Source organism: Grus americana, chromosome Z (genome assembly GCF_028858705.1).
Source record: "Grus americana isolate bGruAme1 chromosome Z, bGruAme1.mat, whole genome shotgun sequence".
Taxonomy (NCBI): Eukaryota; Metazoa; Chordata; class Aves; order Gruiformes; family Gruidae; genus Grus; species Grus americana.
The window spans coordinates 44,968,595-45,040,683 of record NC_072891.1 but is presented as its reverse complement, the minus strand read 5'-3'; the positions used below and the strand labels follow the sequence as shown (position 1 = coordinate 45,040,683).

The 72,089-nt window shown below is 39.9% G+C and overlaps 1 protein-coding gene across 4 annotated transcripts; it reads left to right on the top strand.

The window, feature by feature from the left end:
* The first annotated feature begins 18,139 nt into the window (after window positions 1–18,139).
* On the top strand, window positions 18,140–62,100 carry SLC28A3 (solute carrier family 28 member 3). Of its 4 annotated transcripts, XM_054809866.1 has the most exons (19): window positions 18,140–18,275; window positions 25,777–25,878; window positions 29,642–29,724; window positions 33,437–33,528; window positions 35,141–35,330; window positions 37,323–37,467; window positions 39,122–39,235; window positions 40,694–40,771; window positions 46,945–47,025; window positions 48,213–48,293; window positions 49,357–49,482; window positions 50,635–50,765; window positions 51,555–51,723; window positions 53,392–53,589; window positions 56,296–56,377; window positions 57,029–57,127; window positions 58,856–58,979; window positions 60,935–61,090; window positions 61,261–62,100. In XM_054809866.1, exons 1-18 carry the CDS (start codon window positions 18,219–18,221, stop codon window positions 61,047–61,049), a joined length of 2,067 nt encoding a protein of 688 aa, XP_054665841.1. In that variant the 5' UTR covers window positions 18,140–18,218; the 3' UTR covers window positions 61,050–61,090; window positions 61,261–62,100. The 4 variants fall into 4 exon arrangements, 3 of the variants coding, with proteins under 3 accessions (XP_054665841.1, XP_054665842.1, XP_054665843.1); XM_054809867.1 differs by lacking the exons at window positions 25,777–25,878; window positions 61,261–62,100 and having other exon boundaries at window positions 60,935–61,243; XR_008574657.1 differs by lacking the exons at window positions 56,296–56,377; window positions 57,029–57,127; window positions 61,261–62,100 and having other exon boundaries at window positions 60,935–60,948.
* Window positions 62,101–72,089: the final 9,989 nt, after the last annotated feature.

Here is a 72,089-nt window from a genome sequence, read left to right as displayed (position 1 = left end):
AACCTGGTAAAAAAATAACCTCTTATTTTAACAGCTATTTTTTGGTTCGCCACACAGCCAAGCACAACACAGAGAAGATAACAAGTAAGACACATAAAGGGTCTGTTTAGAAAATCCACTGTGTTTTCCATGAATACTAATATCCTATGCTCTGCATAACTCACTTCCCAGCTCCAATTGCTGTGTAATGGGTAACATATATCTTTTGGTCATGTTTACACCAGTATAATCCCTACTATTATCACACAACAAACATGCACACCAAGCATTTACAGTGGCAACATAGCTTCACGCCAACTCAGCTGTCAACTTATGGTCTGGTCATAAGGTGAAATCTTTGTCATCTTGATTTGGCCCTTCTATATCAGCTATCTGTATACAGTAAAATAACACCACAGAAAAGGAAAACTTAATTTGAGGTGATTTGGGATTTATTTTTCTTAAGGTCGCATTTCTGTATTTTTGGGTTTTTTTGGGAAAAGCTTCTGATATAGTCAGGATTCTGATATAGTCAGGATTCTCTCCGAGACCAGTGAGCCACATGAATCCAGAAACTTGGTTTCTCAGTTTGGGCAGAAGAATATGGTGCTGTGGTCTCTGAGCTTGCAAGTGGTTTTACTTTGATGTTTTATGTTTTGCTCTCCTGAGCCTCCTCTAGAAGCCCATTTGCTTCATTTGCGACATTTTAACAGAACATTGAACAAAGCATTAGCTCCTCAAAGAGAACTACTACATAATATATTTATGGATTTAAAAACTGGTTTATGCTCAGATTGTATGGATTTATGTGCTTGAGGAAAGAAAGACCTAATGGATGTAATTTATAGTAAGCATGTGAGATTGATACCTTTGTTTATTGATGACAATAATCTATTAATAATTGAAATACAGTTCCACCCTTATAATTTTACATACTCTACAACATTATTCATATTTATTCTGTGAAAGTTTATCAGTATCATCTGCACTTTTCCCCTAATTATGTTTTTACAATGACGTATTTTTAGGGCTATACTGGATTTTCCACCTACTTTGAAATCCATAGGCAATCATAAATTCAGAAGTTTAATGCATTGTTTTAGTTTTTCTTCAGAGCACAGAGCAGAACCTCCAATTCAAGAAAAGCAAATAAATGTGAATTGAGGAATGAAAGGATTAAAAATCACACCAGACAGTCCAGAGGGAAGAAAAAAAAAAAAAAAAAAAAAGGAAAATATACTTTCTAGATGTAAATGTATCTTTGGGACAAGATACCTGCACTACTTTACTCATCTTGCTCAGATCAAACTGCATAAAACTAATATAAAATGACATCGAACTCCTTCCTGTGTTATCTGTCTTACAGATATGCTTAAGCAGGATTTATACCCAGGATCTGGAGTGAATGTATTCACATCTGAATTTCCATTCAGACAGAAAAATGAGGCAAGGAAAGGTGTATGAACCTTCACATCCTATTTGACCTGAGACTTTGCAAGACATCAGCAGTTCTGTTTCTAAACTTGACTAGAACTATTTTAGACTGAATAAGTAAGTGTCTAACTGCCATAAAAGCATACAAGAAAAACTGGAGGAATTTTTAAGTTCCTTGATAAGCCCCGTCCAGTTGGATGCTGCGAGTACACTTCTTACACACAGACTCTGACCAAAATTTGTTAGCTGCTTTCTCTCAAAATGCAGCCAAAAGAGGCCGCCTCATTTTATGTAACAACCCAGCAAATGAAGCAGTCACATAGGTGATACAGAATGAGTTTCTAACCCTTCTCTGACAAGGTTCAAGCCATGAAAACACTCTAACCCGCAGGTTATAGGTCATCATAAAACATACAGAAGCAAGCTAGGAATATGGACTGGCATGCCTTTCTCCTACCAACTGAAGCAGTAAGCTATCTCTTTCTAGCCCAAGAAATTTTATACTCTTCAATCATGAAATGTGCACAGGAGACAAGAACTCGTTGTAGACAAAGCTGAGGAGCACATGTTGATGACTTGTACAACCCAAACCTTCTATGTTGAAGAGTCCTTTAACACTACTGAGGAAATTCTAACATATTAAGATGGCCTCTACCAACTCCTCAACCCCTCCATAAAGGAATATGATTTCACCACACTCCAGCTATCAGGCATCTCCTATTGACTTGTTCAGGATACAGACTTTATGGAGCACTGCTCTGAAATATACACTGTCCTTACAAACTACAAAAGGAAAAAAGAGCCTTCAGCTCTGGGTTTTACATCCCAGTCCTGCGCCACACTGTTGACTTCCAGGTGTTCATATTTACTCGAATTCTCAATCTTGAGTGGCATCAGGTCAGCTCTTCAACATACTCCCACAGAATAGCCAGAAGAGCGCTAAAAAGCCTATCCTTCAAGAACAATCTGATGTGAGCATTACAGTAATTACTCTACTACCTCATTTCATACTGATTCAGTTTTTAGCTCACTTACAACTTGCCTTTATGAGGTGCTAAATCTTTCAGTTAAAGACAAAAGCTGCAGAGAGACCTTTGCTTTTCATAGATGTGCTACTTAAAAGATTTCCCCTTCTCCACTCCCCAGCTGGTAGCAACGGCTTGCCTGATGGAGGTTGCCACCCTTGCAGAACAGTGTGTGTGAGTGATGCTTAATCCACTGCTGGCAAACCAGCTGCATTAATTTAAACAGTTCATACAATGGTTTGAATTAACTTGGTTTATTTTGCCTGATCTGGATTAGGGAGTATTCCAGGATCGCTTTAACCAGTCACAACTGTGGGAGGCGGAAATTTCAAACCAGCCAAGAAAGACATTCAGAGGGAGCGGGCAATAATGTCTTCAACTGATCCTGGTGCACTGAAAAGACAACATCTGTCCATAAAATAAAATACAGTTTCAGAGGCAGTAATACTGGAGCTTTTCACTACTGAATTACCAGATATTATGAATTTGATCTGAATCAGGTGTGAATACATAATTGCACTTTTATCAAATTAGCCATAGTAAGCAGTCTCTGATCCGACAGAAAGTTAGAGAAGTATGACAAATTATGTTTGATCCAAAATAAAATTGGCCTGGAAAACCCCAGACAAAATACATTAAACCCACTTAGGGCAAGGAAAGTGAATTTATATTGCTTTGGTGATTTGTATCATAGTAATGCAGCTTTTTTGACCCATATACAAGTACTCCAAATCAAATTTACCATCTTATTGAACCACAGATTAACAGAAGCTTGTTCTGGGGTGGTTGGGGTTTTGGTTGGTTGGTTTTTACTGTTTATCGTAAAAGGATTCATGCTTCTTATGTTTTGAAGGATTCAGAGATCCCCTTCTACCTGATCAAGTGCAACTTCATAGAACAAACAGGGAAGAGGCGGCCCATTTGTAGATGAAGCTATGGAGTCAGTAGTGCAGACTGGTGTCCTAATTGTAAGAAAATCTGCAACAGCCTTGTTCATATGAAATGCTGTCTTACTTCATAAGTAAAACCATGATAATTAAACACATCAAGATCACTGGGACCACAACCAGAGTAAGAAGCATCTCATAACAGGCAAAAGGAGGTCAACCTGACACAACATTCATATCTCTGTGCAGCTGTTGATTTACTCTGTATGGAAATCTTTGCACATTGCTTTGATTTTTATATTCTTTGGAAATATTCTAACTATCCTGAAAAGCCCCCCCAAAATCTAAGCCAAGAGCAAACACTTCCATTGTTGATGTCATGTGAGCTTCATTATTGATCATATGTGTAAGTAAGCCAGTGGATAGAGCACTGATTCAAGAACCTGTTTTTGAAATTACATCTTGAAGATAAAAAAATACAAAAATTTCATTATCAAAAGTAATAATGCTGCTTGGGACAGATGATTGCAGGGAAGATTGAGATTTCCCTTAAGTGTTGCTTGCCCTAACTATTATCCTTTGCCTTAATCATTATCATTAAACTAAAATATCCAACTGAAGGATACGCAAAAACCAAAGTGACCAAGGCAATTGTTCTTTGCATCTGTAGAATGCAAACCTAATCCAGATTAGAATTTTGAATTGATCACTGTAAAGTTTTAAAAAAAACCAAAACCAAACAAAAAAAAAATCCCATCTGGGATTAACATCTCTTGAACTATGCAGGATTTAAAACCCTGGTCCAGTTTCAGATCAGAATTTTATCTCAACGTTTGGACCAGACTCTCAACCACACTGCAGCCTCTTTAAACACCTAGGATTAAAGGAAATCTATAAAACTCAATTAACCAGACTACTAAGGATGCCTTTAGACAAGGAAAGTCTCTGTACGCAGAAAAGACCTGCCTTGCAAGTTGTGTACATGTGCTGAGGAATAGTGAGGGATTGTTGCAAGAACACTTCTCTGGTGATCTGAAACGGTTTTTAATTGAAAGGTGAGATAAAAATTTCTGCTTCCTGACTGCTGGTTTATGGCCCTTTCACTCTGTGCAAATTGTAAAGCTAAAAAAACAAAACAAAACAAAATTCACAATTTTAAATTCCAAATTTGTAGATTACTTTCTGTTTGTGAAAAGCAGAAAAACAAAGAACTAGTTCAGGACTGATGTTTGCACTGCAAATATTCTAGCTTCCACTCTATCAGCTGTTTTGTTTTATTTTGGTTTTTTAAACTTATTTCTATTATTACTTCATTATCTTGTAGAGGCACTACAGAGAATCTGGGCTTAAGTAAATCAAGTTATCCAAACACAAAATAAAACACTAACCCATCCCAGAAGATATCTGAAAACTTGCAGCTGGTTTTTATGACTGAGTTTTGCACCTTTATATTTAATTACTGGAAGCTACGTATTGGGAGCATCTTTGCAAATCAAGTCGTGATCATCTTTGCACTTAAGGAGGTAATGGGACACTGCCTTCAAGAATCCTTCTCAACTATAAAAAACCAACAGATTTTTCTGCTTCACCAAAGCAGAAAATAACATTACATACTCTGGAGCACCATCTGCTGGTACATGACCAATTCTTTAGCTACTAGAGTATTCAATTAATTTTTTGCTCAGTGACCAGCTTTGTATTTTCTGTGATTTGGAGTCCTGGGAGGTAAGTGGAGTTGTGGGGAGGGGAAGTTGATGTTTTACTAGAAAGTGGGAAGTTGACTACGTCGAGAAAAAGTGCCGCATTTCACAAAGATTCATAGAATTTCCAGCCACCCTCAGCATATGCTTTATACAGCTATCTTTTGTTCTAAAGCTCACCCTTATAATACACCTGTATCTCAGAATGCACAGGACAGCTTAGAAGCTGTAACAATCCAGCTTTAAATGCAGCCCAGGGCAACAGAGGCTTGGCTATGTAGACTCACTTGGGAGGACAGCAAGAAAAGATTAAATGAGATACAAGAGAATAAATGTGGAATAGGGTCTGAATAAACTATGTAGGTTTGTCTCACAATGGCCGTTGTCATTATAGCTCCAGTATGAAGCAATAATCCACTCTCCTGAAGTGAAGTGGTGCCTAGGGAGGCAACGGGGGGCACTGTTACTATGTTGTCCTTCCAATGTCTCCAATATTTGACATGCCTACTGAACAGAGTGGGCTAGGAGTTTCTATTTGAAATGGCTTTTCATAAAGTATTTAAAAACGTAGCCTGCGAAAACTGAAATATATGATCAACAAAACAGTCAAGGCTGTGTTCTCTCTGGGTTCTTCCAGCTTGCTCAGGGGACCACCTAAGGCAGTAGAGCCACCACAAGCTGCAGTTCTGGGGTGGTACCATTATCCTTCTAGTAAGTTGGGGCTGGAGAGAGCCTCAACTATAGCTTTCAAGACAGCTAACCTTCCCCCTGGAGAGACACAGCCAAGTCAAGAAACTCAGAACATGGATTCCCAAAGGAAATAATAAAAAAAACCCCATAACTATACGCTAAATAAATTACTTTAATCACTACTAAACAAAGGTCCTCAAATTCTCCATCCCACTGGATGTGATGGAAAATCTATTTACCTTTTCCAAGCACACAGAACATTTTTAGAAATTTCCATGGAGGGGAATTTCAGTTTCCAAAGGGTCCTGGCGCTGAGCAAAATTGCTCTGTGCATTGCTGTCTTCCCAAATCCTGCCATTTGTAGTCATTCCTTTGGGAAAGTAAAAGGGACCGTAGCTCTCCTCTGTCTCTCTCCCCAAACACGCACACACATAATATCTCCTGGAGCCATAGTGATTTCAGCAAATGTTTTCAATGGACCCTGCAACTTCTGAATTTTGATTAGTTCAACTCCCAACTCCCAGCAGTATTGCTTCACTTAGCATAAATTATTAATTTATTACAGAGCATTTCAAGGGGACAGAGGAATAATTCAGCTGGGTAAAGACATCAACTGCAACAAGGAGAGTGAACCGCCTGTGTAGTGAGAGGGGAAAATTTCTGTTCGCAGCTTTTAAAATGAAAATAGGTGGAAAGGTGGCAATAATTATTGGAGGCTAACGCTGTCATAACAATTCTACCTTCACTCTTAATCAGTATAACTCAGATCAATGTTATCAGCTGTACTGCGATAGATTTCAAATAACTGTTCACTTAACTTCTGTCCTGAGATTGAGCAGATAGGGTCAGTGAGAGCTCCTGAGGCAGAATGTCAACACTAACCAGGAAAATGAAATATTTAAAGCAAAATTGTGTCTGACAACTGCGGCAGTAGGACTGAAAAGACTACATCATATTTATTGTTCTTCCACTCCTCTTCCTCTGTGATTCTCTCTTTCCCTTCCAAAAATGGCCCTAGCTTTGCCGAGGCTGCACTGGAAACTACAGAGCTAGAGTTACTGGTGCAAGAACCCAATGCAAATACTGCCATCAAGTGCCCAACAGACCTGTGTGTTTGCAGTGCAGACTCTTCCATCTACAGCTACACGCAGAGATGTGGATGTTAATACACAGCATACATCAGTCATGGATGCTTGTATACAAGTCTCTCTGGTACAGTGTCAGTTAACAAGTCCGAATGCACAGGTAAACGTGACCATCCTCCTGGAGACGGCAGAGCTGCATTAGATTTTAAAAATGTAGCCAGAATGGGAAATCATTCTCCCTGCAGCCTGGCTTCTGTGTCTGTAAGGCCTATTCCATTTCCTGGCATGCCCCAAAATTAAATTTAAACCCTCTCTTGATTCAGCACTTAGGTGTGCTGACAAGGGGTTCAGGAGAAAGCACACTTAAATGCACGGGATCATTGCCAGCACCCACACAGGCTGGTATTAATGTGGGCATCTGTCTGCCAGTCAATGCCCTGACCGCAGTGCAACATGGCCCTACAATGCGTGGGAGGACCCCCCAGCGCACTGGTGACCCCCAGGGCACAGCCTACCCAAAGGCAGGGACCAGATCCTGGGCCTTATCACTTCTTCCCTCCATGCTTATATGGGAGGTGAGACCCTGCTGCCTGCCTGGCCTTCTGGGTCACTGGCTTCAAACACCTCTCCTCTCCTTAACTTCTGAGCTTTCAAGTCAAAGTTTGACTCCTGGCAGGAAAACTGATCCAAATGTATGCTAAGCAATGTGTCTATCTGTATGCATGGACCACATATTTTTGTTCTGTTGTTTGGTCAGGGAAGGAGGACATACGTATGAATAATCACATACAAGTAATAGGAAGAATAATGCTTATGTTCACTTTTCAGACCTCAAAGACAGCTCAGAAGACCAATGCTTACTAACAGCGTCACTTTAGGATAAACAGAGGCTTCCTGTTCTCTTGTGTGTGGCTGATCTGAAGAACACCGCACATGTACTGAATTTCTGCTACCAACAAATGTTACTCCTCTGCTTAGAATGAGGTAATTTATTGGAGCTTGTTCCCCCTCCGAAGAAAGAAAGCGGGCAGGAGTGCACCTGACCTTTCATAGTTCTCTACATCAATCACTACTAGGACTGTAATACGATTCCTACACACTGTGGTTTGGTGCTGCCTAACAATTAATCTCATGCACAGCTGGTACAGGGCAGCTCTGCAAGGCAATTTGCTTCCAGTGGAATTTTCAAATATACTTTAAAGTACTTAAGTGTAAAGCTGTGTAAAATGAATAATCCATCACAAATAATTAGAGCTGCCCCTAGAGGAGTTGGGTAGTCAGTTAGAAACAGATGTGTCATGCATTTAACTTACTAGTTATGTGTGGCCTGAAGAGTCAGCTTTTCTGACAGAGGCTCTGACTTGGATGGTAGTTAGAAACTCCAGAGGGTGTCAATGGGCAATTCATGCATGTGAGAACGGGCCACAAAGGATGGCAAGAATGGAAAAGGAATTAACAAGTATTTTTACGGTGGTTATAGGGAGATGTGTTTTTTCTTTTTTTTTTCTTTTTTTTCTTTTCTTTTTTCTTATTTCTTTTTTTTTCCTGTTTTTTCTTTTTTTTTTTTTTTTTTTTTACACAAGGCATTCACTATTCAACTGGCATTTGCTAGTATTCTGGCACACAAGATCTTTTATCTCATTTTGTTCTGCACCTGATTCCATAATTAACTAGAACATCTTGGTCAGCTGCATGGTTACAATTCCTTCCTGCTTTTGAACTAATTCTTTACTTTTTAGTCCAATGGTAAATAATTCCATTTTCCTCCCTGCTTTTTTTAAGTAAGGTGTTACTCCTCATACATACTGAATATGCTCCTGTCCCACGCCACTGTGATGTGTTTGGGTACATGGTTCAGGTTTGGATATGAAGCCTGAAAGGATTTGAGTTTGACTTTCTTTACAGTATTCTCTTTCCTCTCCTAATTCTTCAAAAGGTCTTATTTATTCATCAGTAACCCTCACGGATACCATTGACCTATACAGACCAAAACATATGGAATATAAAGACATGCAGAGAAATTGCAACCTGTAATGAGATATGCCAAAATTAAAAGGAACTATTTGAGTATGGGGATCGAAAGACTAAAGTAAACAAGAGACTTCTTTATCTAGAAGGTTTGCGCAGTATCTATCGGTAAATTACAGAAATGTTTCCAGTGTAGGATAGATCAACATGGATTAGTTAATTCCTCTGCGATAACATTGTGTGTCATCAATCCTTGGATCTAGGTGGCATAAATCAGCTAGAGGGAGCTCGGTTGTTGAAAAAGTTGGGAGAAAAAATACACTTCTGATATGGTGAAGTGGGATAGATGATGGTTTGGTTTGTCAAAACCATAAGGAAAAATTGTCCTCAGATTATGTCGTGTCAGTTTTATGATTAGGTTTCTTTGTATAGCAGTATATTGAAGAAATTCAAAAAGGTCACTAGGTCAGCAAATATCTAGCTGAAAGGATACTACTGAACCATTAGTACATACACCATGCAGTATGGAAACATTATAATAAACACACAAGGTAGGAGCTTTGGATTTTTTTGAAGCATAGTAAAACAAGATCTGCAAAAAAGAGACTGCAGATATAAACTTCCCACTGACAGATTAGTTGTGTGAGCATGGGATCTGTTGGCTGAAGGAGGAATCCTTTGGGTGATTATGGTACTGGTTGTCCAATCCACTTACATCCTGTTAAATCCTTTGCCTTGACAGACAAGACGTAGTTTTGTGTCTCTTGGACCTTAAAGATGTATATCCTGAATTCCATAGTGGGGAGAAGGGGTTTTAACTCCTTACACTAAACTGTGCTTAGAACACATATTTTTTAATCTTAGGCATAATTCCAGGCTTGATATCTTGGCAAGACAAGTTTAACTTTCCCAGACAAAGATAACTTATTGCAGGAGATGGGTGAAATGGTCCTGCTGGTATGACACAACACGCAAACATCTCCAAGTAGCAACACAGGGTTCATTTCAGCTGGGAGAACTGGTCTGGACAACACTGCTGTGATGCTGGGGCAATCTAGAGCTGCCCCAAACTGTGCTCTAGGCCAACACTCCCTGAAATGCTATCAGGATGATAACGGCAGCTTTGGCTTTAGCTGTGTTAACAACAGTATGTTAAGAGTGGTGGTTAGCCACTGTTGACCTCTTCATCTCCTCAGCTGCAGCAAAGGCCTGAAGGTCTAAATACCCATTAAAAATTCAAAAGAGCACTTTAAATGGTGCCTCTCCCTCCCCAGGCGGCAGCAGTTTAAGAAAATGCCCTGGAGTTCAAACTGAGTGCACATGTTGCCATTGGGTGGTGTAGTATTTCACAACCCGGGGAGTTATTTTGTCTTCTGAAGCATATTTTATTTCAATTTCTGCATTTGGTCAACAAATGTAAAATACATAGTTATGAAAAATACCAAAGGGTGCTTAATCAGTTTTAAGTATTTCAATGAATTGACTTCCTGATAGTCAAAGGGGAGGGTTCTTTCTTTCTTTTACACAGTTTTGATGTTCCTATTTAAGTTGCATTCAGCACTCAAGAGATGGCCTTTAATAGAATCACACTGGGTGATCCCATTGCATCAAGCAGAGAGACACTATATCATCTCTAGTACACCTAGAGAACCAGCATGGGGGAGAAATTTAGCCCAGTCACTTCAAGTTAATAGGTTATATTCAACCTCATTTGTCTTCAAGACTTTATCTTCCATACTGGGCTTGTTTTTGAAGTTTTGTTCTTGTTGTAGACATATGGAATGTCGTTTATTCAAAACCACAGTATGTGCTTGCCCTGCTTCAAAGTCATTCATTCCACCAAAATTGAGATATGTAATTAAAGTAGGATTGTTTAATGAAGGTGTATGAGTACTGTATTTTCCATTCCCTCAGAGGAATTATCAGTATCAGACGGGGGGGGAAAAAAAAAGAAAGAGGAAGAGGAAGAAGAGGAAGAAGAGGAAGAAGAGGAAGAAGAAGAAGAAGAAGAAGAAGAAGAAGAAGAAGAAGAAGAAGAAGAAGAAGAAGAAGAAGAAGAAGAAGAAGAAGAAGAAGAAGAAGAAGAAGAAGAAGAAGAAGAAGAAGAAAACAAAGCTAATGGGTAAGAAATTTGCCTAAAAAGAGTTTGTATTAGTATAGTCCTTTAGCCTGATTAAGTCCAAATTCTTTCTCTACTTCCTCTTGAAAGCACACACAGAGTTCACGTCATTGGTTAGGCCTTATTATCTGTACTAGATGAAAAGTACTTCCAGTACTAATATACAAGATGAAAGGTACTTAGGGCTGCACGCATCCCAGTCCTCTTCCTCCTACCACATTTCTTGTGTTAATAAGGAGGCTTTGAGGCTAGAGCAATGGAAGCTGGAGGTCCTGGTCAAACAATAAATTAGGGCACAGTCCTTGGCTCTGTTACTTTGAAAATATAAGCCTGCTGAACTGACAGTAAGCAAAAATAGGTGGACCAGTAGATCAATAAAAAAGGAAAGATAGGACCTTTTGTGGTAGTTAAGACAGTCTTACAGAGATGTCAGGATTACATGTCTCTCCAGTGCTGCTGGTTTTCAAATCCAGGTAATCTGGACTGCAGGTAAATTTAGAGTTCTGTGTAAAAATGTTTAACTTCACTGCGGCAGTGCCAGCCCAGGGACTGCAGTCAGCAAAGCTCTATAAGCAGTGTAAGCAGTGCTAGTTGTGTTTTTTACAGCAGTGAAGCTTTGTTGCCTGAGTAATGAGTGTCTCCACAGGGAACCACACCAAGCACTGTATATTCACACTGTTTCTAAATTACCTTCGATCCCAATAATATCATTGAGTGACTTACCATTAAATGTAAGGAGTTTAAGCACAGAACTTTTTCTGATGTCCTCTTCATTCCCCAGTAAGTGAGAATTCCCACTAGCTGGTTTAAGCTCCTGCTTATCAACATCCTCCTGCAGTTCCAAGCTCCAGAAACACTGTTAAATGAGTCAAGGAAGCAACAATCTCACAGAAGAATAAGTGTTGTGTTATGTGTATAACTTTTTGTTGTAGACAGATGTCTAAGTATTTTTAGGACTTTTGGTCAGGTTCTTCAGACTTCTGATCCATGACTGCCCTCTTTTTGGTCCTTTTGAAATACTTTATCATAAGAAAAACATTTATTTGTGCTGCTAGAGCTTAAAGATCTGTACCATACTCAAGCTTATATTGCACTGGCAGTTCAGAGCAGGACACCTCTATTTACTTATGTAAAAAGCACTTCAGGAAGTAGGTAAGTATCATTGTTTAGGTTGTAACAGGAACAAACAAACATAATAAACACTGAAATATTCAAAACTTGTCAGATTCTGACCTCACTTTTAAACAAGTAGAAATAACTGCCATTGCTTTATAGCCGATTTTACTTCAGGAGAAAGACTCCCTGAGCTATACAAACATTCTCAGATGGAATGCTAGTTACAAAAATAATTTATTGTGAACTTTTGCATAGATAGGTAATGGTCATGTGGGGAACTGAATCTCTCAAACAGGTCTGTCAGCCACTATGCAGAAGGTGCAGGACTCCCCATTGCAGGTGTTGCAATGGTGTCTTCGCTGGATCAGATCAGACTCCCCGAACTGCAGTTGAGGTGAATTCTTATAATCCTAGTAGGATCACTAGGGCTGTAAGTGTCCTGCTTAGTCTTATTAGCAGAACAGCTACTCCAGCAAGTGCATGATCCATTGCTATGTACATTTTTAAGTATGTACAAAACATAGTCTATCTATCTTAGCTGTGCACAAAAAACTACCCTACCTTACCATTCCTACATATGCAGGAACAGTTTCTACTGACTATTCAAATTATCTTATCTATGCATGGTCAACTCCTTTCTCTGCAGTAGGAACTGCCTGGGGGAGCCCCCAGAATTAGTCAGTGTCTCCACCCAGGGTGTTAATTGACACATCTCAACAAGTTCATAGTGCCTGTCCACTGGTCTCAGCCCCTCAGGAGAATCCAGCACATAGAGAGATTCAGTATCAATTAGGAAGTTACTTTGAGACAAAGCAAGCTTGGAATTCAGTCAAATAATTTGTCACAAATTAGTACACTCTCTCATCTGTACAGAGACAAGCTAGGAAGTTCCTGTGACTAAGCACTCCAGGTATGCACCCGGGCACAGCCTTTGTATACACAGTCCTTGTGTACGCAGCCCTTGTATATGCCAGTCACACCACAACTGTAACTACAAGAACAACTCGAATTTCCTCCTTATATCACTACTATAAATTAATTTCCATGGGTTTTGCCACACCTGCCTTCACAGAAAGTGTAACATGCATGTGTTACTTACCTTTATTTCACTTTCTATCTCAGAGGTCTAATTTTCACAACAGCAGTGATTGACTATCTTCTTGACTCTCTGTAGCATTGTATCCCACTGAACAGAAAGGCACAATTATTACAAAGTAAAAATCAACTAATGAGTCTGCACACATACCCAAAGCTAAACTGCATCCTGCATGAAGCATATCTACACAATTGTCCCACCAAAATCAGTTGTCTTTACACAGTCTACAGGCTCTATTCATGTGTCTAAGCAATGACCAGAAGTGGTGTTGGAAAGATTTCCAGCATACAAAAGACATAATTTAGCAAGCAGAATTAAAAACCAAACAACCCCACAAACAAACAAACAAACAAACAAACAAACAAACAAACAAACAGAAAACCAAAACAAAACCCACCACAACACCAAAGGAAACATGGTATGCCAACATTTCAGCTTATATTCGCATGTGATGACATTTACAGATTGATGCCAGTTATATTTCCACGTATAAAAGGTTAGAAGAAACAGTCCAAGTGACAGATAGCAAATAGATATATTTCTTCCTCAGTTAGATTAAGAGAATTCTATCCAAATACCATCTATTGATGAAAATATTTCTGATTAATAATACATTAAAAGATAGCTTTGTAAGCATAATTTCATTTCTCTGTCTTTGAATAAATGTTCACATACAGGTGCCCACCTGCAGATGGCCAAACCCTTTCTGAAACATAGTCATTGAAACTAAATAGGATTTCTATCCTAATTAAGTAATTTCCCTCTAGTATTCTTTGAAATAATCCTTCCTATTATCTTTAAGTGTGTACCTTTCTTCTTTTATTTCGGTTTTGTTTGTTTGTTCTCATTCTATATTCAAATTAACGTGCTATGGAAGAATCTATGTAGTATTATTTTCTTTTACTTAGCCTGTGTCGCATGACTAAGATATCAAATAAAATATTTTTTCTCTGCATCTCAGAAAGCCTGCTCCCTTTGGGGTGGTCTCTTTGAACTCTCCTGAAGTTGCTGCTAATGTCTGAGAATCAACAGCTCTAGGACTCCTGCTGTTTAGCCTTACACGGGTATGTGTCACAAGGTAAAGCGTAATGAGCCCTCAAAGGCCCTTGACTTTGATCCAAGAAGTCTTTCCTCCCTAATTTGCTGGGTTTGTTAAAAATTAACTTCTTTTACATTAATGTTTCCCTCCTGTCAAGGGACAACTTTAGGACAACTGGGAAGGATGAAAAAGTTTCATATCTACTGCCACAGAAAACTGAGGAAGTTAATAATTTTCTCAGCAGTTAGTCTGCTCAAATATTCACACAAATTTCAAAAGTATCTCAGAGGGAGAGCTGGGAGCCAGAGTGGGAGCTGGAGATTTACTGGGCAAGAGGCTGTGACTAGTGTGGACCAATGACTGAACTCACAGCAGCATCAGGGAGAAAACAGGGCAACACCTGGTCACTCATCCACCTCATAACTGTGGGAGTAGTATATTTTCATAAAGTCCATCTGGCAAAAAGTTAAAATTATTCTGAAAATGCTGATGGTTTCCCCCCACCATTTATCAATGTAGCAAACAAATCCTGCAACACATATTATGAAAGAATTCAAAGTTTTCCAGGTAGGCTAGATGTCATGTCTCAAATGTTAGATGCTCTGGACTGTACAGCCTGTGTCCTCCAGCACTCACTCTGCCCATCAGCTTACTTGATTTTGCAAAATGTTTAATAATTTCTTTTCTTTCTTAGCAAAAGACTTCAGGTGAAGGAACAGAACAGTTTGATCAATATCAATGCTTTATGAAGTATGCAAGATACATGTTTGTAGAAAAATGGCTGCAAAAACATGTAATGTTTCTTTAATAGCATTTGCTGTCATGTTGTACATATGTAAAATATTTTTTAAAATGGATGTTCAGGAGTTTGTGTCCACATTTCATCAAACTTGACACCATTCTGATTTTTTCAAAACTTTTTTTATCTTGGTAAGAAGTTTTTACTTTCTGCTTTTTCCCTACGAATGCAGGACCAATAGCTGGGAACTTTTTTTTCCTTCCAAAATTCACCTTCGGTAAAAATGAGTCCCAAAGTCAGATTTTCCAATAAAAGTTTGTGTTGAGGGATGATTTTACACACGTATAATTGTGTTTCTTTCCCAGAAGACAGTAATTTCTTCCCTTCATGCTTTATTCTCAGGATATTGTCGCATTTTAGAGTTTATCTTTTACACTGGTAACCTAACATAAATGTTTTTAAAAATTGAATAGGCCAAAGTGGTTTCCTTTACCTGCACTGGAGTCCAAGGAAAAAATTTTGAGGGGGTGATGTTCAAGCTTTCTGATCCCTTAATAAATTTCTGGGAACTGAATGAAAACATCTCTCATGTTTTGAGGAAAGGATCCAAGGAAATAACTCTTATATACAAAACTTTAAAAAAAAAGTTCCTTTCTCAAGTTTATTAATTTTAAAGGTTTCAGTCATATGTGTGATAAAATAACAGTGGTTCATTGTGCCAGCTGCCTGCAAAGTTGTAAAGATACACAAGACATTGAAATGAAATTTTCCTTAGTCCATATCAAAAGAGTAGTTTCTCATACTTACTGTGCTATTGAGGTCCTTTTGCAGATTGCCATTTTAATACAATAAAATGCTTTCCTTTTCTAGTTTCTCAGGCCTGCTAACCAAAACAGCAGCATAATTTCAATAAATTCATAAACTTCTACCATTAAAAAATGAAGTGAGAAGCACCCAGGAAAATTCTGTCTTCAAACGGGAATGAACATAATCCATGTATTATTCACACTAGGAAAAATATAAATCTCACTTATATGTGAAACTCAGTGAAAAAATTAGGTTTTTTGATTGGTCTTCCTCCACCTAAGAGAGACTCCAGAGTTCATGTAGAAATCGTGGGATGGAACATAAAGTTTCTTAGTGCTATTCTTAGGAAGCAATTTTTATCTCTGATTTAGTCAGTAGAATTTTGGCAATGCATATTTGCTTGAGCCTAGCACTGTTAGTCTGTTGTAAAAACATCATAAAAATTAGGAGTACAAGTCTTTACTGCCTTCTTACAGCTGGAGGAATCTTATAAGTAGAAAACAGGTGTCCAGGCTTATTATCAATTGAAACAGCAGGATGTGATATCCTTCAGACACATAACATTTCTTGAAAGTCCATGTCTTTATGTATGTATTTAAACTAAGCAGAAATGGGAAGGGGTTTGCTTTAACATTAAGTAGACTGCTGGCTGATGCTGACAAAAAATATGAGCAAGTTCCCACCTTTTGTTTAACTACATGGTCCTTTGTCCACAGGGAAATGGCATGTTTCATATTTTCTATAGTGGGTTCAGGATTTTCTTGGATATGTGGGTGTTTTTGCTCTCAGTATCCTGTGAGATTTCTAACATGAAATATAATTAAGAGGAAACTTTGCACTGAAATGATCAAGTCAGCATTATTCTGACATTTTTCAATGGGAAAAACAGGTTAAAAATGATCTAATGAGTTGTTAGAAGATGAGGAACAACAGCAGAAAATACTTGTGTCTTGGCATACTTACCTGGGTAGAAATTTCTTCCAACTATGCAAGTGCAGACTACAGATTTTAGGATTGCATGGTCTGGATTTGAAAATGATTCACTGCCTTGTTTCCTCTGCCCTCTTCCCTCGGATAGTGAAAGGATGTCCAAAACTGGCAGGAGGAGAGAAGGAAGAAAGGAAGAGAGAAACAGCTGAGGTATGTAGTTACCAGCAGGCAATTCTATTAAATTTGTTAAAGATATTTGTAACTATTTTTGCTGGCAAGTATTGTGCAGAGAGAAGTAATTAATCACAGAAATTGCTCTACTCATGGGGCAAATATGAATAGCAACAAATATGCTGATTTCAAAACCTGGGGCATCAAAAATATTTTGAACTCTGAAAACCAGAATATATCGTTAAAAGTCATGCGCTCCTTACTGAAAGAAAAAAAACCACACAAAAACCCCACCAACTAGTCTTCCTTTTTAGCAATGGTTATAAGATTCAGAGACCATATATTGCAACTGTATGATTTATAATTAAAACATAGTTGGAAAATTCCTCAGAAAGATGCATCACCTTATTTTTCATGTAACTGTTCTTTATTTCCAAGAATATATTCAGTCATGCTAGTCCATTCTGTCTTTATTCCTAAAACAGGACATAATTTTTTGCTTTTTCACAGGATGAGGCAAAACTCATGACTTTATCAATCCCCACGTAGGAAGTTACAAATTTAGGCACCTAATGAGTACATAAATATCCATTGCTGTATTTCAGATAAACAGAACGTTCCCTCATTTTTGTTGTCCTTAAAGACAAAAATTGTATTTATGAAATCCTTTCTAACATTAGTGTCTGTAATAGTGCTACCATTTTCAGTAAACTTACACAGAACAAGCTGTAAAGCCAAAGTCCATAGGCAATCATAAACAGGGGTAAGAGACCCAACTGACAGTTCTAGGAAAATAGCTTTGCCATATGCAAATAGCAAGCCTGAAAAATATTAGAAAACTCTTCAGTTTAAATGCGGGTAATCTGAGGACAGATAACCAAATGACCCCATGCCATAAGATCTGGCATGCCACCTGAAAATGCGTAACTGATACTTGTTGGAGGTTTGGGAGTTGTTTGTTTTCCCTTGTTTTCTCTTGCTAGATGAAGTCCCTAACTACTATGAAAATAGACCCATGATAACATCGCAGAACAGTGACATCAAAATAGCTGTAAAAAAGACAAAAACTATGATGACTTCTCAAACATCTGGGTGGGGAAGATTTTTCCCCAAGCAAGTAAGGAAAAGAAGAGGTCATATAAGTACACACATTTGCCTTTGGGATCACCCGGAGCTATGTCGGCTTCTCAAGGCTCGCAGGAATCCTCCTTTCTTGTTTCAAGAACCATTGAATGCAGTTTCCCACGCTGGCCAAAAGGGGCTGTGCCAGGGGAGCGAGAAGGTGGAGCTATGAGTGAGCAAGAGCAACCTGAGAGTGCCTCCAGCTAGCTAGACTTCAAGTGACACTCGCTGACCCTGTGCTGGCTGTTGTTGCCCTGTGCCGCAAGTAGCTTTCAACGTTCACCCAAAACTCTCCTGCCTATGCTAGGCACATGGAACTGAAGGAGACCACCTATGATCGATCGGGAGTGCACAATTTGGCCTTCCAGGTAAGCATGGTTTCCTTTGCTTTGCGGGGAAGAGAAAGGACTTAAAAACAATGAACAATGCTTACTTCTGTCCCTGAACAAAGAAAAAGCAATTTCTGTTCTTTGCTTGCAGATATTTTACAACTCCCCACATGCTTTGCACTGATATTCTGTCAAAGTACAAGGCTCTTATATAAAAAGCTAAAGCACAATCGACACATTCAGGAGTAGGCTCCACTCATTGCCTTCGTCTGCTGCCTGGTGTACTAGTATCTTTGAAAAGTCTCCTGACTCAGTAATATAGGCAGATGTATCTCACAACTAGCTCATCCAGCTCTCCCATCTGCTGTATCAGTTGCTGCTTTTTCTTGAGGATAGGTAGTTCAGTTCTGTTGCAGAGGTCATCATTATGCAGCAGACATATATCTCATCAAAGCAATGTATACTAATACTAGGAGAAAAATAATCATGTAATCAGAGTGGGGCATATCTTCTTTCTTCCACACATAAAATAAGTGCAATTGTCTTGTTCTAATCCCAAGAATAGCACAGAGAGGAGGTAAGGAGCCAATCCAGAAGGTTCTGTGTATTACGTACATAAAATAATGTTAACAACCATTTAAAAATTTTGCAGATTTCAAAAGCAGAAACACCAAAAAACCTGTTAACTGGTTAGTTACTGTTTCTCAGTGCCCAGCATCCCTGCACTTTCATAGGAATTAGCACAGGGACAAAGAGAAATTTGCAAACCCACAGCCAGGCTGGTTCACTGTATTTGCTACTGAAGGTACAACAGGTCGGGGAGAGACAGTGACTCTAAAGACTGCTGTGGTAACAAAGTCCCTCTTGCTCTCCTCTGCATCCTCTGATCCTTACACTGCCCCTGAGCTCACTAGCAGGAAGGGTAGCAAGTAGTGGATGTTAGTATCAATTGACACTTCACATAACACAGAAAGGTCTTTGTAGATGCTAAGCATGTGGAATATTGTGTAACATCAGTGACATCCAACCACTCCATATATTTATTCATTGAGCTATAGAGACAGACAAGCAATGGATTGATTTGATAATCTGCTGGTCAGAGAATATTTGCTGAATATAAGTCAGTTAGTGTCAAGTACCTACTCCAGTCAATAGTTAACATTTCATGCTAAGTGGGACAGCTTCACGAGGAGACAGAGAGATAACTCTCTTAAAACATGACAGCCCAGTGGTTAGGGCATTCTCCTGGGCAATCAGAGTGTCCTCAATGCATCTGTGCTTCAGAGCAGAAGATAAGCATTTTGAACTTGGGTCTCCCTCAGTTCAAGTGAATGAGATAAGAGAGGGCTTCATCCTGACTGCATTTTCATGCAAAATGTGTGTCTAAGGTAGTGCAGTCAGCTTCCAGAGTCTGTGCCTGCAAATCCGTGAAGAAGTCCCTCCCTAGCTGCAGAAGCTTAGTGCCAAACACTCCTGGATGACCTAAGCTGAAAATCACCTCTTTCCCCAGCAGTCTGTGAGGCACAGGACAGTGACTCGGGTTAATCCTCTGCCTTACACAACTAGCTCCCCTGGGCAATGTGCAGGGAATCCAGTTCCTCATTTCCTCTCCATTGCAGAGATCTGCAGAAACCTGCAAATCCTCTTTGATTTAAATAATTCAAAGGCCAAATCATGGAGACTGTCCAACAATGAAACCTGGGGCCTGAGTCAGGTTTTCTGGTTACTTTCTTTTCCTGGAACACCAGAAGGTGTTCACATTTACATTCACACTTATCTCTGACTCAATATATAAGTCACTCCCTAGAGAAAATAAGACACAGAAGGAAATAGGTAAACTTCTGCATATAGAAAAATTAATAATTTCACAGTAGAAGCCACTGAGAAGAAAACAATCTCATCATTTTTTCCTGTTTTCTTGTATTTGAACTTTTCTTGCACAAAGAGTGAATGCTTTTCTTCCTCCAAGATACAGTGTCCTCTAGTATTAAGCAATGAGTATCATCCCTAAACTACAAAATATAAAAGTGTTCTGGAAAGGGATTAATTTCAGCCATTCTAAGTATCAGTGTGGGATTGCACTCTACAGGTACCTTCAGACGTACCTGAGCCATTTAATGACTAACACACAAAGGGATAGAAAAAATAAGACAGGGACAAAGTAAAGCTGGGTTAGGTAGTTTGTTTTATAATGTAAATAAAGGTAAGAAAACAGCTCTCAATGTTGTACAAAGCAGCTCAAGGCTAACAAGTGACAGATGAAGGACCGTATCAGAGCTTTATTATGTTAAAAATGAGGCATTATGCCGTCTGTTGTGAAGGGACTCTTAACAGGATGAAGAGTTTGTAATATAATCTGCTGTTCGACTAGTCATAAAAATGGTCAAAAGGGGATGACTATTTGCTGTCTTCTCAATTTCACATTGGCTATCGATATTTAAACACACATATCCTTCTACACTATGATAGAATTTGTCACTGCATCACAGAAGCATAGAACTTTTTCAAATGTAGTAGTAGACGACTCTCACAAATCAGTTAACCAATGCTAACTTTCAGAGAGGGCATGCATCCATGTAGCATTAAGTTCTATTAACACCATCAATTACATTTAAAAAAATGCATGCTCATGCAAAATATCAGCTACTTCTTTTATACACTATGCAGATTCCAGCTGAACTCTTTATAGGCATAGTGTCAAAATTGCAGGTCCTGCATTACTTATCACTATTCAGAAGACTAACCATGTTAAGTGTCTACATGCCAATGTAATGCATTCTGTATCTATGCTAATGTCATACAGAATGTATAGAAACACTGCTGTGATTCTTGCATTCAATGTGGTTCAGTTAATTTCTCTCTGATGGCACTGCAGTTGCTCACAGAATTTCCTGCTCAGAAACCCCGCAACACTAACAGTAACACTAACAGTAACCCTAAAACTGAGATTAGATTTACCTAGCTTGTATTTAGCCCTCATTTAAGAAGCAGAAGTTTTACTTAATCAGTTCTGGTGATTCACATCTCTGCTAATGATGACATTAAACAAGAAGTCACAGTTACTCCTCAAAGAATGGTAAGAGCTGGCTCATAAAAGGAATGGTAGGTGGGATGAAAAAACTCCCTGACTTTTAAAAGGAACTCAGAGTTAAACAGAAAGTAAATATAATGCAAAGGGAAGACAATGGCTAATAAATATTTATTGTTCACTGGCCTCCTATTGTCAGTGTTAAGATGCACAAAGCAGTTGATACGTGTTTCTGCAGCAGAGCACCTCATGCTCTTAAGCTGATTTGAGGAAGGACTCCCTTAAAAATGCTGCCTTTTACTCGTGCTACAGAAGGACATTGGTACTGCTGTAATATGCAGCTTTTGTACATCATTTCAATCAAAAACGTTTATAGTATATCCTAAAAAATGCAATTTATTTCTGGTTTTATCACCATTCTCCACAGCTTCCTAGATATTCTTGTATGGTTGGAATTAAGACTATATGAACTACTAAGAATTTATATTTCATGGGCATCGTTGTTGTAATTTCCCTTGGAAATTATTAAGGCATTGCACTGCATAACTCCATCTGATCCAGGCAGGAAATGATGCAGTCCATTTCCACATTTTCAAAACTTGCTTTCCAAAGCCATGCTTGTTTAAAAAAAAAAAAAAAAAAATTACTGTGATATACTACCCCCTCTCTTACAGGAAATAGTGAAAGTTAGTCATACCTTTAAGCTCTTTTCTTCTCAGGCTAAGTAAATATTCCTTGCGCAAACCATTTTTTTTATTTTTGTCATTGTCATCCTCATTGTGCTCCTGCTTGCCATCAGCAGATGTTTTCAATGCACACAGGGGTCATGTGCACCTTGTTATCTTCTCAGGAATATGCAGATCTTTTTTTCCTGTTTCAGTTTTTCTGGATTTTGCTTTCTGCCTCCCATACATTATACTTGGTCTGACAGCAAATGGATTTCCTGTTTCTGTTTTTATGGCCACCTTGTGCCAGTCATTTTAACTTGTTGATCCTCCATTTCAAGATACTGTCCAGCTATCCTACTAAAGACTGACAACTTAAGCTTTTAAAGAAAACACTATGTACTCAGAGGTGGGTAAGTGTAATTTACAACCCATTTCAAAACACCTCATGAAGATTTAGCCAGCTGAATATAAATCTGGTAGTATCTGCTGTCTCTATAGCTCATTTGCTATAGTTTAACACATGGATAATGAATACTCATTCCTCCTGCCCTGTACACGGCATTTTATCATTTGACAGGAATTTATGAATGCTAGGATTATTGATTAAAAAAAAATCTTCCTCGATATTTAAAATGCATTTTAACTCCTTCAGAATCATGACACATTGGCTAACAAAAGGCAGTACATGGGGGAAAACTTAGATGAATGGTCTTCAATTACACTGAATATTAAAAGAATAGTAAAGTTTTGAACTGTAAATCAGACGGCTTCATTTCAGCTGACTGCAATCTGAAATCCAATGAAAACCAACATGGTAACTTAAAACATTTGCTTTTGAAACATGTGATTTCAACTGGGTTCCTTAAGTACCCTGATTCTAATCTCCAACGCTAATGTAATGACCCATCCTTAAGCCATAAACAGTTTAAGCAGCTGCCTGGATACTCTGATAGCCGGTCTGTTTTCATCACTAACTGGCAGGGGCGGAAAGCCATCTACTCTAGAGTGGATGCTATTGTTAAAAACACAACTGATAGAAGTTACGGGCTCTTTGTAAAACCCATCCTCCCTCAAAAAGCAGGGAGGAGATAGGAGGAAAGGTCAAAGTTATGCAAAAAGACTTGGCAAAAAGCTGCTCATCTAGAGGGATGGCAACCAACATTGAAAGAACGCTTAACTGAAAAGTACGAGATAGCTCCGCACCCTGGCCGCTTGATCAAATATTTTAAAAGCGGGAAACTCCAATTGGTTTTAAAAGTACAGCAAAGTGGGAAAGTGGAAGTGCAACTGAGTGACACTTTTCGTATTGCTAATATTCAAGGTAGATGGATCAATTCTGTAATCCTTTAAGTATGACCTACAGGGAAGAGAATTTTCCGGTCTAAGTTTCTCTAATTTGAACTTCCTGGTTCCTTATGTCACTACAGATTGAGCAGGTTGAGAAATGACTTGGTATATTGCTGTATGTGGCCTGTGCTTGTAACAGGGCTGTCCTGGCTATAGTTCCTAAGGCTTGAACTCCCGTTTTCTGTTGCAATGCTTTGTTCTGCAGACATTTCCAGGGAAGTGGAAAAGGATAACGAGCAAATGAGGTAGAAGCTTTTCTGCCCTTGCTGGGTGCTTGGGTAGCAATCTGCAACAGCAGGTGATAAGCACAGACAGACTGACATTTTGGTGAGGAGTTCCTTCAGCAAACTCAGAAGGACTCTATGCAAGCAGGAAAAAGGAACAGGCAGTTTTGTCATTTGAACATTCCTATGCTTATGACAAAAATAATTATTTTTCATCGAGGTGTAGGGTTTAATAACATACATTTTCACAAAACAAAACAAAAAATGTATAAAGGGGAGGATGAAGAGATTGTACATGAAGAATCAGCTGTGAAATAAATTAAAATTACTCAGCTTCATGGTGCTCATTCAAAGACTGTTTTAGTCAACAGTAGTCGTCACTGCCTGAAGTAAACTTGCTATCAATAGTAATTAACCAGTTTCTACTGAATTTGGAATATGCCAGAAATGTGGTATGATCAGTTGAAATGAGTGCTTTTTATGCTTGCAGAAAATAACACAAATCTATCATTCTGCAGTACAGGCTATTTAGAGTTCCAGCAATCATGTGATGCTCTTACTAGTTTTCTGTTACATTACTCATATATTCATATATTTTAATTACTCTATAAATGATACTCTTATGTAATTATTGCAGTCGAGCAGTGGGTTGGACAAAGTGACTTCTAGAAGTTTCTTCCAATGCAAATTATTCTCTGCCTCTGTGGTTTGTAGATAGCAACTTGCATGCTTACGGATTTTCACATGTTCACTGATAAAAGTCCTAAGTAATCTCTGTTTTTTCTTGCTCAGCCACAAGCATAGAAATCTTCAAAGAGACTATCCCTGAGGCATGTGTGTGTGTGAATTACAGAACTATACCACTTCGACTTCACTATGCTGTCCTTTGTAGTATTTTTAACATATATCTCAATGCTACAGTTAAGCACTGCCTTTTTTTCACTCTATGGAGTGTTCAGTAGAGGCTTTCATTGTCGACTGCAGGGGCAGCTATGGCAAACTCCTAAACCAGCATGGTTAGAAGGCAAATGAGTAACAGAGGTGCTTTTTGAAAAAGAAGTGCCTCCCGCATAAGGGAATGCAAAGATACTCTTCTCTTAGAACAAAGGGAACTGATCTGGTTTGTCACGGCCACAGCAGGTGACTCAACAGCTTCTTGAGATTCCCTCCTCTTCCCCCAGACACATGAGGTTCCAGAAACACTATTACCAAAATAGACTTTTTTGTGAAGTTTAGGGGCAGAATATCTTTAAGGAAAACATGTTACTGAAAAGTGCTCTGGTTGCTTCTAAGGTCGTGTTTCCACTAAAAGGCAAAATTTAATTTCTGTCTAGTAGTACTGCTTATTCCTGCCTTTACTAATTTACTATGATTAAGCTCATTTTGTATTGTTCATTTGGAAATTATTGTTTTCTTAGAAGGCTACATGTAGATACTAATTTACTTGTTTTATTATCATGTAAATAATTATATACTTCATGCAGTAAAACACAGTGAAATGACCATACCGTAACTGCTGCCATAAAAAACCACTGAAATATAAAACATGTATATAAATTGCAGATATAAGTTATCTGACGTTTTGTTTAAGCAGCTTTCTTACAAAACCAGAATAAGAACCAGCCCTTCAAGGACCATTAAAAAGATATAACATACCCTTCAAAACATTAAGAAACAAGAAAACTCAGCTTCAGCATAAAAAATAAAAAATGTGGAAGTAGTGGAGCTGGTTATGGCTGTCTTCAATTCTCAGTAGACCCTGAGAAAAGCTATACTAAGACAATTAGTGTAGTAAAGCTAACTGCTCTCTTTAAAGATACTCTGAGTGATTCAGTCCAAGAGCAATCTAAGTACATATTTTTTTAAAAATATGCATTTACTGCATCTGCATTACTAGATGGAGCAAAGGTACTAACAACCTGGCAAAGGCTCAAATAGGCCATTTTGCCCTTGGCAGGGAGAGGGACTGGATCTTTGTGAACTTTTTGAACCAGTCCTGAGGCAAAGGGCAGCACTAGGAGAACATGTGAGTTTAGGTTAAGAAAATAGCATATTCTTATTAATCAAGCACCATCCATGACCAGCACAGCTTTGTGTAATAGTGCAGGCATTTGAACACCCAAGCTGTGTACACTGAGTTTGGGCTCTCCGTACTAATAAAGTAAAACATGGAAGCACACACATCACAGTATAAATCAGTTCTTACTGCGCATGAGAAAGGCTTTCAGCTTTTAATTTGAACTGATAGAATTTCTGGTCTTGTCATGCCCTAGAATGACAGCGAAGGTGTGGATGTTATAAATCCAAAAGGTCTCGAAGACAATTCACAGAGAATCAAGAATTCACAAACTAAGAAAACTGTACATACTAATCAGGTATGTTTTTTTTCTTTTTTTTTCCTTTCTAATAACCTTATGTAAATTCATAAACTTCACATTCAATGTCAGTAATTAGCTGTGATAATACATCCAAGACAGATATTTTAACAAAACCTGAATTTGATTTAAAATACATGAACTGACAGGGAAGCAAGTTCTGTTCTCAGAAATACATTAAGAAAAACCACAGAGAATTGACAGGAGATGTGGGATTCAGAAAAATGTTTTCTAATGTCAAAATGGCTTCATACAAGATACAAAAGAGGCATCAGAAATGGTGATCAGCGGGAATACTATGGATGAGGAGTTGATACAGGTAACTACTGGAGAGAGTCCAGTGGAGGGCTACGAGGATGATTAGGAGACTGGAGCATCTCTCCTGTGAGGAAAGGCTGTGAGAGCTGGGTCTGTTTAGTCTGGAGAAGAGAAGGCTGAGAGGGGATCAATGCTTATAAATATCTAAAGGGTGGATGTCAAGAGGATGGGGCCAGACTCTTTTCAGTGGTGCCCAGTGACAGGACAAGGGGCAATGGGCACAAACTGGAACACAGGAGGTCCCATCTGAACATGAGGGAAAACTTCTTCACTTTGAGGGTGCCAGAGCACTGGAAGATGCTGCCCAGAGAGGTTGCGGAGTCTCCTTCTCCGGCGATATTCAACACCTGCCTGGAAGTGATCCTGTGCAACCTGCTCCTGTGATCCTGCTTTAGGAGCGGGGTTGGACTAGATGATCTCTGGAGGTCCCTTCCAATCCCTACCATTCAAAGAAAAAAAAATCGTATCTACTTGCTAAGTTTGGTGATAATATTTGAAGCAGCATGTAAGAAATAGAGATTTCCTGATGCTGTGGATATTCTTTTCTATCTTCCAATGTTTTTCGGATGTGATCAGAGGCAGCAAAAGCATGCTGCCAAATAAATGCCTCTCTTCTCAAAGTTGAAGTGATTCCAGATTTTCGGTAATGGAAAGGATCATTTGGACTGTTCTGACCGTGATCTGAGATCTAAGAAGAGGAAGGTAGTAGACAGTGCCTATAGCTTCCTCTTCAAAAAAGCCAACAAAAAGGAAAATGTCAAAACGAAAAGAATAAAAGGACTCTCAGAACCAATTGAAACTGTTAAAAATGGAGAAAAGTAGTGGCAGTCAATGAAAGCTTGATTTTAATCAAAGAAACCAATTTCCCACTGAAAAGGTTCAGCTGAAAGCCTTCGGCCACTGCTTTGTGCAAGTGTAATAGAGATCCACGTACCCACACCTACGCTTTCTCAGGCACACTGACTGAGGCAGAAGAGTTTATTTTGAGGCTTTGCAGGGTATGGACTTTGCTGTGACCCTGCTGGCAGAAGTCCATGGGCTCCACGCAGCCATTGGGTTAGCATCAGCTGGGGCCAGCACTCCCCAAGAGCCAGATCTGATACCATGTTTGGCCTTGAAAAGAGAAGAAAAGGCGTTTGGATCCATTATCCCTTTTCCTTGTGTGTCTGCACAAAGTTAGACACAGAGTGATCTTTGATTTCAGATTTTCTTAACACCTTTTGATGTAGATAGAAAGCATTTGTGACAATGAAATAGTGGCATAATAATATTCTGAGTATATTTAAATACACTGTAGACAATGTGAAAAGATGTGGATTGATGCTCTTTATATTGGAATACTCAAAACTAAAAATAGGTTATATTCTCAAGGAAAACAGTGTATTTCACAAATTCAAAGAGCCAGAGCCCAGGCTGTAGGTGATCCAGGTTAGGTCCTGGCCTGGGGAGGGTAATGTGGCATGGGGGAAAGCGATGAGGGAGCACGGTCTGACCTGGGCAGCATGTGAAACAGGGGCACTGGGGATAGTGGTGGGGATGGAGGCAGGAGGTGTGGGACATGGGCTTTGAGCTGTGACCAGGAGACAGAACATGCTGCCACAGGGAGCGCAGCCGCCTGCAAATGTGAAAGCATGTCACTTGAACCCAGAAGGCTGAACTCTCCTGATTTATAATGTAGGTTGTAAAATCTATGAGAAGCACTGGTATGCAATATACCCCAAATTTAAGCCCAGGAATAAATGATATTTCAATACTATGAGCACTCAGTGTCCTTCAAGTGAGAAGCCCACCTCTTACAACCACTGAGAAGAGTGCTCTCAGTTTCTAAAAATAATAGCGACTTAGTAGGTGGCAGTATCTGTGTTTTTTCAGGTTTGTTTTATTTCACAGTCAAGACCAAAGAGAGAAAGAAACTGAGTTCAGCAAAAATGTAGCTGTAAGTTAGAATGCAGCTCCACAGAGCCACATGACTCCCAGCACCACCACCCTCCAACACTGCAATCAAGAGGACTGAGAGACTCCTGTTCGTGTCATGCTGAGCTTTCTCCTAGGGGAATGAATAGCGGCTTCTACGTACATATTCCTCTACGCTATTTTAATTACTGGCCATGTGTTAATTTTGCCTTTGAGCTACTTCAAGACTCTCACTAGGAACTGAGGGTTTTGAAGGACTTTTAGCAGTGCCTGCAGCAGGAAATCCAGACCAAAGGCAGGGGCCAGGCAAGGGCCATGGTGGGCCTTGCTTCACACAGCAGTTTGGGGAATGCGGTTAGCACAAATAATAGTAACACAAAAAGAAAAGGTAAACTAACCTGCAGCCTGCCACCGCTCCAAGTGGCTGGGCAGGGCAGGCCAGCTCTTCTCGGGAGGGTAGGACACAACCACCACCTCAGGAAAATGCTGTCTGCCTTCACCCAAGGGCAGGCAGCCAGTCATGCCACCCTGGCAGTGTTAGAACGAGGAGGCACGAGCGTGGTGCAACGGCCGCGTGCGGTTACGCTGCTGCCTTTGAACTCAACAGTTGGCTGCCTCAGGCTGCCAGCCCTTCCGTGAGCGCTGCCATGAGCGCAGAGGTACGTACCCCTGGGACAGCTGCTTTCCCTCTGCCCTTCCAGACTGGGTTGGGGGAAGTAATGCCGGGGTGGGCATGGCAGCCCCCATGGGTGTGCCGAGCAGCTTCAGGGTGCTGTGCTGCTCCTGGCCACCTCAAGGACTGTCCTCAAACATAGTGGACGTCAGACTGCTGCTGTTTGAAAGCTTTAATGTAGCCAGGCTTAGGTGGATTCAGGTAGCAAAAAGGTGCATTCCTGATGTAGATGTGCTCTCTGGCCAAATTTCAAGTTTCTGCTACAAAGCTTCTGGATGCTAGCCCTCTTTAAAGGATTGTTACCTGCTAGCTTTTCGCAGCAGCTTTTCTTAAGAATAAATTTGTTGGCTTAGTTAAATTTTTAAAACAATAAGCCCCCTCCCGAACTTTAACTATTCTCCATACATGAAACGTGCACCATATTAAAGTTCTACAAAAAGAGAAGCAACAAAGACAGGGGTCATCAGCAGGAGGTGCCGGGCAAGCTGCCTAATTAGCAGCTCTACCATCCCTACCCGCAGATCTCACTTTTTGGCAGGTATGCAGCTGTAGTTTGTATGGGGCGCTCTTCAGCTATGAGTACCATTGGGTTCCCCTCCCCGTTGCCCCCCGCTTTATTTCCCCTTTCAAAATGGTGTGGGTGGCTTGGGAAGGTTCACAGCCATGGTCTAACCACTGGGTTTGCCTGACACTGATCACAGCGCTGGTGGCAGAAGGAGAGCTGGAGCCACACACTCAGTGCAGACAGGAAAGTCTTGAGACTGCTTCAGCCATCTGCCAGTCAAGATCTGGTTTTTTTGCACCTTACTTAACAAGCATGCACCCCTCTCACAGCCTCAACACTGGTCTGTTTTCCAGGAGGATGAATACATCAATATTGAGAGTGATCTGCATGAAAACAAATGTGACTCAGTAGATGATGAGCAACCACGCTTGAAAGGGTAATGTCTTTTGGATGAGTAAGTTTTCCACTCACTTCATCCTGCCCTAAGTAATAAGCTGCCCGTGTTTCTGCTTCTGGAGTGACAGCTCTAAATTTCATTGTCATATCCGTATGCTACACAGACCTTTGTATTGCCTAGTAATTTGTATAATGCAGAAACACATTGTGTTTAAAATTATTATATCTTTCAACTGCCAGACGTTATCATGGAACTATCCTTCTAAAGCCTTGCAAATTAAAGGAGAAATATTTTTTCTTTTTGCACATTTTTTTCCAATATTTCCATGAGAGCCTTTTTAAAATATAGGTCTTAAACAGTGATCTCTTTCAGGAAGTTAAAGATTCACTATTGTCCTTCAGTTTGCATAGCTATTTACCCCAGTGCAAAATAAGAATAGGTGTACAAAAAAGCCATTTTGATGGAGCAGAATTTTTATACTTCATTAGCACTGGTGCCAAGTGACTGCATAGTGAAAGCACACATCTACATTTTACTTGAGGATTTTTTTTTTTCGTAAAAACTACAAACTCTGCATAAGGCATTTAAAAAAATTAAGATACAATATTTAAAATTATATTTTAATGTCTTAGTATTTTTCTGTCATATTGAATCTTCATATAAACCTTCATAAAAATTACACTGTACTTTCCACCTGCTTTCTATGACCAATTCAATTATACAGCACACAATTTCAGCTTTGAACCTGTCCTTCTCTTAGCAGATTCTAGCCACTCACTTCCTGGTTATCTCAAATAGGAATTTGTCTCACTCAAATTGGACTACTTGGAAAGATCTCATGCCTGTATAAGTGATATGCTTATATACAGAAGATTTTAATTATGCTTTTGAATTGTATATATAGAACTTAAAGACTTGTTAATATGACTAGGTTTACTGATGCCATCCTATTACAATATTTCTTCAAAAATCTAGTTAAAGTATTTTGAAATCACTTAAATATTCTTTCATTTCTCCTCTCTGTTCTTTGGAGATTTGTCATTCTTTTAGCAGTACGTAACATGAAACACTTTCTTGTTTAAAACATGTAGAGTCTTGTCTAGCAAAAACAAAAGCTAAGAATCAAACATCCAAGTTTGATAAGCCTCTCCAGTGGCAGGTATCCAGTGTCTCCCCAGAAGTAAGCTAATTGCACAGGCAAGTGTTGGCATGCAAACGACTGTACAAGGTTAGTGGGGTCTAAAAAGCTGCAGGCCCTCAAACCTGGGCCCACAGGAGTCACCTGACAAGAGGCATCTCTGCACAGAGATGGGTTGAGTTGAGGCAGAGATGAAGCCTGTATGGTTTTTATTCATTCTTGTTTATTTGTACTCCCATGGATAGCCAGGGGAAAAATAAGGTTTAATTCACAGGGCTTTCTGTTCTCGAGGTCCCTTTGTTCTTCCATCAACAGCAGGTACCATTGCATTGGGTAGTGAAAGCTTCTTATAGGCTGGAAGCTGAAGAACACTTGGCTCTGTTCTCATTACATTCAGGCTACAGCTTGGTCTGTGCTCTTGGGTTTTGTACTTGGTTTTGTACTTTGTCTAGGTTTATTTTTATGTTCAACACCTGACAAGGACAACGGCATCTCTACCAAATTATTTTTTGTGTATTAGGTCCTAAAGGCAGGCACAAATGTGTTCTAATGTCTTCCTTGTATCTGCTCAACAGGGGCATTCACAAAGCCCGCCTCAATTTTGAACATGTCATCGATTTCTTTCAACAGATAGTACTGAATAGCCTGAGGTCTGAGACACAACGCCTTTGAAAGATCAGTCTGTTGATAACGAGAATTCACTACATGTGCAAGATGTTAACATTCACTTATAGAGTGTGTGCAGACCAGAAAAAGGAATTCTGAGCTGCAAAATGCAAGCAAGAATAGTTTTGGCATATACAAATATTTCACATTAAAGTTCCCCTTTGAATGTGCTTAAGTGCTATCTGCTTTTTCAACATCTTTGGTTAAGTAAAAGCCATCAGCAACATGCTGCACTTTAAGCCTACAGGATCAGCTTTTAGAAAATAATGTTTCCTCAGTAAATTAACTAGATTTCATAAGGAAGAGGTTTCTTCTGCCACCTTTCAGAACAGAACTGCATATTTGTGATATATATGCCTAAACATTTAAGATATCCTGGTACCAAAGTGATAATCACCTAAATTAATAAAATAACAAGGGAGAGAGATATTAGAGCAAGGAAGAGATTACAAGGAATTGTAATCTTAAAATAACAGTTTTATATCCCAAAGGACTCATAAGTAGCAGTAATAGATAGTAGATATTATTTTTTTTCCTTTTTCTTGGTTGATGGATGAACCATAAATTTGATAAAGTAACTCTGGCTTATTCATGCATCTGTCTCTCATTTCTCCTGTTCTTTCTTTTCCTGTTGTATCTAATCTCTCTGCTGAGACTGGGTGGATAACCCAATATTCTTACAAGTAAAAAAAAAAAAAAAAAGCTATGATTTGTAAAGCAACAAGAATTCCCAGAACTAAAACTGAAATATCAAAAGCAATCAAGATTTCTCAGAGATCCTGTTATTCTTTGTACTGGTGAAGGAGTATGTTCCTTCTCTGCCATTCTGAGTGCTGATATGAATTAAGTTAATATTCCTTGTTTCTCTCCAATTTCTTTTAAATTAATCATTTTTTTTTAGTGCAGAAAAGAAGGGCATTCATGCTGAATTTCAGTGTGCATCTGACTCCAGCTGCATCTAGTTTCCAAACAAGTACAGTCTGCATAATTAGCATCTCTAAATATAACATTGCCTTTATAGACTGTAGGGTGTGAGGCACCACTTTAGAGAGACACAGCTACGGCTGTGATTTCTTTTTCAGCTTGCACAATACGAGGGTGTTTATTTAGCTACAGCTTTTGTAACTGAAATATGTCCACATCAACAGCACACTTGACATTGGAAATCTGTGTTGAATTAACTTCCTTAACTGCTATTTCCCTAAATTTCAGCTGCCCTCATGAAATCACTCTGTGTTACCCTTAGTGAGATGAAAAAAGAACGGAAGTGAAGTATGTAATAATCAGAAGAACAGATACTAGAATAGGACATTCATATATAACAAATCATTTCAGCTTCCATGAACTAATGAGTCTTAAATGAAAAGTTAATGTAATTAACAACCAAATTTTCAAATATCCGGAAACATCTATGCACACTGTAATAAGGTTTTAGATGGATATTGTTTATTTTGCACACACAAATGCAGCCTTAGGCCTTCACAACTATAGCAACACTACTGTTCCACATAGCAAGGCTGGGCTGGCTGTATTAAAAGTCTTTCTGGGTCTAGTAATGGGCACTGAATCTTTAACTACCTACCCAGTTTGCACTAACCCTGTTAACAGACCTCCTCACAGAAGAGCTGTACTTCAGAAGCTAGCACAACGGGCTTGCTAACTTCTGCCCATTAGACAGTTGATGGACTGACCCATTAGGTATCTGCCAGATTTTTCTTTTTTAACTTGTCCAGCATCAAACCAAAGTCCCACTCCCCCCAAAAAAGCTCCGTAGATGTTGGCATTCTATTCTTCGGCACCTTGGAATCCAAATTTAACACTTACCAAGTGCAGGATACTCCAGTGGAGAAATTTTGATCAGTTTAACCTCATCTTCCTATGCAAATTACCTTCTTTTTGACCTGCAGTTTAAGTTTCTGTTCTGTTTGTTTTTTTGCATTTTCCTAGGCATTTAGAAAAGAAATATGATAAAGCCTGCGAATTTTGCAAGAAACATAAAACCAGAATTCATTATGTGATCTATGGAATTTTAATAACAGGTACAGTATATCACACCCAGGGTTGCTGAAGACTTATTTATTTACCTATATGAGATTATAGACTGCCTGTCTTCTATCTGACACAAAAACTCTTGACTGTCTTAAAGAATGCATTTGAAAGGAGGTAAAAGTGAATTTAGTACCAGAGAAACCTCCAGATCGCAAAACCTGCACTCATTCCCAAACTCAACAAAAGCACAGATCTTGCAACACTTGCACCTCCAGCATGTTTCAACTGACTAGCAATTACATTGGGAATAAAAGGGTAGTTAAGTCTTTGCATCTACTCCCTTACCAGCCTCTTCCAAGAAGCCCATTAAGTTACAGTTTTGGGAACTTGCCCAAAACCATGAAATCACATTAAAAAGAGTCAGGCACCAACTTGGACTGAACTTAAGTCAGCAGGCTAGGAATGAAAGTTTTCTGTTCTGACCCATATCACTCAATATCCACAGCAAATGTTTGCTAGAGAAAATGTGTTTTATGTCAGCATGCAATGCAAAGTCATTCACATATTCTTCTTTGTCCCTTTCTTAATTAGGCAGTAGGTTGGTTTGTTTCCTTTCACTTCATCATTTATTTTTGAGATCCTCCTACCTGAACACTGAGAACATGTAGACCTAAAATACATCTATGTGATAGGCATCAGCAAACCAGAGAGTGATTATAAAAGGGCCATTTGCATGCTAGCATCCTAGCATCAACTCGGCGTATTCTGGCTCAAGAAAGTGAGTGACTTCCAAGGATATGTCAGGGTTTCATATGTTAATTCCATAAAAAAACCCAACTTGCCTTACAAAAATCAGTAGTTCTTCTTCCTTATTTGCCATACACAAAATCAGAGGGTAGATTTAGATTAGATGTTAGGAAGAAATTCTTTAGTGTGAGGATGCTGAGGCACTGGAACAGGTTGCCTAGAGAAGTTGTGGATGCCCTATCCCTGAGAGTGTTCAAGGCCAGGTTGGATGGGGCTTTGGGCAACCTGGTCTAGTGGAGAGTGTCCCTGTCCATGGCAGGGGGGTTGGAACTAGATGGTCTTTGAGGTCCCTTCCAACCCAAACCATTCTATGACTCTATGAATATTTCAATGTCCAGCACATACTAGCAATGAACCTGTCACATGACAAATCATTTCACAGCTACCTCATGAAATAAACTACCTCTCAGTTTCCCAATTACTTGAGAGAGCCATCAAATCAGGCAATTAACAAATGTTTCTTAGTGTTTCTTCTAGTTTTATTGGATAAACGCATCCTTCTGTGAAAGAAGGAACAAGACCCATGGTTCTTAAGTAATAGTTTTTACACAGGAAAAAGCAGTTCTGTAGACTTGTTTAATTTTCCCAAGTGATTAACATGTTTGATGTGAACTTGGCTTGGACAAAGCATATAACCTGCTTTGACAGGCTGAAAGCCACCTTTCTTATCAATGAGTGTATCATAAGTAATGACACCATCTATGAAAGCAAAATTTTTCAGTATTTAGACCAAGCGTCAGAAAAACACTTAAAAGATAAACACAGGCCTGACTTTAACCACATCAAATTTAAGATTTCATTCTGTTTTTAAAAAGACCAACCTAACTGACATGTATATTCTTGTTTCTGTTACAGCATACTTGGCAGTAGTTATTGCAGCCTGCAGCTTGAATTTTCAGAGAGCCTTGCCACTCTTTATCATCACTGTCCTGGCCATCTTCTTCACCTGCTGGGATTTTTTAATAGCTAAGTATGAAGACAAAATTGCTGCATTCTTTTCCCCTGGAGAAAGATATCTGGAGAAACAATGCTTTTGGCTGAAATGGTAAATATTGATTACTTCCTATTTATGGAGAAGAACAAAGCATTAGTCAATTTACCCCTATAGTTTTATTTCAGCTTACACCCCCATAAGAACAGGGAGATGAATCAATTGTACAAATTGTAATAAGATCAAAGAATACACACAGAATAATTCAATATTTTCCAGTTTATAGATATCAGGCACACATTTAAGATTGTAATACAGTATTTAGGTATCAAAAATATTGACAGAAAGCATAAAAAAAATTCCTCAAATTGAGATAGGACAAGTTTGTTGTTGCAAGAGAACGTATTCAGAGAAGTTCAGCTGTCTTGTAGCCTTGTGCATTCATTCTGCAACCCAGAAAGTGCCTCACTGTCACTTGTTCAGGGTGGTGAGATTCACAGAAACCTTAACTCTAACATATGCAAACTGCTAAAGACCAAAGTGTGTTATCTAGACACTGCTTTGTCACATATCCCCATAGCAATTTTTGCTTGGGCTTCAGCAATCAAAACATGCCAGCCACATTTGGTGTCATAATAAGATCATACAGCCTTATTTGGAATGGTAGACATTCATCTGGTAGATAAATGGTAGATACTTAGATCTGGTAGATACTTATTCCAAGCATTCCTGAGAAATTATCAGGAATATTTAAGATATTACTGGGAAAATGGGGAACCAAAGGAGGCTTGTAGACCGAAGAGAAGACCAAATGAAATCTCATTAAAAAGGAAAAAGAAATTGGCCAGCTGCCTTCTATCTCAGCTAGGTCACCTTCTATCTGAGAGAGTTCTAAGGATGAATCATTCTGGGTTCAGAAAAATGTCCCAACTTACTCTTAAGGTTTTGAAATGGTTTTGCCACAGGTGCAGGAATTTCTAAGAAAGATGCTACAACGATTGTGGTCCTTCTGCTCAGGAGCCATATTAGAGAGCAGTTACACACAGGCACCTCCATTAGACAATCTGGCAACCTCCTTGGGGGAAGGAGCAAAAGAACAGGAGAGCTCTGATGAGCAGATGTAACAGGCCAGGGGCAGTAAGTGCTGTATTACCTGGACTGCAATCCTTGACTTGTACATATCACAGATTAAGTGCTTAACTGTTGGTCACGGATTCCTCCAAGAGACAGAAACTCTCTCAGGTGTAGGAAGTGTTTTTCAGAATTGCAACGGCCAAACCATTTTGTGAAGCTGGCCTGCAATATTTCTCATTCAGGTCTAAAAACTGAATTTAGGTATCTAGGTACCACTGAAATCAGTGGAAGCTAAACAACTGTTAGACACAAGTAACATTAAAGACCTGGGACTATGTTTAGTTTTCCCCTCTGCAAATGGGATGATGTATTTCCTTGCCTCTCAGGCTGTTGTTGTGATAATTACTTTCAATATGCAAACTGAACACAGTTCGGTGATAGTGGGGACCATAGAAATACTGAATAAAGATGTACACATGGCTCTTGTCATTGTTTCTGAGATAGCTAAAATTGTTGTGATTAAAAGTTATTTTTCTAAAAAGACTTCAGCCAATTACAAAGAAGTAAACATTTTATAACATGACTCTCAATAGTGTGTGTTTCATAGGCCAACCAGTTAAACAGCACAATGCAATTCCTAAAAACCACAGCCTGTCTTGCCCAGACCTAAGAAAACATTCAATAAAGAAGACAGAAAAGAAAAAGGAGTGAGAAAGGAGGGTATTTTCTCACACTTCATTTCATAGAAATAGTACCCAGATGAGAGTCACTCATGGTTTATTGGGTTTCCCCCACACTCTGACTTTGTGGACATGGTTGGAGGACATTTCTTCTGGATACCACCAAGGGATGTTGTTGTCAGAGTTGCATCAGCAAAGGCAGGTTCCTGCTTGTGCAGAGCTACATGTTTCAGCTTAATACATTGCTCAGAGAGTTCATTCACAGATATGTAAATGTTGTGGGGGGAGGAGGGGGAAGGAATACCTGGTCTTCTTCAGGATGTCATGTCTGACACTTTTTTTTTTTCCCTAGGGTGCTGTGTGCAGCTCTTATTATAACTATCATCTGCTGGCTTATCTTTGACACAGCAAAACAGGGATCCCGCCAGCTGATCTCTTTTGGTGGGCTTGTGATGTATGTTCTCTTGATGTTTATCTTTTCCAAATATCCAACTAGAGTGAGTATTCAGTCCATGTTGGGTCTTTTGGGGGTTTTTTTGTTCAATGTCTCAAATACTGTTCCCCTACCTTAAGCACCAATTTCAGTAAGAGTAACAGAAAACCCACAAACATAAAAAAATTAGGCTTGCCAAAACCCAGTGATGTAATTTCATTTCTGAGGAAAGTGATTTTGCTCTGACATCTTGGGGAGCATGTGTGGGGCTACACCAGCATCTGGCTGTCACTATTCTGGGAGGCTGCTGCCCACCTTTGTTCCAGCCTTGATGCAGATTGGAACACATTTGCTCCTGGAGAATCAGTGCAAGCTGAGACAGGACTGCTCTATGCTTTCCACCCACAGGAGGAGGACAGCCCTCAGGACATCACAGGCACTTATTTGAGGACACTGTCATCACATCAACACAAATCACATGCAGCTGGAGACATGCTTCCCTCATGTAGCTCTTAACCCCTGACAAGTTTGATTCCCAGTGCAAATGCAGCAGCTAAGGCCAAGCTGAGGTCCACTTTTCACTAACCCACTCCCATAGGCTTGTCAATGCCATTTATTTTAATTTTTCAGCTGAGATATCCACTGTGTACTGTTGTGGTATTACAAAGGGGTTATTTACTCAGCCACCACAACTCCCACCTCAGATTTTACCGCTGTGTGCATGCCTAGCATACAGTGCGTGCTTTCATCAGTTGTATATTAGAATCATAGAATTGTATCGGTTTGGTTGGAAAAGTCCTTTAAGATCAAGTCCGTAATCCATTGTCCAAGTCACCAAGTTTCACCAACGCTTTTTCAACACTCCTGCATCAGTGCTGAGACATTCTTAACAGAAACAGTCCCCTCAGCAGGGACTAATGGACCTGCCACTTGCCATCCTTTGAAACACTGCTGTCTCCAACTGAGGTGAAAACTCATGTACTCCAAATGCTTTGTTCTCTCCCATGGGTCCTCATTACACCTAATTGGCTTGTGTTATTAAAATATCATCTGAATAAATTAGAGAGCACCATTTCCGCTCTTTGCCTTGTAAATAATAAGATTCAATTTTCACAAAACAAAGATGGTTTCTGAGGCAGAAGAGCAGAAATCTGCAGTGTAGTGACAAGGGGCTGGTCACACACAGCCACAGTTTCCTACAACTACCTTTATGTCATATGAATCGCAATATCTTAAGTTCTCAAGTATCAAAACTCTTTAATAGAACAGAAACAGAGTTGAAATTACCAAAGCACACAAAAAACCCCTGTAGTAAAATTGCCTTATTCACAGTCCAGATATGTGAAGAATCCACAGCTCAGGTATTTTGGCTGCTGCCCTCATGTATGCCTATTTCATCTATAAACTGTAGCACAGGAAGAACTGACTCTCCTTTTCCTACTACTTGATCACCTGCAGTCTGTGATGGTGAAATGGCATGTCTGTACTTACCTAGCCAGGCTTTCAGCAGCTAGCTGGAGATAGCCATGCCACAGAGCTCTCAAATTAGGAGAGGTGATTCATGCTCCAAGTCCCCTACAACCTGTTTTGGCAGCTGCTCCTGTGCTGTAGTATAGTCAGACAATCTCCTTACATTATTTTAACAAACTTCTAAAGTAAATTATTATTTATTTATATTATTATTTATTTATATTGTTTCTATTTTTCTGTCCATCTAGGTTGCTTGGAGACCAGTATTTTCAGGAATAGCAATGCAGTTTGTTCTTGGGCTTTTTATTCTGAGGACCAAAGTGGGGTTTGATGTGTTTAACTGGCTAGGCATTCAGATCCAGGTAAGCTACTGGGAAAAAAAATATTATTTTTTTATATAATTTTCTGTCTGGAGACTCTTACATAACAGCCAGGCAGTTCAGGGGTCCTTTTGCTCCCAGATGTTCTCTCTTGAGAAAAATTGGGTTCTCCGAAAGGAAATTGACTACTTGAATTCAACCTTCTCATTTCTTTTTTGTCCAGTTAATACAAGACTATGTGGGACAGGCTGATGAGTAATGGGCCAGAGAGATGCAGTTTCTTAATGGCTTTACCATCCTTGGGCTGAAATTATAACTTGAACCCTCCAAACACAAAACTGCTATTGTGCCAGGGCACTCACAGAAACTCTTAGACCTAGCCCAACTCCATAGCATCCTTGCAATAAACCTGACATGCTGAAAAGCCTTGGGATTTAGCAAGGCAGAACCACCATTGTCTTCAGAGTAGCAACAGTCCTGGCCCCGGGGGGCATTTCATAGTTCTCACGACATTTAAGAAAATGAATTCAACTACACGCGGCAAAATCCACAGCTGTGAGCAGCAAAGGATCTCTAGAGAGGGGACAGGATCCATCCGTAAGTGCCACTGCAAGCAGTCTACAGGCACAAAATTTTTTTTAAAAGCCCATTACTATAAAGTAATAAATAAGAGAAATCCAAAAAGTAGAGCAGAGAGTACCCACTGAAGGACATGCAGACTTTTCACCCCAGGGATACTATTCACACAGCTGTTCTTCACAGTACAGATAATTAGGCACATTTAAAACAAGACAGTGCAGAATGTACTGTCTCTGTGCGGGAGTGAAGGCACAGGTCTGACGCCTGTCTGGCTGCTAATCTGCAAGCAGTGGGAGTTATCTGGGTTTTGTCACCGGGTTCTCAGTCTCCCCTTTCGTCTCCAACTGAAGTGGGCCTGGTGCCCCCTTTTGTTAGCCCCATATGGCTTATGGTCACTCCTATCAGAATTCATTACTCTAGCTATTACATCTCCATTTTAAACTGTATCATTAATCGCATATGTTGGCATCAAGAGTATAAAAATGCACCACTGTATCAGAATTAAAAAGTAGAAGATTTTTTTAGACCAGCTTTTGGCTACTCTTTTCAAAACTCATTGCTTCAGCCATTAAATCTCCATTTTATACTGTATCATTTTTTGCACTTACTTGCATGAGAGGGAGTATAGAAATGCACCACAGTATCAGGATTAAAAAATAAATTCTTCTTTTACTATAGCTTATGCTTTTTATTTTGTTGGGTACAGGAAAATGTGCCCTATGCTGCTTATCTACATATTCTGAAGCAGTCTGCACTCTTGGAGCAGAGACCCTCAGTTCAGCCGGACACAGTCAGGCATACAGAGCAGAGCACAAGCTCCTTCGACCTTACCAGATCTCTGCAAGACAACTAGCAGTATTTGCTTATTTTTTGGCAGGGACCCAGAGCTTATGGCTAACTTTCTTTGCTTTCTGTCCCTAGACTTTTCTGGAGTACTCTGACACAGGTGCCAAGTTTGTGTTCGGTGAGAAATATACGGATCATTTTTTTGCTTTTAAGGTAAGACAAGTTTTATATGTACTGTATGTGGCAGATAGAAAACAGAAGAAAGAACAGTGTGGGTGGGAAAAAAATTCATTGTATGTTTTGCGATACCAGTGCAGTAGCCCGAGTAATCAGCTAGGAGGTAAACTATTCCTTACTGTGTGACACTCTGAATAGAAAATTTAGGAACCCCACATAAAGCCCTTTATTTATTTCCATACACGGAGTTAGGTTACACTTATTTAGTCTAATTATAACAACATATATTACAAGTAGTCAGAACTTTGGGATATGTTTCTACAAGGAATAGGTTAAAAGGCTCCTACGTGGCCACTGAAAGATATATTACCTCCAGTCTACCTTCCCAACCTCTCCACAAGTAAAGATACTATACCATGCTATGCTTTTATATCCTAAAGTGCTGTGCAGATCACTGCGTTGCAGAAGTGGAAAGCCTAGATGTATACTTATACCATGTGGAAGAGGTAGAAGCTGCTCATGCATAAGCAGGAAGAACATTACATTATTAATTACATTAATAAGATCCCAGGGAGATTTCCTAGCCCTCCCTTAGAAGACCTTGTTGGGAAACTGCTCATGTGCTCTGTGCTCTCTAACCTGTACCAGTATCCTGTCTGGTTTTGTTCCCTCACGTAGCCCATGCCATAATATCTGCTTAGGCTGGAATCAAGAACATATAAAGAAAAAAAGAAACAACCCACAACTGTGAGAAATGTATCAGGACTTTCTCGGAAACCACTCTTCTGTCTAGTATTTCAGATGCCTGACTGTGGGCTTACACACCTTTTATCTTCTTTTTTCCTGGAGGTGATATTCCAAACTGGGTATTCTTCACACTTAGCTCTTTCACTACTTAAGAAAGAAGATGCTACCTGTAAAATATGCTGCCACTAAGAATAGTCAGAACATCTTAGAGGGGAAAAAAATTAAGCATTTCAGCAAGAAATACAAATTATATTGTAATTGCAGTATTTTTGTGCCTTTTGTTTCACTTTCCAGTCTCCTCTCACCTTTACTCTACTGAGCACTCAAATGATAATTTGCATTCATGTTTACATATTTTGGAGATGAAATGGTTTAATTCCCACTCCCTATGCTGTTTTTCCTATGTTTTTCCACAATGCCTTATGAATATGATTTTTTTCAAGGTGATATTTTAATGCCTCAGTGGTGATGCAAACTACTTTGCTGACTAAAGCCATAACTAGGGACCAGACAGTTAAATGTTTGCTTCCGAGCTTCTATGCACAGATATATCAGTCTTATTCCATGCGATAAGCCAGCAAAATACATGTGGAATTTCTAGAATAATATAACAAGGACAAGTAGGTTATTTTCACACTGAAAAACAAGAAAGCAAAACCCAGGAGTTGATTTTCATAGCTGCTTATGTCTTGGAATAGGAATATATATGGTAAGCAAAGTGGCAGACAAGTGCACAGCAACATCAAAATATGCTCCATCTGCTCCTCCTGTAGAAAGAGATTTCTGTCTTCCAACATCAGTTACAGCCAGCCTATTCTCTCTTGAAACACTTGCCATTTATTTAGAGATTAAGATGGTCAAAAGTGCTTTTTAGTGTCTTTCAGATATTTTATGAGATTTGCACATAGCACTGAGCTGTCCAAAGCTTGCCCCAAGATATTTCAAAGTGCCCTCTAAAAGAGAAATGTCTCAATCTTGACTTAGCTCGAGAGAGAGAGTAGACAAGTGATAGGGTATGTCTTTGCAGAAAACTGTCAGCCTGGTTGTATCCATACCGCATCCTTAGCAGTATCCAGGGACACCTCAGTTTTCTGCTGACTTAGATGGACCCAGTTACCAGAGCAGACACAGCCCTTGTGTGCACCCACTGGGCGTTCTGACCAGTCCCACTACAGCCTTTGAGCACATAGTCTTGGGAGCACTAATTAGTCTTAAATACATGCATTTGCATGCATATACTGGGTTATTTTAAATATGTATTTTTGTATGCAGATGCAGAGTTTTGGAGTTCTGAAAAAAACACTTGCCCACATAAACAAGCACACTCAAGTACTTCAGTAGTTGGAAACAATCTCTTAATACTAAATCATCTATCCTGTTGACTACAAAAGGCAAAGTTTGCTTTGAGCAAGCAGGAAATTAGACTTCTGTAATAACAGTAGCTTCCTTTCTGTGCCAGAAGGATTATGGCTTCCTGAGAAAGGCTTTGCTTTGAAGGTCAGGTTTTAGGAGTGTCTGAAACCAGGATGTTCCCTAAACACCAATAGCAACTTCTCCTTTAAAAGAACTTAAGGAAAAAGCTGAACATCAAGCTACAAATTGGAGGGGAGTTGTGAGCAGCCAACAATTTCAACTCCTTGCCGTGCATGTAGCACAGGCAATAACCATGATCCGGAAAGTAGCTCTTCAGTAAGGTCAAACCATATTGCAGAATTGATAATAAATATGAAATAATCCAGTTTATAGAAAACACCAATTAAAGAATTTATTTTCCTAGAGGTTGTATTATGGGAAGCATTAACTACAACATTTGTAGGTCATGTAAATGTAATTTTAAAGACCTCTCTGATACCTATTCTCCATTGAAATGTTGTGGGATTTTTCATAGTGCTTGTTAAATTTATTCATCAGGTAAAACATGACTATTTACAGGTATGTAGTAGGTATCAGGAGCTATACATATTGGAGACTAAACTTCCACACAAGTTTGTCCACAGAGAGAAATATAATTCTAATAGTTTAACCATGCAGGTGTAATTACACTGCAGGACCCATCCACTTCTCCCATATGGAAACATGCTAACCCTTTTTGAGCAGTAGGCTTCAGCTACAGCTGAGGTCCATAGACTTCCCCATCATATGTCCTTTTGCAGTTCTTTCTCCACTTCTCTTGGAATTGACAACTGTCGCCACCTACAGGCTGTAATGGTGTGCGTATATCCAATTAAACTGGTGAATTTTTTAATGGCAGAAGCAAGCTGGAGACCATATCTTTGTCACCCCCTTTTCAAAGTACCCACATCTTTGAGGCAGACTCTTGTGCTCATAGAATAAGCGCACTACAGCAGAAAGAGGGAACTGGGAGTCCATGAGTTAGAAGATTTAGTTTTAAGAGCTGTTCTTTCTCTAAAAGCAATTTCATGCAATCAGTGCATGTTTTTTTGACAAAACAAGAGCGACTCTTGACCTTTTATTTCCAAATACATTTCACATTTAATCAACAAAGGAAACACTGCCAAGTAATGCTGATGTTCCACCAACCTCCCTCTGCTATGCGGCTATTCCTACACACACAGGGTGTGCAACAGCCCCATGGTTAGAGGGAACTGTTCTCAGACTCCTTGGATCATTCCTATGCCTCCTCTTTTCCTAAAAGTCCCATCTCTGCATACTTGTGCCTGTCCCCCCTTATCCCCTAGCCCTCCAGACCCCTCCTCAAATACAAAGGTTTGCATGGTCTATTCCCCTCCTCATCTTCCCAGCTCCAGTACCCACAGCACCAAGGCTGGCATCCTTCCACCGTCCCCAGACCTGCTCCTAGCTTGGCTCCCTTCACCCTCTGGGTGCTTCACCAGGTGTCTGACCCTGGAGCACCACCAGAGCTTTCCCTTCCATCTCCCAAGCCCCTGCACAGTTCTTCACAACCAAGGTATTGCCCAGAGCATGCCCTGCTACCCCAGCCCCAAGGCCCGCAGAGGGAGCCTTCCAATGTTACTGAACCCATGCCACCTATTATCCCAGTTTTGGCACGGTAAAGAGGGGGAAGGAGAAGATGGGGAGCAGGAGAAGATGTTCCTGTCTTATCAGTTTTCCCACTCTTGTCCCACCCTCAACATGCAACCGCACGTGGGCCCAGCACGAAGGCAAAGCTCCTCTCAGGGCTGGTGGAGAGGAGGTGGCTGCTCCATATAGACATGAGACAGAAAGAATTTTCTGAGGTTGTTTTCTCCTCTCTCCCAAGTTTCAAAACCACTGACTTAACATCTCAGTGTATTAACACTGTGGGGAGCCTTTCTGTAAAAGAGTTCTGTTTATTTCAGTTGAACTAGTTATTTCATGTTAAGCACTTTTCATTGCATTTATCTCTGCAGACAGGACAATTGAAAACCCGCTGCCATGCAATGTGTGGCAAGTAAGCTACTAGAATTTACATTCTAGTTATTTTAAGGTAATAATTTGCCAGTGTTTTCCATGTGATTTCGTTATGCCTTAGATAAAAGCTAGCGTGGACGTAACAAAACGTGACAATTACTTACCTATTAAATGGTTGCTACACTTTTCTGAAGAAGACATAACATAATAGGTACCACATTAAGTCACTGGGGATTTAGGCAGGAGGGTTTAGTTATAAAATAGTTCCCAACTTCTTCATACAGTCAAGGCACAAATGATCACAACTGGAAAACAAACTCCCTGTTTTGTAGAGATGAATGCTTCACCCAGAAATGCCTGCAACTGCTAAAATTGCAAAGCATCTTTTAAAGTTATATAAGCTTTTTTTCTGAGAAAAGTGCACAAAAACCCGGCTGAAGGGTGCCAGCAGTCACCCAGCATAGGCAGAACATTGTCTTCTTGCTCCTTCAGTTAAAACCAAACCACAGAAATTCCTGAGAGCTCTTCTCATCCATTTGGAGTGAAAGGTGGGAGGACTTATGTTTTTTACCATCCAGTACAGACAGTACTCTGCCCACTGCCTCTCCAGACCCATTTCCCCACTGACATTGCGGCAGTCCCTACCTGTGCCACTTGGCTGGGAGCCAGATGCCTCTCTGGCTAGCACACGCTCAGGAACAAGGAGAGGAAATGGCAAAGAGAAAAGGAGAAAAATGTGTTACTTTTACTGAACTAAACTTTCTGCTATTGCTGCGTGGCAAACCGCTCCAAGAGGATTGCTAAAAGGACCAGAGAATCAAACTAGAGAAAGCGGCCTCCTATTAATTTGTTGAAGAGCACAGCTATACCTGTGAATTGCACTCTCTCCTTTCAGTGAAAGGTTCTGGTCATCTAAATTGAGTTTCAAAACCTTTTTATCAAAATTGCTGATAGTACTAGTTTTCCTCTGGAAAGGCACAGCTTCTGTTTACTGAAAAGGTCTGAACTAACGAAGTGCTTTGTTCTTTTTCATTCTGTTCCTTGCTTTTATTTTTAAGGTACTGTGCCCTCAGTTGAACACACATAAAAGCTTCCTAGTGTTAATGGTACTGCTTTAACTGTAACTAATCTACCTAATTTTGGACCTTTTAGAGGGATTTTTCTTTCTGTTGTATACTAGCATTGAAATGCTGAGATCCTGTGTATTTAACATACTTGAGAATCAAGTGATATTAGTTTTATTCAGGATAAAACCCAACACATTTAATAACCCATCAGACAAGGGGTTAGGCATTCATGCAATTCTTTTAACTATATGTTTAAGGAAAACATTTTTTCCTTCAGAATCCACTGAAATAGACTCATATTTACTTCTTGTATTTAATAAGTATACACCTGTTAATTTGTTTTTAGGCAGATTCTGTCCCTGCGTACAGTTACAGAGTTTTTGAATACTCCACAACAACATTATAATCAGTGCAATAAATAGAGCAGAATAAAAGAGGATTTTTCTGTAGTGTGTTAGTAAAAGGCAGCTACACAGTATGGGCTTTCTAAGTAAGCTGCCCTTTATTCTGTGAAATCGAGTCAGCTACAATCCCAATCAAAATCTCTTAAACTTCTGCTTGTATAGCAGTCTAAACTGTGTTAAACACAAACACTGACAAGTTGAGCTCTGAATTCTAGACCACAGTCCCATTGGATATATTTCTGTTCATGGTTTTCAAAGTCTACAGATGTACATATCCAAGTCTTTGTAGATGCCATTGCCCAGTAAATGTTTGAGCTGATTTAAACACAGCTGTAAACTAATGCATATCATGTTAAACCACATAGTTTCAAATCTATTGCAGTCCTGTTAAAAAACTATATAGATACATGAAAAATAGTTAATTACAGCACAAACATGAACAATGAATCTAGAAGGTTAAAAATTTTACAGCATACGCATAAACTTAATAATGAGTTTTCAATATCTTTACGTGTATCTCCAAAACCATGAACCTCTTTTTCAAAAATTAAATGGCCTACAGAATCAAGGAAAGGAAAACCACTCCAGAAGTGTTAATGATTTTGTGTCTCCAAATCAGGTCCTGCCAGTTGTGGTTTTCTTCAGCACAGTAATGTCTATGCTTTACCACGTTGGATTCATGCAGTGGTTCATTGGAAAGGTACGAATTTGTGCCAGTAGGTACTCATTTGCCTGGTATACAGATTCACAGATTCATAGACTGGTGGGGGTTGGAAGGGACCTCTGGAGATCATCTAGTTCAACCTCCCTTCTAAAGCAGGATCACCTAGAGCATGTTGCACAGGATCGCCTCCAGGCGAGTTTTGAGTATCTTGAGAAGGAGACTCCACAACCTCTGGGCAACCTGTTTCAGTGCTCTGGCACTCTCAGAGTACAGGTCACTTGAACACATGTAGCTGAACTGTAGCATTGGCCCCAAACAAAACTGGCATTCCATAGCACATTTTCCTCCCCCCAACCTGGTTTTATTGCTAACATAATAGTAATTGTGAGATTTGCCTGGCTAGCTTTAGCGTTCTTCAGATGCCATACTTGCTGAAATCTTCCTTTCTGCCTGCTCCTCTCCCAGCCCCAAAGTGCAAGACAGGGGTTACATCACAGATAGTGGATTTCTTCTTTCTACTAAGCATTGCAGTAGCAATTGCATATACCTTCCTACCGCAGATCCCCAGAATGAGGTCAGAGGCTGGTTCCTCACCTCATGCTCTTAAGTGTTCATTTCTGTCAGGTCCTAGGTTCAGTGCCAGTGTCCACTGAGCTAAGAGCAAGTCCACAGAAAGTCCACTTCCTGCCCTGTCTGCCCAATGAACTTATCATATGAGGGCAAAGATCTTCCTGCACAGTGGTAGTTAAACCTTATTTGAAGATACCCTTAAAAAGTCCTTTGTCCTTCTCATTCACAGATTGTTATGTAAGTGCCACAAACCTCACCTAGCTAAAATAGTGTGCTAAAATTTCAATGAGGCATTTTTAGCCTTAATCTAAATTTCACATTTTTTCCCCTTCATATGATCCAAGTCCCTTTGGACAGGTACATAAGTAATAAAGACCTATCAAAATATCTGCTTTGATTAATTTAGTTTAACAATTTAGTTCCCAAGGAGGAGCCTGGTATACTCTCAATTCTGTTAATTATTCCTCCTCTGGTTTATTTCAACATGCTACTATTAAATGAATGTTCCATATCTTGCAGTTGGAATCATTAACTCAGGAAATACTGTATGGTGCCTCAGAACTCTTACATTGGCATGATTAATTCGAGAAGTGCATGGAATAGGCAGACCAATGTGTTGGGTTTGTTTTTTTTTTCTTTTTTAACAATTTTAGGTTGGTTGGATAATGCAGATTTTCATGGGGACAACTCCTGTTGAGTCTCTGGTAGCTGCGGGTAACATATTTGTGGGACAGGTGAGTTGGCGCACAGAAAAACATGCTAGCACAGGATTACTCAATATTGTGAAATATTGCTGCTCAGCAAGCATCTGTGTATAAAAAAATCATCATTTCACGTGAGGCTGGGACTGCAGTGCAGCTGAACTGGTGGTTGATATCCAGAATTCCAGTACATTCATATGTCAGCAGTGGTGGACAATGGGGTTGGTTTTGGGAACCATATTTTGTCCCAACAGGAAGTCAGATGTAAATGCAGGTGACAGATCTCCCTTAAAATGACTACCAGACTACTCCAAGGCTATGAAGAAATAACCATTTCTTTTTTTTTTTTTTTTTTTTTTTCCAATTGAAAAGGCAAATGGGATGAAAAGAGGCCACATGAGGCATGCAAGGGCAGGAGAGACAGACAATACAGAAAACTAAGATCCAGGGCTGTCTGTGCAAGGCCTTAGCCAAAAAAGCACGGGACAGAGTCTAACAGTCCACTTTAATGGGAAATCCATTAAACTCACGCTACAGCAGTATCTGTCCTAGGCCTCAAAGCAATCTGGAAAGATCGTCAAGTAGCATCCAAGCCCAAAAGCAACATTATCATATCACTTATTCAGCAGTGGTGTATCACCATATCACACTGCATTAAGATTTAAACTAGTACCTCTGCATGACGCTGCCTCCAGGATGTGCTCGCGCACATGCCAGAGGGGCTGAGGGCTTTAAGCTGCCCATCATGTCTGGTACGCATGTTTCACTTTACACACAGGCTTACCTGCAGCGCAGACCTGCAGCTCTCCCTAACTCACTCAGAACTGAATTAGGATTTCTTGGCAATTTCATTGGCCCTCTGGGGGAGATGGTAAACCAGCAAGAATTGTCTTCAGTCTAGATGGATGTTGGTACAATTCTCCTTCTTGGGGTACAAAACCCCAACCTATTAATATTCAGAGCACCCACTAGCACTGAGATTAACTACACCTAAGAAAGTGTGATGCAGCCACTCATTTTTCTGCCCTGTTAATAAAAGAAACCTCTGAGGGTTTATAAGGAAGTTCTTGATTTGGCAGTTGTTTTTCACTTCCAGACAGAGTCTCCTCTCCTGGTACGGCCTTACTTATCACACATCACCAAATCTGAACTCCATGCAGTCATGACAGCTGGATTCTCAACTATTGCTGGAAGTGTCTTAGGAGCATATATTTCTTTCGGGGTAAGATGGGAAAAGAGAACTGGAACATGTACTGGTTATCTGAAATCATCTAAGTATAGAAGCCCAGCTAAAATGCTTTGGAAGTATACCTAAGTCATTCCTTTTTTTTTTTTTTTCTGAAGGAATTAACCACAAAAATTCCCTGTCTTCCAACAGTAAAAAGGATACCAAGATCTGATCTTGAAGATATTGTTAAGTAGTGCAAATATCTACCTAAGTAACACAGAGAGATTTCCTGCTATAACTGCAAGAAAATGACTGATTCGTATAATTTCCTACATTGCAGATGAACTGACATGTGGAGTATACTAACTGATCAACCCTCCCACTTCTCTGGCAGTGGTACAGATAAAGTCCTTCAGGAACTGTTGCTAGCCATATAAGCCTCAAGTGTTGACTTGCAATGGAGGTTCTAGTTACGCTGTACAAACACGGGTAGTAAACATCTTGTCTGCTAAAGGGCTGGCAGCACAAAGCCAAAAAACAAGGCTGAAGATGTGATTTATGATTAGTGTCGCTGTGGGATGGTTAATAAATATCTTAGTTCCATATCTGAATAAAATACAATGGAGAGGCAGAGGCAAGAAGGGATGACTGGCCAAAAAGACCAATGGAGTAAGAGAAGAAAAGGAAAGATGGAACTTCCTGCAGAAGTTAGCAAAGAAGTTGTTTTGTGTAGAAACTTGTGCAAAAAGGTGCGAAAGGGGATGAGAAGAATTTATGTTAGGCCATGTAAATTTTTTTTTAAAAACAACGTCAGGGTCCAAAATCAATTTTCTGCCGCTGGAAGGCATACGAGGGGTATTAAGGAAGGCTGGCTTTCCCTCACCTGCTCTGCTATTGCTACACCTATCTGCACTTGATGTACCTGGCTTTTTTTCTTTTCTTTTGCCTTCTGGCTTGCCACTAGAGAGGAATGAAGCAGTTCGCCTCTTGGAAAGATTACTACATACTTTTCACTGCTTAGACTTTTCCTACCTCCAACTGGCTTTCTCCTGTATTGTTCATTCTCTTCTCCTTATGAGCAATGTGAACTTTTTAATGACCCCCTGTAGAAAAATCATCCAAGCATCTAATAATCTTAATTGTTTTCCTCCATGTTTGTGCATTATATAGTTATCACAGCATATTTTCTGTCTCCTGGAATTCTAGGTTTCTGCCTCCCACCTACTGACTGCTTCTGTCATGTCAGCACCAGCATCACTAGCCACCTCCAAACTATTCTGGCCTGAAACTGAAAAGCCTAAAGTAACTCTGAGTAGTGGCCTACAGATGGCAAAAGGGTAAGCTGATCTATGCTCTAGTTAATAGTAATAGTCATGCAAAAATGAGATTTGGAAAAATAACTCCTCACACATAAGCTTTAGGGTTAGTACCTGGTAGATATGAAAGCAATAAATTAATTACACACCAATATAACCCCAAATGAGTAGTTTGTGAATTCAGGTGCAGCGTGCCCCATTAAAACATATGGTGGTATCACCACCCATTGGGACAGGCACAGAGATGCCGAGGATCTAGGCCAGACAATAAACTCTCTGAAGAAAGAGGGAAATGCCTACCTGAGGTGAGCCAACAAGAGGTTTTCCCATTTGCTCTGCTGCTGTCTTTGCTTTGTAATGAATCCGTGAATGCAAACATACAAAAGCAAAGGTGGAGCAATCATTTCAACAGTGACATCAGCGAACTTGTTGCCCATCTGCAGGGAGACTCACTTGCCTTGAGAATACCAGGCAAAACAAAAAGGCTTGTAAGGAGCTGCTCCTGAACAGCCTGGGCAACTCTGCAACATCTGCCTGCAAAAAGAGCACTGCCCGCCCTCCCACCCGGCAGTCACAGCACTGAGACCTGATCCTGAGCTTGCCCCACCCCAAATGTGCCAGAATTCATCCTCAGGGCACCAAAAGTATACCCTCCCAGTGGCTCCCATGAGGATGGCTCATCATTATTTTCCCTATGAGTGAACAGACAGATTAGTAGATTTCTAATCAAGTCCATGTAACTTTTAGTTCTATGATCTGTTCTTGAATTATAACATGTTCACATTTCTGATTTTCCTTTCATTTATAAAGTGAATCAAACAACCTGTTGGAAGCAGCCAGTCAAGGTGCCTCTACCTCCATCCTGCTGGTGGCAAATATCACCGTGAATCTGATCTCCTTCCTTGCCCTGCTGTCTTTCCTTGACTCAGCCCTCTCTTGGGTGGGCAATCTGTTTGACTACCCACAGCTGAACTTTGAGGTATGGTCTTCAGGTCCCTCATGCAGCTTATATACATGCATAATTTGTCTTTCTCAAATTAAGTGCCTGTGTGGTTTTGTTGTGGGTTTTTTGGTGGGTTTTTTGGTTTGGGTTTTTTTTTTTTTAAATATGATCTAAACCTGAATATTTTTATGTGCATGTTCTTGAAAAATGAAGAGCGAAAGGAAAATTGTTGCCATATAAATATTTCTGTATACATTAGTCCATGTATAGCTTCCCTCTGTGGTGCTCTTGCTAACCATCTGACTATGTTTAGAGGGCATTGTGTGCTAATACCTGCCTCCTCTTCCTTGGCAGTGCAGCAGATCTGTCACCAAGCCATTAACATCTCCTTCAGCACAAACATTAAAGTGGCTTTAGCTTCAGAGAGCCACATGAAGTCCTAAATGGTTACTAGCTTCACTTAGATAAGGACACTGGGGCAAGGCCAGACTCGTCTGAACCCATGCTTACTCAATACCACTTAGTTCTCAACACAATTAAGTTGTAAAACTGCACCCAAATCACTCCGCTGTGTAAAGAGGTTTTAAACAGAACTTTTTTTTTTAACTTAGGTCAAGACATCATTTTTGACCCAATGCAGCAATCTTGGTTCAATGGTTTTGGGCTTTTTGTTTTGCAAGCTCCTAATAGAAGTGCCGTGTGAAACACTGATATAATATTGCGATAAAGGTACTACAGAAGTGAGTAGACACTCATAGCTGATGTGGCTTCAGCATTATTAAGATGTTACCCTGCACAGTTTCCACAGATTATCCTACTGCACAGGCATCCACAGCAGAGGAAAGGCACAAGTATGCATACGTAAGCCACACTCATGCCAGGGCTGGTATTTCAGTAACTGCTAGATGGAGTAAGATTTGGATAGATAGATAGATAGATAGATAGATAGATAGATAGATAATCCACAAGGATCTGAGACCCACAGACATGTTGCATTCACTCATCCATCCCTTTTGAGAGACACTAACCTCTAGCCTTTTGCAGGCAGAGAAACCAACCAGGAGTAGTAACTGCTTAAACACCTCAGTTACATTCACTAAAGACAATCTGACCAAACCCTTTCATAGCTGAAGCTATTTCTCTCTTATATAAAAATAAAAGCTATACTGTGATATGGTTTTTTTTTTTTTAATTTGCATAAAACTTTTAAAGCTAGGAAAAAAGGTGCAGCTTTAATTATGTCAGATGCATAGCTTTTATGCAGAGACAAGTCTTTGTTTATACCAGTTGGAGTCAAATAACGTGGTAATTAGGCATGTTCATTAACACACTGGATTTAATCAGGGTAAGAAACAGACTTCTCAGTTCTCTTACTAGCTCTTTTAACTGAACCCTCTTTCTTTGCTTCAAACACTATGCCCAATCTGAAGCCATTGCTGGGGAAAAAGTGCACAGAAACTTTTGTTTTAGGGACATACCTAAATACTTTGTTATAACTAGATTTTGGGTTAGTCTTTTAAAAATTACTAAGCATACCTTACTATCAAAAACCTTCGTTCTCCAGGCCTGTTGGCAGTAAGATTTCAAGACCAATTTTCCTCTGAAACAAAACCATCCTTATTTTAAGTTTAGAGAACTTATCACAAGCTATTGTTCTTTGACCAACCATATATTTTGACCTGCCTTGTCTTATATATTTTGCAGAACATTTGTGCTTATGTCTTCATGCCATTCTCTTTCATGATGGGGGTAGACTGGGAAGACAGTTTTATCGTCGGTGGACTACTAGGTTACAAAACTTTCTTCAATGAATTTGTGGCTTATGAGCGCCTCTCAAAACTGATTCACAACCGAGAGAAGGGTGGGAGCATGTACATTAACGGTGTGAAACAATATATGTCTGTAAGTAACATTTTCATTCTACAGATTTATTGGATCTTATACTTTTCTGCTGAAACTCAACTTATTTTTTAACATGGGCACAAAGGGGTAATGGTGGCATATTACTCAAAAGTGCATTTTTCAGTGACAGAGTTCAATCATGAAAATGCAGCATTGCTTTACAGGCTGCCACGACTGTCATCACACTAGCTATCTCAAACATAGCAAAAGAAATGCATAGTTTTGGGGAACATGCAGTGTCCCACGCGACACTGTGCATAAGACCAAGGCTGTCTTCAAGGTGAGTTTCTTCTTAACATATTCTTACCTAGCACTTCCCTATGAGATAGTCTTCAAGGAAAATCCTGGGCAAGAACAGGAGGACTCTCCTGCCCACAGAGGTTTAGCCAAGCATTAAGCTTCAAAAGACATTCAGCAAGCTGTAGCTGATGGCAATTAAGATATTACTGGCACACCTCTGCAAGAGGTTATTGTTCCCTGTGCAGAGAACAGTAACACGAGATGTATTACATTGCATACACCTCCATTGCTGCACTAAGGCCAACCAGTTTTGTCTCAATTGCCAATTAAAGTCAGTTTGCATGAGGATTTCCAGCCACAGCCCAGGCCCGCCTCTCATTCACACGTTCACCCAAATTCACGCAACAGGATACATAATTCCTACTACAATTCACTGAGGAAGAAACCTATAGGATAGCAATAAAAGAGCATGCTAGATGTGTGCACAGGAGCAAAGAGCAGTGATCAAGGCTGACGTTTGCAGCCATGACTGTTCCCCCATCTGGCATCCACGTGCACAGCCTCTGCTGAATTTGTCCTTGTTCTAAGCACAGGCAATGAAAATCATGATATCTGGCTTTATGTCTGCACTGCTCTTCCTCATATCAAGACAAATTGTCACTGTAGAGGACCCTTAATTAGGAAGCATCCTTTTGTACAGCTTTTAATCATCAGTCTGGTGTGATGCTGTGGATACCTGCCTTATATACAAACCCAAAAAAATGTTCCTGACCACTTGCATTCCTTATTACAAGAACATATTTCACAAGTGGAGGCAGAAAGCCAGGTGGTCTGATCAAATACTCACATGCTTGCCTGAGCATCCATTACCAGTGTTCCTGGAATTCCTGGAAATAGGATCCTGGGCTAGATTGACGTTTCATCTGCCCTGCTATGATCATTCTGCGTTCTACAAGGGAATATGGCTCTGAACTCCTGAATGAGTGAGATTTTTTTTTTTTTTAAATCTGGAAGTCCGCCTTAAATTTTACATCTGAACAACTGTATTTCACTTTTTTTTTTTTCTTAGTAAGATGTTGTATAGAACTTCCATGTTCACTTCTAATACTTATATAGAGCTGTATAAACTTCCATGGTAAAAAAACTCTGAGATCTAAAAATAATTTTGATTCATAACTCTGGTAAAAATTGCCCAGTAACCGTTTTATTTATGGCACAACAGTTCAGGCGAGAGTGCACTTGACTTCTGCTTTTAATTCCTCTTCAGCTTCAGAACTCTCTGATACATCCAACCACAGATATGCAGTCAGAGCGAGCAAACAAGAGGTCTTAACTCCCTCACCTGAGTGAGTAATAATAAGGCTTCCTGTTTTCAGAGCTGGGAAAGTCCAAATGAAAGTAGGAAAATCACAGTACACAGCCCTTTTCTAGGAAAAGCAGACACAGTGGGTACTTGAAAAGCATTTTCCTGCATATCTGCAGAGTTATTGAAAATATCTACAAATTGGTTTTCATAAAACAGGAATGGAAGCAGAGAAACTTCTAATAAACAGGAAACCTACTAGAGCACTCAGATGTCTTCAGCTTGGGCCTAAAATACAGTAAATAAGGGTTCATAGCTGCCATGGGGATAAAAATCCATTTGCTGAGATATGTTGCCTCCTTTCCCAAAATGTCTGAACTACATTTGTCGCAAGATTTGCAAGGTTTGTAGCCTGATTTCACCCAAAGTCATTTTGTGTCCTGCGAGGGGTCCCTTCATGGGGCCAAAAGCCAACCCAACCCTGTCTCTGCTCTGAGGTCCAGACTGAGCTGGTGTTGCCCAAGGTTGGGAAGGTGGCTGAAGTCAGGAAGGAAATAAGCTGCTAATGGGGATTCCAAAATCATCATGTCCCTCTGCGTGTTATCACATCAAAGCACCCACTCTCTAGGAGGCCCATTTCCCTTTTTTACCTCTGTGCACAGGGCGGATGGAACATGCACAGAGTAGCTTTGCACATGGATCCCTCTGCTTGTTTGGGGACAATGAATAAGGGATACATACCAAAACTTGAGATTTCAACAGTGTCATAGAGGCAGTCCAGCTATGAACAACAAAGCAGAGTTAAAGCTTTCTGACTCATACCTTCAAAAAAAACAACAGCTAAATTCCGACTAGTAAGATAAAACTTATTTTTTGTCTTCAATTACTAGTACTCAATTCAACAAGGTACAGCAACATACACGAATAATAAACCATCATATGGTTTATGAATCCTCACACAGGCAGTGAATGTGAAAGCCAGCATCTTTCAGCAAGAGAATGAGCCTACCTTGCTGAAAGCTGCACACCAGGGCAGCAACCAAGCAAACCAGAGTGATTTAAGTACTCGGAGCCCTGAGCCACAATGCCATGTTTTCAGACCTCTATCTAAATCAGCACAAGCTGTCTCAAATCATTTAACAGGGTATGTGTTTGTTTTCCAGGTTCGCTCAGAAGTCATTGCCACCTATGCTCTTTGTGGGTTTGCCAACTTCGGTTCCCTGGGACTGATAATAGGAGGCCTGAGTAAGAACACCTCTCATGGACAAGCAAATCCCAAAGCAAACATCCAAATGAACAGGCTGTGGGCGAAGCTTAGCAGCACTAGGGGCTGAGCAGCTGCTCTGCCAAGACCCAGCACCCAGCTGTGCATGGAAGGGCACCCAGAGGGGCGCAGGCTTTGGTGTGGAGATACTAGGAGATACTGGCAACGGGAGAGGACCAAGCCCTGCCGATAGGCCTCCCTGTCCAGCCCTCACGCTGCAAGCCTGAGCTACTACAGCCCTTGGGCTTCACGAGGAGCAAACCATCTCTGTAGCCTACTGGTTTGAAAGACAAAGTTGGCTATTTCCTGTAAAAATGTCACTTATATATAGCAGGCTTATAGGGAAATAAAGAAAGGGAAAAAAAGGCTTTTCAGATCTTGAGGGAAAAAGAAAAATTAAAAACCCATCTGGGTTCCTCATTGGGTGGCCTGGATTGCTGGTGGCTGCCTTTACCCTGGAGCCTGAGTGGGCTCTGTGGTGCCAGCAGTGGGGCAGCACATTTTCCCTCCTTGTTTCTCCTGGTTCAAACCACAGGGTGGGAATTTCCTCTTGTGGTGGGAGAGCTGGCAGGTTCATCTTCTTTATATCTGTATCTATTTATGTTTGACACACACTTTAATTTTCTTCCTAGCCACCATTGCTCCCTCAAAAAAAAAGGAAATAGCTGGTGGTGCTTTCAGAGCAATGATTGCCGGAACCGTCGCCTGTTTCATGACAGCCTGTGTTGCAGGTACCGTACCCAAGTTTGGTGTCTCCTACAGTCAGTGACCACAGGGCGGCAGTGCGTCCGTTCGAGAGGCACAGCTGGGCAACTCCAGTCACTCAAACGCTGGTATTTTCCGGTTTTTCAGGATTAAAAGTCAATATGCAACGAAAGGTTCCTGAAAACTGGAATAGGAAAAGATTTATTTCTTCTGGGGTTTTTTTGGTGTTGTTAGTCTGTGCATAACACATAACTCATGAACAAATCAAATTATAGATAAATGAGTTACAATCTCTCCTCCACGTTGCTGGCTACAGAAATACAGAAGTAATTATGGAGCAGAAAAGGAGAAGTGGAATGAAAGGAGGGTGTAACAGAGAAGGAGCAAGGGAGAAGCTGAACAACTTTTTGCCTTAATGTTAAATTGCTATTTTGGGCTGATTGTATTCCCACAGAGTATTTAAATTAATGAAACAGTCCTAAGGTGGGGCGCAACAGCAGAACCTTATTTTCAAAGTCTCACCTTCAAGCTAAGTAAAGAGTCACAATGGAACAGCCATTTTAGGGAGGAAATTAAAAAGAACATAATATTAATGATTCAAATATTAATTAATTGACCAGATATGATTTATCAGGTAAAATTTTTCCCCTGTATTTAACAATCCCTTTCCCAGCTTCCTTTTCTGAGCATGTGATATGCAGAATTGCATGATGAAGGTTAAAGCACTCATATTCCTCCAGTGAAGAAAGATCTTGATCTTGATGCATTTTGTAGCTGAAAACAGCATGTCCGTTTCTATCACAGCTTCCCTATCCCTTTGTGTTCACTGCAGCAACAGAAATATACACATTTTAAGGATAAGCTGATATTATTTTCTGAAGGTTATAGAACTAGTACACTTGAAATGTCATCAGTCTCACAGCCTTCCATAGCATTTTAATACATGACACTACTCTGTATAGCTAAGGAATTAGGAAGTCTTACTAAAAGGTGTCATTTCACAATCCTGACCTTAAGAATAAAATTGTGAACAGCCACCGGGAAATCTTTACAAAACAATAAAATCTTCTTTGGAAAGAAAATTATATTACACCCACTCCTGCCATGGCAAATGCTTTCCTTATGCCCAGAAGAAGGTAAAAAAGCCAAGCAATTTCTACTGCCCCAGATGAGATAAGAACATGTTAAAAATGTGTCCAGGTTTCACAACACTATGTACAAGAAGGAGCTGTCACTTTCATGTTTTTGTTTCTCCATTACTGCAATGAATGCTGACATTACTATTTACAGGAGATTTTGGAGAACATCTAGCAAAGCAAAGATAAATAAACCATAACTTTCTCCATTTAAAATGATAGGAAATGTCCTGAGTTTGTTTGCACTGCTATAAATGCAGTATAGCTCTATTTTAGTTAAGAAAAGCACACTGGCCCAGCAGTGAGAACACCATCAGCATACCTTTTTAGTAGCATTAAAAGGGGCAGAAAAACAAAATGTTCTAAGTGTAACAGGTTACCATAGTTTAATTTCTACATAGAAAAAATGTTTGTGGTTACTCCTTAATCCAGTTCTGTAAAATTATTTGGATTTTTTTAAAAATCCCACAGTTCAAGGGTTTTAATCTTGCACCTTTGCAGAACCATCTCAGAAGTTTCAGCCAGAACATTTCATCTGACCATGCTCCGGTGACTGACATCTCCAAGTATTGTATTCCTCTTCATTAGTCATTAAGAAAATTGTTACTTACTTCACAGGAATGCTGACTGTCCCTGGTCTGGAAGATCCTTGCCACATCTTATTAGGAAATGCCTTCAACTCCACAGATTTCCCTGCCAACAGCACGGAGCTAGTTGAATGCTGCCAGCAACTCTTTACCAGGTATTGAGGAACTTTTTGCCCTTCTGTAAGCATAATTTAGGGAGCTCACATATTCTCTAAAAGCTTAATTTTATTTTTTGTATTTGGCTTTTTGTTCTTAGGCACTTGCTTTCCATGAACTTTCATCTTTTAAAGAAATTAATATTTTAATGCTGCTGAAGTGTTTTCCTTTTCTTGGGCATTTCTGTTACATGCCAAACACAGAACCAACAGAGAACTCAAAGCATCTTTGTCCAAACCTGAGCTTCCCAAAAGGCTAAAGATAGATTATTATGTAAAGGCTCAGTGGTCTAGCTCAGGATCATGTCAAATATTAACAAAAAATAAATCAAATGTTGGAATTAACATAATGTTAACATAGTATCTGAGGACAACTCTAGCTGAAAAAAGCCAGGACCTTTTCCTTCTGCTGTCTGAATCTGGCTGAAGATAATAGTAATCATCCCTATTTACAGAGAAAACTTTACCCACTTTTGAAGTAGAAAAATATTCTGAGGTAAATTGTATTTGATAATTCTCTATCCCAGATAGAGAAGAAATAAATAATAATATGAAATAAGGAATATATTCAGACATAATTAACACTATCTCACAAACAACCAGAAGTCTATATATTTAGATTATGGCAAGAGCCTTTTAAATTTCTCCTAATGTGCTGGGGTTTTTTCCATTTTCACGACTAACTGCTTTGGAAATAAATACTCCAATCCATCTTTTTTCCATGCTATTGAAAATAGAAGAACTTCATCGTTCTTTTCACATTTCTTTTAGCAAAGACAATGCTCTCAGGTTGAGCATTTACCTACAACAAAAAAGTACAATGTAAATGTAACAGTGATGTTGCTGTAATCTAACCTGCAAGAATTCTCCCAACAAAATTCTCAAATGGGGAAATTTTTCAGAATTGTTTTGATTTCACTGGATCTGCCTTCACGCCCTTGCTTAACCAAAATAGGGGTTTTGTGTGTGTAGTAGAGAAGTATCTTAGTATCTTGTTACATCTTCTTAGTATCAAGACTTGTGGAAACTTGACATTTCTTACGATCTTTAACTTATGTTAGGAATCAAAATTCCAACTCTAACTTCAGGTAATTTTTTTTTCTGTATTATTCTTTTGACACATAAATTTCTTCCTTGCATGCCTTGGCATAAAATGTAGCTTTGAATATGGGCATATACAATATGCAAGGTGGCCTTATTTTTATGGTAACATTTTTAGATTTCAACCATTCACAAAAAAGTATTTTTAAAAAATTATCATGTTGGTAACAATATCACCAGCTTCTGCCTGAACATCAGCGCTTGCATACCACTGCAAGGAACTTCTGTTCTTGCAACCTGAGGTTCCAAATGAGTTTATCATAACATTGAACCAGTGTCAAATACTTTTTCACACAGTAAAAATCACCTGTGATATTGGGTACATTTCTTCATTCATATTTCTTCATCACTCCAACTTTTCCTCATCGCACTAATTTTAACTACTGGGTTGCTACAAAGATATTAACTTGCTCTATTTTCACCAGAATCAATGTTGAGCAAATTCTTCAAAGATGCAAAAACCTTGAATAGTGAAGTTAAACCTTCAATCATGTCAGTTATCTAGGAATGTATACCTGAGGCAACAGGACTTTATACAGAAAACCAGGAATCACCCCAATAAAAAGGGAGAACATCTGGTTATGGCACATTGCTCATGTATGGAAAGTCTTCACTCTGTTTCTTTTCTAATTAAAATTTTAACACTTTTAAAGTTGCTTTGGAGAAAGAGTCTCTGTGTGTGTGTGTGCGTGTATGTGTGCCTGCGCACATGTGTATGTGCGTATACACATATACAGACATATACATATATATGTGTGTGTGTGTATAAATATTTAGAGAGAGAGAGAGGGAGAGAGAGATTCCCACAAGAGAAAAAGGGTATATCTGATTTCTGCTTTTATCTCCTTCCTCAGTGTGAATCATTCGCAGGAGATCTTCCCTGGAGGAAACAACAGCCTGAGTTCCTGGAAAGGATGTTGCCAAATACTGGATCAACCTGCTTTTCATTGCACTTGGATTAAGCCTTAATAGATAGATCATAAATAAGAGCTATGTTCCTTGGTAGAAAGGTAATAAAAAAAATTTCCTTTTCTACAACAAGTGTGAACCCCTTCACACCCTTTATTTTTTATTTTTCATCTCTTACCAGCCCAATGCCTGACTTGCTTGGAATTACTCATAAATTAAACTGGTATAAACACAAGACATCTCTTGCTGCAGATCTCTTCTCCCATTACAGATCAGAAGAGAAGAACATTTCTGAGCTTGATTCTCCTGATTTCATTTCTACCCTGAAACTGACGAATCTGTAGAATTAAACTGCTGTAGGCAAGAAGAAAATAAGGTTCAGAGGATTTCACTGCCACTTACAGAAAGTTGTGAACTAGAAATAATATTTAGAATTGCCATCCATTCCTAATAGTATTTCTGCTCCTCTTGATATCAAAGAAGTGTTTTTACTGCGCGAAGATAAATGACTTTGTTCTCAGAAATCTCTGCACATTTCTTCTAGTAACTATGGCTGCATGTGAACTGAGCTGCTAATGTGGGGCATCTCACCAGCTTGGTCACTGAAGCATCTAACTCAGGGACTAGCCACTGCGTGCCCCAGTCTCCCTCCTTCTGCCCATAGAGGTATCCAGGCCACATCTTGATCCAGGAGGTTGGTCCCTGTTTAGAGGTAACTCATGTGAATGGAAATGACCAAATTCCAAGGAAAGTTTCCTGTATCGATTCTTCTTAATCTTTGTGTTTAACAATTGTGAAAATTGATCCTGGAGTCACCAACCAGGAACTCAGAACAGTATTCCTACCAGAAACAAGAGAACCATGCTGCAAATCAAATGTGGGTAAAATCGTGTCACAGTCTGACTACTCCCTGTGAAAGCAACATTAATGGGTCTTGAAGACCTATTGAAGATCCTCCTGAAGAGGAAAATCTGTTATGTTTTTAAGGTTCAGACCTTTCATGGACTCCAAAACTGAAAAGTTCTTTGCAGATGGTTTTGCAAAAGATTCCTATCCTATGACACTGTTAATGCCAAAGACTTGGAAAAAAAAAAAAAAGCTGAGAACCGAAGTACAGGAACATCAGAAAGTCCTAACATGCCCTCCGAATAAAATGGAAATGTGCAGATGAAGATGAATCAGTGTATTCTGATAAAACAATAACTTTTCAATCTTCCATTAATTACTTCAGAATCTGTTCTGGGAAATCCAGATACATAAACTTAGCTGCCAGTACAGCTATTTTTAGGCAGCATTTATTTGGACTTACTGTAAAAGATGCTAGTTTCCTGTGAAACTCAGTTTATTAACTTAATCTTCTGAAAAATTATAAATGCCAGTATTACTACTACTTGTGATATTTATCACAGGTTTCATATTGTTAGGTGTTCTTCTTTGGCCTCATCCACCTAGATTTAGTAGACTACATGTCAACCTCAGTTTTCAGTGCTTTTAAAGAATGTTGCTAGTCCTGATTATGGCCCATATATGCTCAAATATTTTATGCAATCTGTCCTAAAGAAACTGCATAGGTTTGATCCACAATTTTTAGCCAGCATCCTGGTTATAGCAGGGTTTATCTTTCAAATACGTTTAGAGTCTGAAATACAGAAATGTATTATTTCAAGGGAAATTAATCGGAAACATTAACTCTCACTGTTCAGCAGACCACACGCCTCACCCCCTGTTTATAAATCATCACTGGCACCCTCCCTCCTTGTTGCTCCCTAGCATGTTCTATTTAATATTCCCACAATTGTAGGCTCATTAAAAGGGCTACTCTGGCTAGTTAAAACAACCATGCATAAACTTCTGAAAAACCCTCTCATATAGCTTGAGGAAGCAATCTTCCTCCCACAGGAGAGATGTGGTGTGTTTATTTGCTTTTTTAGGACTCCTCTATATCACGATTACCTGGAAGGCAATTTTAGCAGAGGATATGTGACATTGCTCTACCTACACCTGGTCAAAGAGATTGCCCACCTGGTTTGCTGATGGCTTAATCAAAAGATGATATACATGGGACATTGCATCCTAGAGGTAGCAAAAAAAGCCGTGAAAGCAGGAAGGCATTGCTAACAAGTACCGTCATGACTATTTTCCCTCTGTCTTTGTGGTGGTGGTAGGAGTTCAGTCTAGAGGTCTTTATGTCTCTCTTGACACAAAAAGGGAACCATGTATTTCACCCACTCATGGTTAACCTGGCAGCTTGGACCCTGAGCTATCAGCACACAGAAACACATTTCCAACAACACAATTGCCAGCGACAATGAACCTGCAACACAGACCTGAGAAGAAGCATTGATGTAATCAAAGGCTTGCTAGCACTTTGTACTTGTGTAGATTCAAAGATCTACATGAACATTTTGGAAACAATGGATTAAATAACAGATTAAGCCTGTGTGGAGGCATCCCTGTTTCAAAGGTCTTGCAAAAAAGGGAGAACTTAACCTGCTTTGTGCTTACTGGCATGGCAGTGCACAATAGGTTGTAACTAATGAAGATGACAAGTAAATGAAGCACAGGTGGTGTGACTCTTTCACCCTCAGAACCTACTGGATGCCAGTACGCATCTAATAGTGTTGTAGAGCTTTCACAGGGTGTTAGTTAGTCACTGAAAATCATCAGTAATAATTCCAGGAAATGTTTTACACAGTTCAGTGTACAACAGTTCCAGGAAACATACTGTGTAGCCTTTATCATGCTCACAGCATATACAATCAGAAAACTATCCTTAATATAAGACAAGCCCTCTCTGACCCCAATCTAGAAAAGTACTGAAATATGTAAATGAGGCAAGGCTGGTAGGTAACAGGAATATTTCTATTTTGATTGGCTGAGAGGCAGCTGGGAAAAACAAGCACACCTCTAGAAACAAACTCTTTTTCCAATTCTACATGCTACAGCAGCACTTGCTACCTTTGTAAGCATGTGAATAATTGACTATGTCAAAGAGGCAAGTCATATACAGCAAGTTATGGAGCCAAGTTAAGTGTTCTCCAGACCAAGTATCGCCTTTTTCTCACAAAAGACACGAGTAGAGAGAGGCAAGATGCTAAAGATGCAGAATACGAATACCAATTCTTTTCTTCTGAAGACTGAAACAGTTTTTGCTAAGCAATGGTCAGACTGCTTCCCACTATGCAGCGTCTTAAGTCCGTGGTTCCCAAATTTTGTGAGTCTATGTATCACTAACAGACCTCTAAATTTCAATTAGCTACAAGTAGCTTTAAAGTCGCTTCAGGATGTTGCTTAGCAATGGTGTACAGCTGGAACATCAGCCCCACCAGCAGTGGTAGATGACAAATCTGCGTCTGGGGCACTGGTGCAGGGCAAAGGAAGCACTCCGCCCTTGTCAGGCACATGGCACGGGGAGCACAGAGAGCTGCTTGGCAGCTGGCGGCACAGGCAGACATGCCCTGGGGAGAGCTGGTGTCAGGCCCTGAGTTTGGAGTTTGCGGGCTCAGTTCACCCATGTGGGACCATCCCGAGTCTGCAAGCACGGTGTCAGAACGTGTAGGCCTGCTGCTATCCTAAGCTGTTATCTCGTGTCAAACATAAAAACAAGTGGCAGGTTACAAAACTTTCATGTTTGAGAGGCTGAATAAAATTGTTTCATTTACATCAGTCTAAGCTTGGAGGATCTTCACAGAAGCTGGAGTTACCATACACTTATACCAGTGTAAATCAGATAAGAATTTGTATCCTTGGATTTGATTCTGATTTCAAGCTGGTTTTAAGGTCTATGAGTCCATAGGACCCAATGGAAGTACTTCAATTAATACAATATTGTATAACTATCAGTGCAACTGTACATATGCTTCTCTTTTGCTTTGTGGAGCTCTGAATCTGAAACCTGAGAATATTCAGAAAAACGGACGTGTGAAAACCAGTTTACCCTTTATCTCAGAACTACTTCTTGATGGTTTTACAGAGGAAAACAAAAAAATCAAAGCATTTTCTTGTTGCTATGGCATTCTGCTGCATAGGGATTCACTATAGCAACCAGTGCACTACCTCGAAAGGCATTGATCAAAATGCATGGGTTGCCATGGTTGCCATAGTTAAAACATTTTTTTTTTTTTTGCTATATTGATTGGTGCCTTTGATGTCAGGTGGCTAGAAATGTCAGAGAAATGGGAGCACCCTACATGAGATTGCTGCATGTTCCCTGCTGGCAAGTTAGATGGCAGTTAAGGACCACGTTTGTCTAGATGAAATGAGAAAATCTTGAGGTTTTATGTGCAAAATCTTGCATGTTACCAGGATTAAATATATATAAGAAATATGTAAGAAATGTAAGAAATACTATACTTGGGTCTTGTTGTTCACTTGTTTTTCACATTCTAAGGAAGTGTTCCTACCTCAGCAGTAATTGCATTGCAACATTTGGAGTCCCCATGTTATGGAGAATGGCCCTGTGCATAGGATAATAAACCTGGATTTGTGTCCACTTGTGAGTTTTGCCCCAGGCCCCATGTATACTTGGAAAAGTTTCTCAGCTCTGTGATGTCTCTGTTCCCGATCTGTAAAATGAAGCAGCAGCCTGGAGGTGGTGTTAGCAGTTGCGGTTAGCAGAAATGGGAGAGCAACTTTTGCAGCTGTGGGATTATACACCTGGGAGCTCCCTGCAGCCTGATTCTGTACTGAAAAGTCATGAGGAACTATGCATTACATACCTCGTTTCTGTCAGAGGCTCTTACACATGTATCGAAACAGATACAACTCCACCAATCTGGCACTCTTCCTAAACTGACAGCTCTGGTTCAAATAAAGGAAGCAGACTGTGGCTAGGTTCATACCAATGTTACTTATCCCCTCTAAAGAAACACTATTGCACTGCTGTAGCATCTGAGCTCAAATAACAGCAGGGACACAAAAATATTGGTACCTTTACCAAACGAGTGCTGTTACATCACACCATTCCAGCTATGCAAACAGGCGCAGCTGAAGTCAGCTGAGTTACTCTCTGTATTACACATTTACCTTGCATAAGTGTTTGCAGTATCTGGCTTGACCTGGAACCATGTAGGAAAACTTGCAGAACTCCCTCAAAACTTATCAGTTCTCTCCTTGCGCTACGTTGACTGCCGTAATACAACCACGGCAGAGCCCAGACTGAGATTTCAGGTCAAGCTTCATTTACCAGCTAAATGTTGCATTCCCAAGCCTCTTGCTTCCCTCTTTTCATCCTGTGTTCTGACTACTCCATGGCTCTACACTGTTCACATGTTACTTTCTGTATGTGCTGGTTTTACTCTTAATCACCTTTGTTTTGATTTCATGCGTCACCACAGGGGTGCTGGAATTTTTCTTTCCTTAGATCGCTAGGTGGCAGAACACAATCAGTAAAAGCGCTTCCAAAGACAACACGTAGAGATACAAGTATCTAGCCTTTTCTTTTGTATACATATAGCTTACTTGGGGTTTTTGTTGCTCAAAATTTCAGGTTAAATACTTCTAATAAGTACTCCCCATTTTCAGGTAATATAAAAATATGATGTGCTTTGGCCAAGGTGGTTTGCTTTCAAGGGGCCACTGTGGGCACTTTGAATAGCTCTACTTTTCAGAGTGCCACACGGCCATCCCTGAAAATCATATTTTCTTAAAATGCTGCCTGATGATCCCCTCAGATTTCTTATTACCTTTGTAGATTGTGGTGAAGGGTGTTAATGCCTGTCTGTAGTAACCTTAGTGGAAGTAGTAGAATAAATGCTGGGATAAATAAAGGCTTAAATACTGCAAAAACTTGCAACAGATAGTGGTATGGGGAGGGTAGTTATGCATCCTGCTACAATATCGCCATTCTACTTAGCTGCAGGTAATACGGGCCTAAAGGTTTCTAAAACTCTTGCACGGCCCAGAATAGCAACACCAATAACGGTACCAACGTCCGTCTCCACCACCGCCCAGGTCTCAGCATGTCCACTGCCTTGGGGCTTGCTGAACACAATAAGGCTTTTCACGTGCTGTTGTAGTTTTCCTTAATTGTCTTGTAGAGGTAAGGGAGAGCAGGAGAAATCAGCTCACTGTGGTAAAGAGGGTTAAGAAAAAAACATATTAAGGGTGACATACACCATGAGTAGCAGCCCTAGAAAACAGTACCCTTGGAAAGGAGAGGAAGATGATATATTGTGGAGAAAGGCACGACAAGACAACCTTATGAGATGTGACTTAAGTAAATGGCTTGTTTCTGGAGTAGCAATTGTTGAGGTGTCTGGCAAACTCTTTATTTACAGGGAAGAACAAAGAGCCTCACTTGCCTTTCAGAGATACTACAACCACTACTCAAGAGCTTAAATACTTATTGCTAAATATGGCAAAGCAATCCACTTTGCAGAACAGTAACCCGCTCACAGTGAGTTGCAAGAGCTTATACAGAATTTCAAAGGCTCTTTAAAAGAGACTGAATGGGTATAATCTTCTCAAAACTTAAATAAGGAGGGTTTCTCCATTAATTTCACTCCAGTTGAGAAATGTTTCACCAAACAATGTGAGACAGCAGAGCACTTGCTACCTACTTTGGGCTGTTCTTCATCTCTCAGGTCTCTGTGTTAATAGGAATATTTGGGAAAGGCATACACAAAGACAAAGGGATGTGAGCACCCATCCTTCAGAAACCTGAACTGGAATCATTCACAGAACACTCCTGAAAAACACAAAGACTCAAAAGCAGAGGCAGTGTGCTGCTGAGACAGGATCAGATCGATCTGACTTTCTTAAGTCAGCTTTTCTTCATATTTCCTAATGTCGTTCTATAAGCACTGTTGTGTGTGCTTATTGCTGGAGTTAATTAAAGCCCTTGTAAGCAGTGGGGGTGGTGGTGGGTAGTGGTACTTTTACCAGTGATGCCCAGATTTGAAAAGGCTCTCTCTTCTGGAACATTGCTCATAAAAGCATTTTCACTTGGACAGGAAAGGGAGCGTGTTCTCCAAAGATACTTTCAGCTAGTTCTAAACGGTACATTTCTGTCCTGCAAACTTTAACTTGATTGTTTCCAGTGAAGAATTTGCCAAATAATAGCCAAAAGGAAAAGATTAAAGTGTTGGTCTAATTCACCATAGTGTTTTCTCTATATTCTTTTTCTTTTCAGGGAAATTCAAGATTTTAAATAGCAATAATTTTCCATTCCATGAAGCTTGCTGCCCAAAGCTCCCTCAAAATATTAGTGCCAGCTGGAAGAACTTTTTTCTCCATGTCTAAGTGTATTGCAATAACTAGAAAAATATAATTCTTTATCTAATCATTGCTATTCTGATCTACAGAGACATCCTTTGCAGTTCCTGGAGGATTCAGTAAAATGCTAAAATTATACAGAACTTGTTCCTGCATTAGAAGTCACCCTCACTCCCTTCTTAGTCTCTAAACAGTCCCTAAAATAGCAATGGGAAGGTGCTTTTAGCTGCATCTAGATTTATTTTTTCTCTGAGACAAGGTCTTTGGTCTGTGCAAACATTTCCCAAAATCTTACAACACAGATATCAGGCAAAACTGGCTTCTGCACTATATGTATATATTCACTTACATGTGTTTAGTTATGTGGCAAAAAATATCTTTCAGTGTATTTCACTCCCACTAAAACTAAACGAGGCAGTAGCAAATAAGTGAGCTGGATTCCTTTTGTGCTTTCTTTCTCACAGTTGTTACAGTTACTTCTGTGCAAATCCAGTCAGGTAATTACTCATTAACCATCAAAGAGAGAAGTAACCTGATTCCTGAGAACTATTTGAGTTTGCAGCACCAGTTGTCAAGAAAAAATTCTAATCTGATAACCTTGAATCTACCAAAGAAAGTTCCAGTTGAACCAGACCTACTAGCACTGGCCAAAGCAGAGGAGCATGGTAATTCTTCCCCCGATTTATTTTGAGAGGGGACATTGAGGAAAACAGGTTTCAAAAGACAAAAAAATCTTTCATTTGCAGATTAGCTTTGCCAATATAGACATTTCAGAGAGACAAGGCTTAATCCTGAGGTCTTGGTATAAATGAACCAGGAACTATTCTGGTGGCATTGTGAACTATTACTGTTCTTTCTTTAAAAATCATCCCATTTAAGATTCTTGCAAGAGCCTCTTATATGCCCCAGAACAAACTGCAGCTAGATGTCTTTTTCCTGATTGTGACAAAAAAAGACTGTAGATGATAGCTGTCTTGCTTGATGGCGCTGTTTCTAGCAAAACATATTCTAAAACAGAGTATGTATAATTCTGAGTGTATTACTTTCACAGGAACCACAAAAAGGCACTAATCTCCATTTTACTCTGCATTGTACAGACAATAGACTAAGCATCAGAGAGCTTTTGATCCAATGTTTATGGAATAAGCAGAAAAAGCATGTGAGGAGATCAAGGCAGCAACAGAAACAGGTGCATAGAATAGTAATCACAGCAGCACTATCATAGATAAATTAAAGGTAGTACAAATTAAGTAGCCATTAATGATATAACATAGAGCACAATACAAATTTAACCAGACCTCTTTTCCTAGGCAAGAATATGAATGTATTACACTTTTATTCTATTTGTATAGTGTAGTCCTCAACTGCTTATAAAACAACACACTGCAATCAGCTAATCTCTTCCTTTCACTGCTGTGCCCCACATTTAATGGTCCATGGCTAGGTCTGTGTTGGTCGGCTCCATCACTGGCCATGGATAAGAGCCAAAGTTCTCATTTACTATCACAGATGGGCCCATGGGGCTTTGTTTCCACCACGGACAAACAACTGCCTCTCAGGGGGTTGGTACTTGAGTTTTATATACATGTATCTTCTGAAGAAACCCATGTATTGCTTTAGCATCTGTGAGACTATTTGGGGGAAATTTTTTGTTTTAACCAGTGTTGGCAAGAGCCTCTTAACCACAAGTCTAGATAGACCAGGACTGAAAATGTATGTGTCTGGCACTGCTGCTGGTATCACCTGTGGAGCTGAAAAGGGGCAATAAGGACAGATTTTTCACAGAAGTGTTTGTAAAGGGAAGGGGGCAGGACACAATAGCTTTCTTTAGGTTTTTTGTTTGCTTAGTTTATAAATAGCTTGATAATGTTCAAAAGTGAAAGAATATGTTGGGTTTGCAATATCTTATTCATCTCTCTACTCTACATTGGGTCTAAGGACTGGCCCATGAGGTGTAGGTGGCTCTGCTAGGTGTGTGATAGTTCTGTATTAGATCTCCACCATAAACCAATGTAGGTGACACCATTAGAGCTCTCCTGACATCTGTGGAGGAATTTATAGAGCTGCCATTGCTGGAGCACTCCTGCACACAAGCACACAGAACTGAGTCTGTTCTGATGAGGTGGTGTATTAGGTTTATGTGGCAAGGTTTTATTAGTGGTGGGCTGCAGGTTGGCCTCTGTGAGAAGAGACAAAGGCTGCCCCCATGTCAGATACAGCTGCTTCCAGCCAGCTCCAAAATGGACCCACCACAGGGCACAGCTGAGCCCATCAGCAACTCTGATGGCACCTCTGTGGTAACATATTTAAGAAAGAGTAGAAAACACAGTGCATCAATTGTGAGAGAGAGGAGCGAGGAAACCATGAGAGAAACAGCCCTGCAGACCCCAAGACTGGTGGAGAAGGAGGGGAGGAGGTGCTCCAGGCACCAGAGCAGAGATTCCCCTGTAGCCTGTGGAGAAGACCATGGTGGAGCTGGTTGCCCCCCTGCAGCCCATGGAGGACCACATCAGAGCAGCTATACATCCTGCAGCCATGCTACAACAAGTAGACAATGCCATGAAGGAAGTGCAGCCCATGGAGAGCTCACGTAGGCTGCCATGTCTTCTGGAGGCAAACTCAACACAACATCAAAGCCAGACTGCTAAAGGAGCAGTATGGGCTAAACCGAAAAATTTTTACACCTCTTTGTTGCAGAAAATCCATACTTGCATCTGCCTTTCCTTTGTAGCAAGTGAAAAACTGCTTTACTGCTTAAATATAACGTGGGCATGCTTCCCTAACTTGTTAAAGTACAAAAGGTAGGTCTTGTCCTATAACTGCGCCTTACAATGACTGTACATGAAGTCCCCATATTATGCATATGGAAATATTTCCATAGGCTGCACATTGACAGCCTATGGAAAAGGTTCAGGCTATGAAATTGGTCTGGATGCCACAGCAGGCAGGACAGGAAAAAGAAAGCAATAAACAAGAAAACTTCTAAGTGCTGTCTATTAAAAAAGTCATGAACACCGTAAATGACACTAATGGAAATATTACTGGCCTATCACTGTATGTTAACCCCCTGCCTAATTATAAATATAAACCAAATCTATTCAACTATTATTTAACAAAAAATTAGCTACATGAACCGGTCTGAGCTTTCTAATTAGTGTAATTATAATCAATGCTATTTTTCTCATTCTTCTCATACAAACCATAAGATCATTTAAGGATAAAATTCATTATTTTTCATTTCAGCTACTTCAGTTATAATGTGTTCTTGAGTAGCTAAAATCTGGCCAGGAAAGTCTGAAGAGGGAAAAGGACATCTGCAGAGGCAAGCATTGTTTCCATTCCTGTACCTGTTTCTACAGGGCTCAGCAGTGCTGGCACCAGGGCTGCTCTGTGGTTCCACCCTCACGGGGGCTGGGTGCACCAACAATAGAAGTGACCAGGCCTGGAGCTGCCATACTGCTGTGAATGTGTCGGGTGAGTTGGGTCTTGGGGACAGTTTTTCAAGCATATCACACTTACAGACAGTTTTCATGTGCTCAGCATCAAGCTCTTTGCATCCTGGCACATGTGGCCAAAATGGCCAGAGAGGTCAGAATCCAGAGTCTTGTATGGATTTGCTTCTTTTCTGATGCTGAAGTGGGATCTGAGCCCCTTCAAAACTGATTACCTACCAACTATGTGCCCTGGGTAAGCTCTCCATAGTGCTTATGCTTGTGAGCTGTGGTGGGCTCTGCAGTCAGCCAAGGTCTTTTTCAAATGTGCCTTCCTCTTCAGCATTCTTCTCTTAAAAATGCCTTAAAAGTTGCTTCAGTTTACCAGTGCACTGAAGTCATATGATTGTTCCACAAAAGTATGTCTGGAAAAAAAAATAATTTTAAATAACAA

Bases quoted from the DNA above. Each gene is read 5' to 3' on its own strand.
- SLC28A3 (XM_054809866.1), top strand. From the start codon at position 18,219: ATGGAACTGAAGGAGACCACCTATGATCGATCGGGAGTGCACAATTTG. The intron at 35,331-37,322 runs GTAAATATTGAT...TTTTTTCCCTAG, and splicing joins CAATGCTTTTGGCTGAAATG to GGTGCTGTGTGCAGCTCTTA. The intron at 37,468-39,121 runs GTGAGTATTCAG...CTGTCCATCTAG, and splicing joins TTTCCAAATATCCAACTAGA to GTTGCTTGGAGACCAGTATT.